The 72,089-nt window shown below is 39.5% G+C and overlaps 1 protein-coding gene and 1 long non-coding RNA gene across 3 annotated transcripts; one reads left to right on the top strand and one right to left on the bottom strand.

The window, feature by feature from the left end:
* Nucleotides 1-18,538: 18,538 nt before the first annotated feature.
* MYSM1 (Myb like, SWIRM and MPN domains 1) lies at nucleotides 18,539-61,373 on the bottom strand. 2 transcript variants are annotated; one of them, XM_047725160.1, is made up of 21 exons: nucleotides 61,259-61,325; nucleotides 58,335-58,404; nucleotides 56,486-56,561; nucleotides 54,677-54,747; nucleotides 52,792-52,869; nucleotides 52,676-52,699; nucleotides 51,510-51,588; nucleotides 48,508-48,606; nucleotides 45,428-46,197; nucleotides 40,647-40,777; nucleotides 39,431-39,534; nucleotides 37,882-37,959; nucleotides 36,208-36,293; nucleotides 33,278-33,332; nucleotides 32,840-32,890; nucleotides 32,055-32,129; nucleotides 31,245-31,433; nucleotides 30,183-30,315; nucleotides 25,152-25,257; nucleotides 24,917-24,974; nucleotides 18,539-23,917 (listed from the first exon to the last, which is right to left on the bottom strand). In XM_047725160.1, the coding sequence occupies exons 1-21, from the start codon at nucleotides 61,302-61,304 to the stop codon at nucleotides 23,756-23,758; spliced, it is 2,541 nt and encodes an 846-aa protein (XP_047581116.1). In that variant the 5' UTR covers nucleotides 61,305-61,325; the 3' UTR covers nucleotides 18,539-23,755. The 2 variants fall into 2 exon arrangements, with proteins under 2 accessions (XP_047581116.1, XP_047581117.1); XM_047725161.1 differs by lacking the exon at nucleotides 58,335-58,404 and having other exon boundaries at nucleotides 61,259-61,373.
* On the top strand, nucleotides 60,797-67,872 carry LOC125097521 (uncharacterized). Its single transcript, XR_007126547.1, has 3 exons — nucleotides 60,797-61,666; nucleotides 64,040-64,153; nucleotides 67,598-67,872. It is a non-coding gene; the product is annotated as an uncharacterized LOC125097521 (long non-coding RNA).
* The last annotated feature ends 4,217 nt before the right edge of the window (nucleotides 67,873-72,089 follow it).

Genomic DNA, 72,089 nt, shown 5'->3' with positions numbered 1-72,089 from the left:
ACTCCCCTTCTCCAACATATTAAAATGCCACATCTAGGGGCACTTGAGTGGCTCAGTGGGTTAAGCCTCTGCCTTTGGCTCAGGTCATGGTCTCAGGGTCCTGGGATGGAGCCCCACATCGGGCTCCCTGCTCAGTGGGGAGCCTGCTTCTCCTTCTCTCTCTGCCTGCCTCTCTGCCTACTTGTGATCTCTGTCTGTCAAATAAATAAATAAAATGTTTAAAAAAAATAAAATAAAACGCCGCATCTGACACTCATTTATTCAGTAATTGTGTGTTGAGGGCCTACTATATGCCAGGTACCATTCAAATGCTTGGGGAAAATGTTGAAATGCATAAAACAAGGGAGATCTAGACACAGTTGTAGAAACTGGAAAGATTTCAGTACACCAGGACAGTTATAAATATTTTGTAAAATAGCTAGATCCAATTTTTAAGTTACATAGTATGTAAGTAAATAAACATGTATTCTCATTGTTTAGGCTCCCATTTAGGCAGACCAATTCAAGGAAGCCTTCTAAGAGCTCCTCACACTAGGTTAAATCCTCTTTGGGGGGAGTGGGAATGTTTTTTTGCACCATATCAAGTTCCTGCTATAATATGAATCACATTATGTCACTGCCTGTTTACTTATTTTCCCCAACACAAATCATGTGGAGAACAGAGCCCCTGTTTTACTGAGTCAAATTCTTGCACAGGGCCTTGCTTCCAGTCCACGTTTGTTAGGTAAATGGGTTCATAAATGGGTTCTAGTACTTTGGATATACCTGTTTGAACTCAAGGCTATGAAGTTCCTTACCAGGAAGAAAGCCATCTGGCTATTGGCCAATCACAAAATATGGAGTCCAGAGGGTAGAAAAGAAAACTTACACACTTCTCTGCCAAGGAGTATACCCCAACAAAACTAGGGAGAGAAACAGAGGGTTCTGTCCAGAAGAGCAACATAGAGCATTCCCCCAATGGTAGCTGTGCAGCAGGCCCAGAGAGCAGTCCTTCTAGTTTGGAGCTGGAGGACAGAAGCTTCTGGAAAGAGGTTTCCATGTTGGAGCAAAGAGAGGAGGTAATAAGACCAATGAAGTACCCAGTAGGAGAGTATGAAAACAACAGTCAAAGGATAGATAGACAGAAGATCTGCTGAGGAGTTTGAAAAAAAATTCAAAGAATCGCATTACACAGTCATTATAATGTAAACCCTGATTTTTTGATATAACGATAACTATGGGACAAATGGGGGGGTGGGAGGCTGGTATAAGGAAGGCTAAATGTTTAGATCAAAAGAGACAATAGATAATGTCTACATTTGGTAAAATAGGAGATAGTAAAATAAGCGTATTATTTAGGATTACAGAGGTAACTGTCCGGTGAGGCAGCTCCTTGAGACAAACGATGTTGCCCTTGGAATGGGGCGCCACGATATGGTGAAGGGCTTGCTGCGTTTCTCTAGAAGCCTTACTTAGGCTACTTTTTTTTTCTTTTAACTACATGCCTATATTAGTTGGATGAAATATCTTAAAAAACTAAGTGAGGGGCGCCTGGGTGGCTCAGTGGGTTGAGCCACTGCCTTCGGCTCAGGTCATGATCCCAGGTCCTGGGTTCGAGCCCCGCATTGGGCTTTCTGCTCAGCAGGGAGCCTGCTTCCTCCTCTCTCTCTGCCTGCCTCTCTGCTTACTTGTGATCTGTCTGTCAAATAAATAAATTAAAAATCTTTAAAAAAAAAAAAAAACAAAACTAAGTGAACCACTGGTTTACAAGCAGAATTTCAGTGAATTAGCTTTGCATCCAGCTGCCTGGCAGCATACTGACTCATGTGGAGAGCCGGCTTCTCCTGGCATGTTTATTTTGGCCGAGGGAACTCATTCCTCTGACTCCCTGCTTCTTGTTTAGAAGTGGAGGGAATGTCAAGTGACCACTTTGGCTAATGACAGTGGCCCCTGTGAATGAGTGTTGGATTGACTCGTGTCTAATCTTGACAACAGCTCTGTAAGGTGGGTATTATTATTATTATTCCCCTTTCGCAGAGGAAGAGACAGATTCAGAGGCACTGCCTCGCCCCAGGTCAGTATGCCAGTGAGAGGTGGGTAGGGAGGTTCGCTGACTGCAGAACAGAAGCAACTCTAGGGAGCAAGCTCTCTCTAAGGTCACATCCCAGTGTGTCCCCTACAGTGCCATCTACCCCAGCAAATTGCCTTTGACCCCTTCTCTGCTCATCTTGGCCCGGAGAGGCAAGGTCAGTTCTAGACCTCTCTCTGCTCCAGCCCTGCCTGGCCCCCGCCACCCCTGCTGACCCCCGCCTTCACCGTCACTGCTTGGATGCATATCCTTCCACTTACCTTCTGTCCAGATGCAAACAGATGTCTTTTAAAATAGGCGAAATCATGTGATATGCATTGTCCTGCCCTGTGTTGTTTTTCTCATATGTCTTGTCTCTCCGCCTCTGTTCAGATTGTTCCGGATTATTTCTTTTTCACACACACACAGTCTACACTATTCCACAGTATAGAGAACCTTAATTGACTTAATCTCCCTCTGCATGTCTATAGGGTCATTTATCACCATTTTATCATTCTGATTCTTACAGCAACACTTTAGGCAGAGAAATTACCATCCTGGCTTGTAAAAATGCAGAAGGTAGGCTAAGGCAGCTAATTCTTTGGTCTCAGCCACTGACTTGATAAGAGAGGCTTGACGGGAAATACCCACGGTCCAGAAACAGATCCAAGACTCCAAAAAGTGCCCCTCACTGGGCATTGCCCTTGGCTGCCCAGAGCTGCTTCCCTCCTTCCCAGTGGTAGCCAAGGGCCATTGCCTGGCGGATGCAGGGATACAAGCGTCCAGTCCCCTTTGCCTCAGTTTGGATGACCTTGAAGGGTTGCCCTCAAGTACAAGCTCACTGGAGTGTCTGCTGGGGGCTCAGACATAATCAAACTATGGCTCAGCCTCCTCTCTGCCCAGCCCTGCTGTCCTCATGTTCTCACAGGTTTATTTCCTGAGAGCACCTCCCAACCAACTTTGTGCATTCAGTCTCAAGCACTGAGTGTGTCTCCGGGGCACTGAGACCAAGACACTGCTGTTTTGGAATTTAGATGCCTCCATTCTTTAAATACTTCTTCCTACACACGCCCTTTACTCTTGTTCATAGCATTTATCGATATCTGATATGTTATGTATTTATTCCTAATTGGCTTTCCTCTGTCCCCAGAGCATATGCTCCATGCAGACAAAGACTTTATTTTGGTCTCTTTTGTATTTCCAGCAGCTTTTAAAACAGACCTGGCACTATTTAACAATAAAGGATTTCTGAGGCACCTGGGTGGCTCAGTTGGCTAAGCGATGGACCCTTGATTTCAGCTCAGATCATGATCTCAGGGTTGTGAGATCGACCCTGTGTTGGGCTCCATGCTGAGTATGGAGCCTGCTTGAGATTCTCTTTCTCCCTCTCTCTCTGGCTCCTGCCCCAGCTCACACGTATGCATGCCCTTTCTCTCTAAAACAAAACAAAACACACACCCCCAAAAAGCAATAAAGGATTTCTAAATTAACTGAATAATTGATTCTTTGAGAGCTGTGGAGGCAACATAGAGAAATGGGTTGAGTTCAGTAGCAGACAGACTGCTTGATTTCAACCCTGCAACCAAGGGTAACTTTGGACAAGATTCTCAACCCGTCTTAGGCTCAGTTTCCTCACCTGCAAAGTACGGTAAGTAGGAGCTACATCGTAGTGTTTTGAGATAACCAAAGGAGATAACTTACACAAAGCCTATAGTGCCAAACTCAAAGTTAGCTCTGAAGCCTGTGAAGTGATAATTATAATTCTGAACAGATTTCTCAAAAGATGGTAATTATAAAAATCACAATTCTAAATTATTTTTCTAGACCATTGTGTTAAAATACTGGGGGAAAAAACAATTAGGCAGTCATTATCTCTCCAACCTGCTGCAGGAATGTTTTCCCTAATTACAACGTAGATTTCATTAGCTAGTTCTGCAACATTCAGTCCAGCACACAAAAACCCACCGGACAAATCACCATCTAGTACTCCCTGGGCGCAGGGCTCTTAAATCTGAGCAACTGGGGCTCTCCAGGCGTATTATCATCATTTGTAGCAGCCTGCAATGGTAGGTGTATTTAGGAAATCTGGTAGCTTGGAGAACTGGTTTCAAAGCTGGGTAATACAGAAGTACAAATAGGAAAGAAGGTTTGACTTTGAGTCCTTGTTCCTTCCTCTGAGGGCCATGCCGACTTGAACAAGAGACCTATCCATCCATCCATCCATCCATCCATCCATCTATCCATCCATCCATCCATCCATCCATCCATCCATCCATCCATCCATCTATCCATTCCTCCATCCATCCACCTGACTCTTACTAAGCATCTATACATGACAGCCACTGTGCTAGACCCTGGAATATGAATGAGCAATTTCAGCTCTCAAGGAGCACAGCCTCTAGTGAGAAAGAGAGAAAACAACTTCACACCCAGGGAGTAGGCGCTGGAGTTAAGTGGAATGTGCCATGATGGGGCCTCGTCCTATGCTGGGACCAGGGGAGTCAGGTGAAGCTTGCTGGAGAAACTGATGTAAGTCGGTCGAAACTCCAGGCAGAGAGAAATGACACACGAGCAGGGAAGGAATCTTGAGAAATGAGGTCTAGGGGCGCCTGGGTGGCTCAGTGGGTTAAGCCGCTGCCTTCAGCTCAGGTCATGATCCCAGGGTCCTGGGATCGAGTCCCGCATCGGGCTCTCTGCTCAGCAGGGAGCCTGCTTCCCTTCCTCTCTCTCTGCCTGCCTCTCTGCCTACTTGATCTCTCTCTGTCAAATAAATAAATAAAATCTTAAAAAAAAAAAAAAAAAAAAAAAAAAAAAGAAATGAGGTCCAGTAGCAAACTCTGACTAGTTGAGTATGAGTGGGACATAGAACACCGGTCAGGGAATGAGGGGTGACGGATCCAGAAAGAAGAGCTGAGTTACAGACAGAAGGGGACATGATCAGCTAGGGGATTTGAAATGTGTGTTAATGATAGGGGGATACTGCATGGTGTAAAGGAGAACAAGGATGCCATGCAATCGGTGTTTATAAGGATCGCACTGTCAGCACTGGGATGTGTGGTCTGGAAGGGAGGGGACCTAGAGCCGTGGTTGGAGAGGACTGAGGGTGGCAACACAGGAGGTCAAAATAGCATCCAGGCCACACATAAGCCAGAGGAGGTGGCCAGGACCTACGCCAACGCAGGAAGGGTCGTCTGGAGGAGCGGTACTCTGCAGACCTGGGTGCACGGGACACACAGAGGCTGTCTTGCAAATTTCTGGCTGGGTGATGAGGAGGGTGGTGGTGCTGGGAACTGAGGTGGGCAATCCTAGAGGTGAACAGGGTCTGGTTTGGATCAGTGGGGATGGGAGCTCACTGAATCCCTTTCTGGACATGTATGTTGTCGGGAGCCCTCGTGGGTTGTTGGAGCAGATGCGCTACCGTTGAGGGAAACACAGAATGGAGCTCAGAAGAGCAGCTGGGTGGGAAAGTGCCCTCCTCGACAAAGAGGAGCAACAGCAATTTCCTTGATGATTCAACAGCACCGGGGATGTGAAGGCCCACTGTAACGTGAAAGGCGTCATTTTCTGAGAATGAATAACGGGTCACTCAGTGTTAGGGTCTCCAGCTTTATACTTCCTTTACAGAGTGTAACGGAGATCTACAAGTACTGAGAACGACTGTGCTTTGTCCTCTATAAGGTGGACACCAAGTCCCTGTCCTGGTTCTCTCCCTGGGGGAGAAATTGCTCTTCCCCGTGACATTTTCTCAGGTTCCCTGAAGGTCTGAGGGAGTCAAGGCACATGCCCACTTCTTGCTTTCCCTGTCCAGGGTTGGCCTTCACCTCTGCAGGGCTCCCACTGCCATGGCCCCTTGTCTATCTCCTAGCACTCAAGGCTTGTGGGGTGGCGCATGGGTAGTGGGATGCTACCACACTGGGGGTTTTGCTCCCCCCTCCCCAAGACTGCCATCTCCCAGACCCTTACCCTTGGTGCTCCCGGGGTTAGAAGTGGGGGTTCTCAGCTCCTGCGTGGGGGATGTTCCTGCCCTTGGTTTGTCAAGCCCCACATGCATTGGACTGTGTAGGGTGCCTCGACCTGCGCGTTCTGGTCTCTTCTGGGCACAAGGCTCCCTTACAAATGCCTTGGCTGCTTCCGCCTCATGGCCCTGCAGGCCCCGGGCATGACTGCCAGCGTGGCTGGGCTCCGGGTGCGTGACTCAGGGGCAAGGGCCCATGCACACCGAGCCATGGGCCAGGCCAGGATCTTTTCCTTTTCCCTCTGCAGCCACGGGAAAAGCTCTCCAGATCTTCAAGGGCCTGTTTGGGTTTTGGTATTCTGGTTTTGTCATTGCTGTTGCTCTCTTTCCAGAGGCGGGGAGGCTGACTCCCTCTGGGTCCAGAGCGCCTGGTCCGTCCACAGCACAGGCGTGCGCCCCGTGGGCTGGGGGTCAGAGAAGCCGGGCTGGGGGGACGCCCTGTAGGAAAAGCTCCTTGTGCAAGGGCATTGTTCACAGTACAGAAGGGGTTTGGAAGGGAGCAGGGGCTGCCCCTCCTGGTCTGCCCGGCTAAGCTGGGAGGATGCCGCACTCCTTGCTCCCCGTTTGTCCCGCCTGCTCGAAGAAGGCAGAGCCCATTTCCCCGTCTGACCTCAGGTGATGGATATACCTTTGTCGTCTTAAAAATGGTGCTACCTCATTGCCTGCTTTTCAATTCAAGTTGTTTTCTCTATGGGGAGGTGCACGAGATGGAAAGCAAGGCGGTGGGTGAACATGTTGGAGCAGCTCCCTCCCCCAGCTTGCAGGGATAAAAAGACCCAGGAAGAAGAGTGGTAACACCACCAGAGCCGCAGAGTTACCCAGCTTACGGTGCACTTTTGATTAGAAAACGTGATCGTGTCATAGCGTTCCCACACCACCTGCCTTTGTGGTTTTGAGGAACCGGCAGGGGAACCCATCTTCAGTGAGCTACCAGGTTCACAGTTGACTGACGTACTAGAAGCTCTCATGGCTCTTTTGCTAATGAAGAGGTGCTGCTTCTCCAAGGTTTTTCCGCTTTTGCCCTAACTAGAAAATCTGATGACTGAGTGTGATACAACTGGTTTTCGCCCAAAGGATCTGTCTTCTGTTCTTTTTGTTTTCCGTCATTCATTCAATGATCAAATGTCTTCTTAATCTACGCTGCGTATTCTATTAGGCGTTGGAGATACACAGTTTAAAACGGCAGGATCCGTGCTATTCAGAAGCTCCCAGTCTGGTGGAGGCCCCAGAAACATACAGAGACAAGGACAAGCCAGGGCGACCGGGGATGTGACAGAGGGCTCAGATGAAAAGTTCTAACCCAGTCTGACCTTGGAGAGTCAAGGCAGGTTTCTAGGTCGAAGGGATGTTTGAATTTTGAAGGTGACACGGAAGACAAGGGTGGAACTAGGGGACATGTTCCATGCAAAAGCAGAAGAGTGTATTGGCCTGCTGGATGGAGCTGTGAGTGTTAGGGTTCACCAAATAGTTTGCTATGATTAGAGCAATGTGTGTGTGTGTGCGTCTGTGTGCGTGTGTGTGTTCTGGAAGAGGAGGACTGGCAAGAGGTGAGACTAGAGAATGGATGGGGCACACCCTGAGTCTTCCAAGCATCTGTGTGGACCAGGCGCAGGGAGCCTGGTGAGCCTTTGGAGAATCTAAGGCAGAGTGCCTACATGCTCAGAGCTGTGCTCCACAGAACAAACAAAACAAAGCACCAAACCCCCGTTTGGCTGCAGTGTAGAGGGTGCAGGGAGACCCACTGGAAGCAGAGAGATGACTTTTGAAAATGCAAGGTGTTCTGCCCGTGAATTCCCTTCTCCCAGGCTTGGCCATAATGGGGAAGACAAAGAATCATGTTGAAGCAAAATTTTTATCCGTAAGGTCCATTTCTTCTGTCTAGGTAATAGACTAATAATCCTATGCCTTCGCTTGCTGTGTTGGGGTATAGCATGGTGCAGGATCTATGATTGCAGGATTTTTGGGGTTTCCCAGAGAAGGCAGGGATTCCCATGAGGTAAGATCAAGGAGCATGGGCGATGGGAAGGAAGTGATCTTCCCTTTCTGGCCTTGACTGAGTCTAATGACTTGGACAGGTCACTTCTCATCTCTGCGTATCCGTTCTCTCATCCAAAAACGAGGAGATTTGAACTAAATTGTTTCTTAAGTTCTTTCCAGCTTTGAAACCAATACCATAGTAGTTTGGTGAGCTGATTTTAGAATCCTGAGGACCTCAGTCTGAATTCTGTGTCTGCCACTGCTGGCTTACATAACACTTTAAGGCTAAGTTTAACCCACTGAGCCACCCAGGCACCCCACTAAGGCTAAGTTTAAGACGGGGATAATACAACTTCTTGTGGGGATCAAATATAACACTGTACATAAAGTATTTAGCACTGTATCTATCTATAAATGGGTGGATGCTATTGTGATAAAACACCTTCATGAATGAAAATGGCTGACCCGGAGAGACCATGAAACAAGGAAACTCACCGCTAGACCACACGATGTCAAGGAACTAGACAAAAGAATGCTTCACAACTTGCACAAATTCATCTATCTGCGCGGTGTTTTCTGATGGTCAGGCTGGTCAGTGATACAGGGCTGAAATCATTGCGCTCATCCGCTGTGGGAGAGCGCCCTCTGGTGGCCCCAGAGTTAACACTTTCATTAAGATGATTGAAGAGCAGATGTAGCTTTGGGGATTTATAAAGCAAACAGCGAGGATTTGGGGGTTCGTTAATCTTAGATCGAGCTAATATAGCTAATCTTAGATAAAGCTAGTAAAGTACCATTAATTATATCACTTCTAATAGTAATTCTTTAGTCAACTTTTCCATAAAAGTCATGTTCCTGGCATTTATTAGATCTTGCAGTTCTAAAAGACAAAATTACATTTTAAATTAAAACATAAATTATATGGAACATTTGAATCGCACATAAAATCTTCACAGTAGTTCTTTGTGCCATGAAATTGAAAATAATTTGGCATCACTCAAAAGGACGGTGCTAGAGCAAAGCTGGGGTTTGCTCCGGGTAACCTTGCTACAAAGGGGGCTGTGTGACTTTGGACAAGATGATTCATTTCTGGGGACCTGTTTCCTTCTATTAGGATATAGGACTCTAAGCCCAAACATTTCCAAGGTCCTTTCCAGCTCTCAGACTCCTTGATTTGAGAGAGATATGTTTTCCATTTTCTTTTACTATTAGGTCTCTGGCTTCAAAGAAACTTGATGTCAGTTTTTCTTTATGAACAGGTGGGGTCTGAAGCACAGTAGTGCAAGGCCCATTTGAAGATGAGTTTGTAACATTGTATAGAATCAGCTCTAGCTGTCTGTAGCAGAAATGGCTGGTCATTAGCAGAGATTCATGTGCTCCTTCCATCAGGTAGAATTCTTTGCAGAAGCAGCTGCCCCATCAGCTGAGCCGTCTCTCTTTGCATCCAGGTGAGACCATGTGATTAGTTCTTGACTGAGAAATTATGAGCAAAAATGATGTGTGTCCTCCAAGCCAAGGTAGTTAAATATCAATTGTGTTCCCCCATTCTTTCTCATTCCCCTTTCAAAGAGGTGACATGTGAGCTATGGGGAATCACAAGATCACAGAGCCACGTGGGAAAGTGCTTGGGTACCTGAATTACCCATTGGAGATGTGCTGCCCAGAAGAACCGCCCCATCAGATCACCTGCAACGGACTTCCTGTGAGTGAGATTTTACTCTGTTGAGTTAGGGTGGTTTGGTAGAGCATGGCTTTAATGATCTCAACATATTCTCCAACTGCCTAATGCTGAAATCTCATTTGATACATTGTATCTAAGCAAACTGAGCTCATAAAAGCTCCCTCTCTTTCTCTCTCTTAGGAGAGACATAGAACTAGTTACTCAACGTTAGTCACAGCTCTGTTCTGAAAAAGATCTTTCCAAGATTTCCTTTGAACTATTTAATTTTATTACACAAAATGAGCCCGACTTAGACATCCTTCTGGTTCTGGATGGGTCTAGACGCTGCAATTACTGCTGAGTCATGCCTGTCAGGTGTTTGGGAACAAAACAAAGTCCAGCAATCCCTGATGTGGAAAAAATTGCCTAAGCAGTTAAACTGCTTTCTGAAACTTTCAAGTTCTTCTCCATTTTGAAGTGAAAGGAATCACTGATTCTACCCAGTAACAGGTATCAGAGTTATTAACTGGTAAGTCTTGTATTTGATAAGAGGAAAGATAGGAGAATACAAAAGCAAGGTTTTGTTGTTTTGGTTTTTTTTTTTTTTTAGCAAGGGTTTTTAAAAAATTTTTTGTAATCTTTTTTTTAAGTAGGTTCCACACCTACTTAAAAAGGTGGAGCCCAACACAGGACTCAAAACATAAGATCAAAACGCTTGATCTCAACGCAGTTGAGAGTCAAACGCTCAACTGACAGAGCCACCCAGAAGCCCCCAAAGCAAGTTTTTTACTTAGCTCTATCTTTCTGCAAACTCTGACAATATTTTGTTTAAGCCAGCACCCTATGAAAAGAGAATTGAGAATCAGTGATGTAGAAACACATCAGCAAGAGTAAGAAAAACTATTACAGTACAAATAGGATTGTGGGACAATGTTGGTCTGGAGCTATTGGCTGAGCATGATGCTGGTCACAATCAGACAATGACAGCAAATGTTTAATTAGCAAGCATCCATAACAGCTGCGCAAAGGAATGAACTTCCAGTGAAATAGATGTCTCGTGGAATTAAAACTCTTAGGATTTTATTGTACTTTGCCCCCTAAGTTATATCGTTTAGGATCCTTGAGTTCAAACTGGTTCTGTAAACAACATGATACACGTGTCTGTATTGCTATGAGGAAAATGAGCTTATAGAAATGGAAGATTTTCCTGCAGATATTAACAACATTTAAAGGACCCACAGATCTTGACCTGGCATCTAAGCTGCGAGGAATCTAGTCCAGGAAATATTAAGTGTGCAAAAAAAAGAGAATTATTTTTCCTAGAAAAAATGGAAACCACCTAAAGTTCATCCGTTAAGAACTGATTGGATCAATGATGGCAAACCTGTGCCGTAGTATGCTCTGTACGCCTTATAGAGAACAAGTAGATATTTATGTGCTGTTGCAGGAAGAAGTCCTCAACGAAAGGACAGAAGCCAAAGACACATAGTATGACTCTGCTGGTCCTTGTTGTTTTTCAAATTGGTGGTGCCACTGGGGCCCAAGAGGGCAAGAGCACCTGGCTCGGGGACCGCAAATGCATCAGGTTTGTTTGCCTACTCACCACTGGCCAAATCCAAAGGCAGAGACAAAGGTGGTGGTGAAATAAAAATGGAATTTATTTCTGTGAGGCCAACGCGGGAAAGACAGTGGACTAAAGTCACAAAGACTGTTTCCGGGGTGCTGTGAAGACTTCTAGGTTTATATAAGGAAAACTGGGATGAAGGCAGGGGGGTATATGCAGCTGGGGCGTAAAGGTCAGGTTGATCACTGCCTCGGGGTCAATCACGTGGGGTCCTGCTGGCATCAGGGCAGTCCCTATTATTTGAGGGGTCGTTTCAGTCCCCATCATGGGATGCTTTGCCCACAAGGTCTTTTGCCTGAGTTAAGAAATGAGCAGGAATGGGGGCACCTGGGTGGCTCAGTGGGTTAAGCCGCTGCCTTCGGCTCAGGTCATGATCTCAGGATCCTGGGATCGAGTCCCGCATCGGGCTCTCTGCTCAGGAGGGAGCCTGCTTCCCTCTCTCTCTCTCTCTCTCTGCTTGCCTCTGTCTACTGTGATCTCTCTCTGTCAAATAAATAAATAAAATCTTTAAAAAAAAAAAAAAAAGAAATGAGCAGGAATGGGGCACCTGGGTGGCTCAGTGGGTTAAAGCCTCTGCCTTCGGCTCAGGTCATGGTCCCAGGGTCCTGGGATTGAGCCCCGCATCAGGCTCTCTGCTCAGCGGGGAGCCTGCTTCCCCTTCTCTCTCTCCCTGTCTCTCTACCTACTTGTGATCTCTCTCTGTCAAATAAATAAATAAAATCTTAAAAAAAAAAAAAGAAATGAGCAGGAAAGAACTTCATTCATTAGGAAGTACACAGCAAGGTCAGAATGGAGGTAGTTGACGTCATCTTTACAATCCCCACTGTGAAAACACCATTCCTTTTCTGCAGAAGGAGAGGGGTGACCACCGTGCCTTCTGTGGCTACTTTCTGCCACAGAAGTAGCAGATGTAGCAATGCCCGGGATGATGTAGGGATTTTGGAATGGAAGAATGCATAGGAGAACTTCATGTCTTGAGTCTCTCCTGAAATAGACGCTGTCGGCAACTCCAAGCTTGTGTGAATAGCGCAGGCTCCCATTTAACAAATACGAAAAGTTAACAAACCACCAAAAGGAAAAAGAACAAGAAATAGAGCCATGCTTGCAGAGCATATCTCCCTGGGGAAAGAATCGGATTTAGCCAACTGCTCAAAGGATCGAGAGCTAGAGCATCTATAGCAGCGGCGTGTTCAAATATTTCATGGCTTTAGTTCCATTTTTCAAGTGATTTGGAATACATACGCAGCATTCTGTTTTAAGGAGAGCACAGCTTCCTCTTCGGGCTGCAGTCAAGGTATTGTGGGCTATTTGATGGTGAAGGACTAGTTTCAAATTTGTGTGGTTTCATCGTTTAGGAGGGTGACTGTGTGCTGTGTTTGGTTCAAAAGCTGCTGGGTGCTTGGCGAAAGCCTCTATTTGTAATTCTACACCTGGAGAGGCAGGCTCCTTGGACAAATATGATTAAGGGATAAGACCATCAAGAAGTCTTCTTTGCCTCCTATCTAGTTTTTAACAATGTCCCAGTTATGAGGAACCACTGGCAGGTGGGAGAGGACTCATCTCAGGGGCTATGTGCATCCCCAAGCACACTGTCCAATCCAATCTTCCATCCACTATTTTCACGAGCCCATAGTGAACCCCATAAGATGGAGGTATGCTCTGGCTCTTAAGGAGTGATTTTGCTATCCTAGATACATAGAAGCGGTCAAGGTGATAGCTGAGTTACACAGTCAGTTGTTGGGGGAAGTCGATCTCATTGTCCAGCTGTTGAAATAATCATATCCCTGTAGGGTCCTTTTATTATCCCCACAGAGTAACAGAGATTATCTGCACCTGGACTATTGTGACAATTTCTCTGAAGTTTACCTCAAGTTGTCTAGCTTAGGCAAATAGCAAACATTCGAAGACAATTAGAACCAGCATCTAACTTCCACAAAGTGTGTGTTATTGAAACATGATTTTCCTCTCTATAATCACTCTCATTTCCATCAAAGATAGCCAAATTATGACGAATTCATTTGTAAAACTTGTCCAGTTTTAACAAACTTGACCTAATTATTTACGTATCACAGCAAGAATAGTGACTGATGATATATGTTCTTTATAAATTTGCTTTGCTGGAACTTTTTATGAGGAATTTCTGATTGAACTTTTAATAGCCACTCAAGGCCAGAAGCCATGTCAAATGTTTGCCATCAGATCTGCCTGCAAACATCTGTAGATTTGGGTGAATTCCTCTTCTTGAGGTCCCCTAGAGTATCCTGATGTTCCTACACCTGTCAGGAAGTGACATTCTTCAGTCACTGGTAAGGCCGCTGGGAACTGTGTAAGCAGGTGTCAGGCAAACATTTCAGGATGGCTCCATTGGTTGCATAAAGTCAACCTGAGTTCCTTATAGTTGTCTGGTCATGCCTGTCTATGCATGTGTCTCTCAAATATGACTTTCCAGTCAAAGCCTTGGTAATATAACCAGTGTTTCCAAGGGTGTCCTATTACAAGGAGAACAGATTCTTATTAACCTTAAGCAAATAATTATAACTGTCATGAAAGAAAGAATATTCACTAAGAGTTTCTGAATTCTGGAGGGTTCAGGTACGGAGAAAAGTTAAATATTTCAATTTGTTTATAAAGGAATATTTTATCATATTTCTGTAAATCATGGACATCTTAAGAGAAAAAGTTTCCTTCAATCTGAAATCTGGGAGCTCAAACATTAGAAAATCAGCAGTGTTTCAAACAAGAGTCACAAAGAATATAATCACCTTCCTCAATTCATTCAGTCTCATGTTACTAATTCTTATTCTGGTTGAATGCAGTTTTTCCTTTAGTTCTGAAAATTCTACTCAGCTTAGTTTTGCCATATTTTAAAGAAAAATTTTAGTTATTTATTTGAGAGAGAGGATGAGAGAGAGAGCATGAGAGGGGAAAGGTCAGAGGGAGAAGGAGACCCCCTGCCTGAGCAGGGAGCCCCATGGGGGACTCCATCCTGGGATTCCAGGATCATGACCAGAGCTGAAGGCATTCGCTCAACCAACTGAACCACCCAGGCACCCATTAGTTTTACCATCTTAAAGGTATCAGAAAACTGTATTTGTCAAACTCCTTTTCATGCATCTCCTTGGAGATGAAACATAGTTTGTAAGAGCATCTTGTCCAACAAAGGTCATGGTTAAAGATCTGATGAGAGTTCATCATAATGCAGTTGACAAGAAGTCTGCTTACTTTCATGACATGCATTTCAATAATTAGAATGTCAAGTGACCTTAGATCAGGACCTATTAAAACTTCAGGGATTTCAGGGCACCTGGGTGGCTCAGTGGATTAAACCTCAGCCTTCGGCTCAGGTCATGATCCCAGGGTCCTGGAATCGAGCCCCGTATCGGGCTCTCTGCTCAGCAGGGAGCCTGCTTCCTCCTCTCTCTCTGCCTGCCTCTCTGCCTGCTTATGATCTCTGTCTGTCAAATAAATAAATAAAATCTTAAAAAAAAATTTCTTATCAAGAGCAGACCAACAATCCAAGAGAACTTTGTCGTTTTAACAGAGAAAAAAACCCAAATCCCACTCTCATATTAGTATATTTTAAAAAATTCATTTATTTCAATCTCAGTCCTGGCCACACATTAAATTCTTTTCCAAAGATCCCCCTTCACAAACCTCTACAACTTTCTTTTTCATTCAGATTTTGTCCTAAGCGTTCTCTCTCTAAATAACCAGTCTCATTTTAGGACAAAATTACTTTCTTTTCCATAAAAATGTATTTCCATTCCTCATGCCATTCTTATCAAAATCATAGCTTACTTTCCTTGTATATAAAGTTGCTTTCTTTATCATTTCCTGGCAGTCTTAATTATGTTTATCAGAACTTTTACTTAGAAGTCTTAGTTTCCAGTGAAAACGATGTTGTGACTGACTATGCACTATTACACCAGAATTCTTTAGATCAAAAGTTTATGAATATGTTTCCTAATTTCCAGAAACATGCTTCTCCATAATACACTTTCAATTAAGCATAAAGCCGAATGCAGTGTCTTTGGTTTTTCTGTAATAAGAAGCCAAAAGCAGATGAAGCTGTGTTTAGTAATGAATGTTTCAGTATTTTATCTCATTCGGAAAAAATTTAGCCATCCACTGAGTTATTACTTAACCTAGCAAAACTTCAAAGTCTGAAGTTACCAAAGATGTTGAAAGCTATAAAACTTTTAGTCAACCTACTTGCTCTTAACAATTACCCATGAAAGTTTTAAGAAACAGACAGAAGTAACCATTATTTTAAGTCAAATTGCAACAGATAAAACATGAATTTAGTTCAGGTAGAAGAGAAGTTGATTCTCTGTATTATATTCGATGTTGGTAACTCCAAAAGACATGCCTATTTTAATTAAACCAGCAAACTTAGGTTAACGTTAATGCTGATACATTACACCTGTGTCCAGTGTGTGTCAATCTATTCCCCACCGTCAATTTTACCTGGGAGTCCTGTGGGGAAATCTGAGGTGGGCACTCTGAGTCCCTGGGCCCTTTCATGCTGATTGGGAGGTGCTCCAGTTAGAACCTCATAACGAGATGGACGCTTTCGCTCCCCAGTAGTGATGGTAGGAGGAGCAGGAGCAATGGTAGGAACCAGCTACGTGAGGCGGGGGTGGGGGTGCAGACACGGGGTGGGGCGGGGAGGGGCAAGGGCGCCACTGACAAGGCTGGAGGTGGGTTCAAAGTTTGGACTGACATTCCTTAGTCTCTGTCTCCTGTTTCTCCCTCCTGCTAAACAGGCTGTTTCTCTGGGTGATTTTCAGCCCTTTGCACCAATTATTCAAAATATGCCCTAATGCACTTTCTTTGGGAACAGAAGGAGTATTCCCCATCTTCCTAGGCAAAAGTTTGGAAAGGGCAGGGAAGACACACAATTATGACTAAATGAAGCTCGGAGTACCTCTCTTAGCATTCATTCTTCCCCGAAAGTCAGAGCTTCACCGACTAAACCCAAGGGCTTCCTAGTCAAACTAAGAGAGCCAAACCAACCCTCCCCACCCACCCATGTGGAGGCAACCGAATGAGAGGAGGGAATACCAGAGAGCTACGCAGTGGCCATGCTTCCTCTGAGCTTCACATGCACGGGTCAGGCAGTGTTGCAGTAAAGAAACCATCTCCTTAGTCACAGGGTTCTAACCAAACGTAGACCGGTTAGCCAGTACTCTCCCCAGAGGACTTTGGGAGGGGGTAGTCAGCATCCCCCATCTTGTACACACACATACACACACACACTCCAACAGAGATCTCCCCAAATGCGTACCCTGGCTTCCCTCACGTCCACTCCTTTTCTCAAGGATACCTTCACAAATTAGATCAGCGCCTGCCACAACTCAGGCAACGCCAGCCTGAACAAATGGGTTACGGAAACCCGAACCAAATGGTTCAAAAGAAACCAACAGCAGGGAACCAAGGAACCACGGGTTCCAGTGTGCACTCCTGGGGAACTTACCAGGAGCCAAATGTCTAGGGCCCACGGATTCTTCAACTCGTTTCTCTGTTTCACCAAACGCAGTGAAGGCAGTCCGTACAGCTCAGGGCAAGCAGGAAAGTCCTGCAACAAAACAGGTTTCAGCAGCTACCCAGGACTTCCTGTCCTCACATCCGGGTGGAGTCACCATGAGCAGCCGATTCTGACCTACCACAGCCACTGGCTGGGGAAACAGCAGAGCCCCTGGTGCTGCCCAGACCCGCTGCTCCAACAGGGAGTGCCCAGGGGGCTGGGCAAACGGAAAATACAGCTCCTGGCTGGCTTGCCAAGAATTGCCGCTGGGGGGCGCCCGGGTGGCTCAGTTGAGCGTCTGCCTTTGGCTCAGGACCTGATTGCAGTCCTTGGATCAAGCCCCACACGCTGCTCCCTGCTCAGCGGGGAGTCTGCTTCTCCACCCCCGCCCCCCAACTTGTGCTCTCTCCCGCTCACTCTCTCTCTCAAACATAAAATCTTTTAAAAAATTGCAACTGGGGTGCAGGGGTGCAAGAGCCCCGGCTCTCGGGGTCCCAGACAGACCAGTTTCAGCCACTCGCCGCTGACAAAATCCAAAGCAGAGAGAGGAGCGGTGGTGAAACCAGAAAGGAGTTATTTCAGTGAGGCCAACACTGGGAGACTTTGGACTAGCGGCTCCAAGTCTGTCTCCGAAGTGCTGAAAATACTTCTAGGTGCCCATCAGGAAAACACGGGGCAAAGTGGATGGGTACAAGCAAGTGGGCAGAGTAAGGGTCACATCGATCATTATCTTGGGGTCAATCATATGGGGTCTTGTTGGTGTCAGGGCAGCCCCTATTATTTGAGGCGTAGTTTCTGTCCCCATCATGGGATGCTTTGACCACAGGGTCTTTCGCCTGTGTTAAGAGATAAGTAGGGAAGAACAACTTCATCAATTAGATAGTACAGACAGGTCGGAATGGAAGATAAGTCCTCCTTGAAGTGTTGTATATGCTAAGAAAAAAGACTAGAAAGTTGAAGGACAGTGAGTGAGTTAATTCTGATTTTAAGGTGAGATTTTCCTCTTTATACCTTCTGCATCCTTAGTTGACTCAGTGTGAATTACCTAATGAGCGTCTACATATACTCTACCCTCTGGCCAAGACTCACCATTCTTAAGTACTTCCCACTCCTCATCCCCACACTGGTGCTAAGGTCACTTCTCTCTCGAACATCTCTCCCCAGACGTCACTTAACCAAATCCTGTTAGGATGTTTAAAGGTAGATCTCTTCCAAGAAATCAGTCTCACCCCTCACATTCTAGAGAATAATTTCTCATTTGTCTTAACACCTATTACCGGGGCGCCTGGATAGCTTAGCCGGCTAGGTGTCTGCCTTTGGCTCAGGTCATGATCCTGGAGTCCCGGGATCGTTCTCTCGCTCTCAAATAAATAAAAAATAAAATCTTTTAAGAGAAAAACAGTAACAACAACAAATACCTATTACCCTTGAAGTCTTTTACAGGCATTTATAATCAATTCCAATTTGTATCTTAGTGTCTTACCTGGGTTGGGTTTTATGGATCTCCCACTTACTTACTAGGTAATGGGTTTCTTGTGGGCCCAAATCAAGATTTACTCATCTTTGTGCCCCCTACAATGCTCAACATAATAGACACTCAACCAATGTTTGAATTAATGAGGCATATTTGCAATTCAATGTGTATGCTGCTAAAACTTTAGAAAGAGACCAAATGATTCACTTTTTTCCCAAAATTTTATTTATATAGAATCTTCAGAATGTTTTCTTTTAGTTGTTACCACAAGCTAAAATCTCAAAGCTTAAAATCAGATATTTTATGTCATTGTTTAGTACAGGGAGAAGAGTTCAACCACTTCAAGGAAAAGGTTTCAAAGCTGTATAAACATTAATATTTACAATATTCTTTAATACAGACTTAGACAATGTGGTATCATATTTAAATGTACAAAATAGTTTAAGTCATTATATTCCATTACAGAACATTCCAAAATTCAAAGTAATAAATCCATAAACACTAGTAACATTTGGGGAAAACAACAGCCCAACAGGTTCATCAATAATCATAGTAAACTTATATGATACTTATACATAATACACAATTTACAATTTACACATTAAATCCATAAATTTAAAGATCTATGACCAGTCTATTTAATCATGCTGGATTCTAAATACTATTTTACAATTCATAGCTCAAAACAAATGTTCTATGGTAAACCTATGAAACAGGAGTACAATCTATGAAATCATATTTAACATTCCTCTTAAATCCTAAGAGACTACTCTAGGAAACCTCAAAGATAACACATAAGGCATTTTTCCCTGAAATTAAAGTTCTTATGAATATATTCATAAATATATTCAAAAGAAGAAAATACAAACAACCCAGATACCATGAGTTAATTTTACCTTCTCGAATTTAGTTTGGTATACTGCTGGTATAATCACAGCTTCTCTGGGAAATTTTTATTTTCTCCTGATTTAGGGGGTTAACATATTTATTCTCTGCCTTGTTCCAGAAAGAATTTAAGGTAGCCTACAAGATTCAGAAAACGCTGGAAAGCACAAATTACAGGGCAAATGTCGAAACAGAGAAAAGAGTTTTGAAGAACAGCACACATAAAACCATTTGAGAAAAGGTCAGGATTTGAGTAAGTTAAAAGTATATGACATTATTCTCCACAGTGATTTTCTGGAAATATTGCAAAATAGGATATTAATCTGTAAGAAAATTCTTAACTGCTGGTAAGCTGGGAATACTGATCAAGTTTGTTAAATTTTATATTAATCCTGATAGAGATGATGCTAAAAATGTGCTTTTTCCTTTGTGCTTGGGTGAAGTTAAGTTTTCCCAAATGCCATGATGTATGAATCTGGACTTACAGTGTCTTGTTATTGGTAGAGGACCGTGTAGGTGAAAAAAATCAAAAGTGGGGTACCCTTACTTAATTCCTACTAAGAAACTCATCCACTGAATGCCTGTTGATGACCCGAGGCTAGGGAGCTATATGTCGGGTGGTCAGGTGTCCACAGGTCCCCTTGTCCCTGTGTGAAGAATTAATCTGGAGCATCCTGCCTACAGCACTTCCCCCAAGTCCTCCAGCGCACCTCGTCAGGCCCCAGCAAGACAAACAGGGCAAACCGAAGAGCAGGAGGCCTGCTCAGGCTGGCTTGTCGAGGAAGCCACAGCCCGGCTTCCCACACAGCTACAGAGGTGCTGACCCTGCTCGGTGCCCACATCACTGACCTCACCCCGCTCCTGTGGGGGAAGTGAGTTTTGGAGAGAAGGCTAATCAACTTCCATGAAATACGAATGGATCTGGTCAACTCTATCCTTCTGGCCTTGCTGTCACCCAATGCTCAATGAACCATCCTGTACCTGTATTCTGAGAGGTAAGTAGAGGGACTGGGGGGAAAACAGGTAGTGGGGCTTGAGGGAAATGAAGAAAGAAAAGGAGTGGTAGTATATGTGGCATGAGTTTCAAACTATAAATTGCAGGTCAGAACAAACATATCTACATGAAAGCTAAAAGTCATCACTGCCTCCTATCTTTCTCGTGATGATGATTACTTCTAAGCAACACTCCTAAATTCTCTAAGTCTAGAGCTCAACGTTCATGGCTGGGGTGGCAAAGCCGCCCTAGGGTTTGTGAGATAGGTGATACAGGGACAAGGTCACGACTGCCGGCTTTCCAGCGCTACCCTTCAGAATACAGGCAGGGCCGGCGGTCACCAATACTTTTAAGGCCAATAAAAATGTTTTCATTTCTTTTATATTCAGAAGGAAAAAAAACAGTCTTTTAGGTTGAGGACATGTTTATGTACAATATTAGACTCATTTTATACAAATGTAGTTGTAATGAATTAATTTTTAATTTTTTCTGGAGGAAGACATCCAAGAAGGCAAAAGTGTCTAAGTCCTACCTAATGTGACTTTGGAAATAGTTCAAGAATAAAATACTGAAGGGGTAAGGACAGTCTGATCTTGATGATTTTATTCACTGTTTTTTCTTTTTTGAATGTTACTTTGGGATTAGATTTTTAAAAGAGCTAAGTCTGATATCAGAAAAGTACTAATGTAAAATTCCACCAGCCAAGCAGGAAAAGAAAAAAAAAATTAAGTTTATTATTTTATTATCATTGTGCAATCTTAAGAATCAAATCAGGATTAAGAGATCTGGATGTTTCCAGGTCCTATCTCCACTCCTGTAAACATTATCAAAGGTAGGTTTTATTTTGGGTCTCTGCCTCCTGAACCTCCCATGTTACACTGCCTCTCAGTTCCAGACTTCTGTGCTTCTCCAAGGTCCTGGCTCTGACTACCCTAAGGAGCCCAAGGTGGCAGTGACAGGAATGTGGGCACCTGCAGTGGCAAAAATGTTTTAAGAATATGTTAAGAGAAAAGAGGAAACAGAGAGAATGAACAAGGGAGGAGAGGAAGAAAATACCACAAATTTTAACATTCTAAAATTGCCGGGTCCAGAGGCACCTGGGTGGTTCAGGTGGTTAAGCGACTTCCTTGGGTTCAGGTTATGATCTCAGCACTCCCCAGCAGGGAGTCCGCTTCTCCCTCTGCACCCCCACCCCCCATTCATGTTCTCGAGTGTGCTCTCTCTCTCAAATAAGTAAATAAAATCTTTAAAATGACATAGCCCAGGGGAAAAAAGGGGGAAGAATTTATACTAAAATATTACCTGTGGTTTTCCAGATAATAGGATTTAAATTTTTGTTTCTGTTTTTTAAAAAAATATTTTGAGATAAACATACTCTAGCATCAGAAAAAAAAAATACTCAGTATTGCTTATAAAATTGTGCTCTCCAAACTGTAACCTCTGAGGATTACCATCTTTGAGTTCCTCACGGTATGGCTTAGGTTAGTAAATATCTTAACTACTGGCATGCAGGGGACCCAGATCGGAAAACAGAATTTTTAGCAATTTCCATTATTTTCCATCACTGAAATTAATCAAAATTGCAGGGAAATGTCAATCAAGAGAGCTATTTCATACCAACTTCTAGGATGTGTGCCACACATACAATGAGAAAAACGTGTCAAAAGGAAGAGTACCAAGGAATCAATTACTACCTTGCACAGAATTGCAGACTTTCTGTATTTGGAAGGAGAAACAAAGCCATAAAATTTAGACCCATGGATTATATAGGTGAAGAGCCTGGGGCCCAGACAGATTATATGACATTATCTCTGCCACAGAGGGAAGTTGGTAATAGAATTAGGACGAAGACTCCGGTTTCCCAATGTTTGGTGTGCAGCTCTTACCTCCCCCAGTCATAAAGGTAACTGTGTTATAAGTTATGTTTCATTCTTTATCCTACCTACATATAGAGAAATGCATTTTAGACCTGGAAGGTTGTCAGGAAGATAACTTAGCCCTCAGGTGCACAAGAATTTAGATAGAAGTCAGCTTATATTCCCTATGCCCCGCACTCCACCACCATGAAGTCACAGGATTGAGTCAAGACATAGGCAGGCCATCTAGAACTGGTTCACTGCTCCCTCAAACACTGCCATATTCTTCCATGGCTAATGATTACAACCAAAAAAGGTAAAAATACAGAACCATATCCAGATAAGGTGTAAACTGTTTACTAGTAAGAGTGCTTGGAGTTTGGGTATAAACCGTTCTATGGCTCACAGAAATAAACTCAAATCTATCTGTGCAAGTGAGGCAGCATGATTGCTAATTTTACTCGAAAATATATTTAAATGTAAATCGTAATTCTAAGTTTTGTTGTTGTTTGAAGATGACGTAAATAAGGCCTTTCAGTGTCACAAGTTCACATACCTGAAAATAAATTACAAATGTTTATAATTCTCTAGAGCGGGGACTGGAAGATAAAGGCGAGCAACCCATTCTCTGTGAGGCTCATGAAGTAGTAAGAATGGCTTTACATTTTTTAGGGATTGTAAAAAAAAAATAAAAAAGAATGTCTGATAGAGACAGTATGTGACCTGCAAAGCCTAAGTTTTTGTCTAACTGTCCCTTTACATAAAAAGTTTTGCTGACATCTGTTCTAGATTTAGAAAATATATGAAACCGGACTAGATATGCAGTATGTCCTAGAAGGTTTTCTTCTTTTTAAAATTAAGTCTCCAATTTAATATTTAAGCATTATTAAAATCTGCCTCTTTCTCCTGATAGTAGGTAGTAGAAAATCTAGTTTGAGAATTATGATTATCTGTGTTTGGATTAAATGAGGTTTTATCACACATACCAAGTGGACATAGAGTTGAAGCTAATTATTTTATGTATCTGAAATCCATATTAAATGTTTCAGCTAGCTGAGACAATGGCACAGCCTCTAGTATTACTGCTATAAAGTAAAATGGAAACAAAGATCTATAACTGAAAAACCGGCAATCTGATTCTCTCCGTTGGTCTCTTCTCTAGGTTAGGCTTTGGCCGTAGGCCTCCCCTGGCCTCCTGCAGTGCGTTGTTAGATTTCCTGCGCCACTAGTTCTCATCCAAGTTCATTACCTCAGTGACCATCCATCCACATTTCATTTGCAACCAGAGACAAAATCTCACCAGAAGACATGGCAAAAATGGAGGTGCTCCTAATGAGACACAGACACGAGGTACCAAAAGTGGAATGACTAGTTTGGGGAGAAATAAATACTAGAGACACATTGCATTTATCAACCTGAATACAGCAGTAGAGCAGACAGCCCTTCAGAGTCCCCTGCAGCGCCTGCTGGCCATGGTGGCACAGCAGACTGCGGCACACCCTGCTTCACACCGCACTCTGATAACCGCTGTGTGCAAACAAGTGTCACAGGATTTATGTGGGAAAGTTTGGATTTTGATGACTAGAGAAAAAAATATTAAAGTTGTGCCACCATTAGCTGAGTTACAATACTTTCAAGGTTATTACTTGCAAAGAAGGATGTCGAAATCAGAAGGTCTTCCTTTAAAATAATTACATTAACAATTCCTTTGGACCACAGCACAGTTCTCTTCAGTCCCTCCATTCTCTTGCTTGCTTTTATAATTGGAAAGGAATAAATTTTCTATTTGAGTTAAGAATTCTTCAGCAATGAAGCAATTAGTCACTTTGCTCAGAGTTTTCCTCAGACACTCCAAAAGCTAGTTGAAAAGAAAATTTTATATTTAAAACACAAAAAAAGCATAAGAGGGTTTGCATTACTATCATTGTTGTATCTCTTTCCAAATCTCACATTTTCTAATGCGCAAATGAGAAATAGTCTCTTTAAACATGGTTGGTGATAAATTTATGATCAATAATCATACAGCTAGAGTGTAGGAGTGTAGGAGAAATGCTTAGGCTAGTTCCTTTATGATTTCATAAAAGGAGACAAACCTGAGATTTTAAGTGTGATGCCTTCTACTTTGGACAAATTTGTGACCTTTTTTTTTAGTAGTTAAATTTACCAAGCAAAATAATCCTGTAGAATAAAAATCTGTGTGCATACAAAGGACTCTACAGTTTCAAAATTAGGGTACTAGAGTCTGTTTCCTAAAAAATATGCATATTAATCTTCCAACAGAACAAAGTGGCCTTAATAGAAGGGGGTAAAAAATATTAAAAAGAAACTTAGTATGTTTAAGTTTTCTCTTCTTAAATTGCTACCAAGAAAAAAAAAAGGTGTTGCCATACTGATCTTTAACTCTATACATATGGAAACAAAAAGTGAAACGAAAGAATTAAGGACTCTTACTTCTTACCAGAAAGTTAAATAAAATGACCACCTAAATGTAATTATTAGATTTATATTACTATTACTATTACTGAAAATGATCAATTGTTAAACCTAAATGGAAACGTGGTGCTTTTGAATTTAATGAAATGAGAAAAATGTTCTCCACTGTGTACATTAATCTGCTAAGAAATTAATCGGCTAGTACAAATTTATTCTAAAATAGTATTATTTCTATATGCAAGTGTGTGCAACAAAACGCATTACTAATTATCTCTTAGAAATTAATTTCTGAAAGGAAAAAGCAATAAAAAAAAAAACAGAGAAAATGTATCCACAAAGCATTTGGCATCATGGGAAAACACATCAAGATGAATAGCTTTAGAATCTACGAACAATAGAACCAATTAAAATGAAGGCAGCTTACTTTCTGCAAACAAGTCAGGTCAGAATCCCGGCGAAAGATTTTATCCATAGGGACACTGCTGTTGGAAGAAATATGAAGACAGACTGATGAAACAAATACCATAAACTAATCAGTTTTGTAATAAACTGTCACTGATGCTATATATCATAATTTTATATTTAACTTGGGCTTTTTCTGAAACCTAATTTAATGAGAAACACTGCAGATGTGCAACATCTCAAACCACAGTCCATACCTATGGGAGAGCCGATATTTTTCTATTATCCATCTTGTCTTTTCAAACACTAATCCCCACTGAGGTTCTTCCAGCATCTGCTGTACTTCAAATTTGTAAGGTAACCCTAGAAAAGCATAAAGAAGCAGACTGTCATCAACTATTTCTTAAATCCCCAATCTCCTTTTAATTACCTAAAATCCTCACCCTTCCAACTTGGCACACCAGCTGAAGAGCACTTTAAACATAGTGGGCATTCATTAAATATTTACTGCCTGGCTGAACCTGGTCCATCAAGCACAATAATGCCAAGCAATTAATAATAATAAAGAAAAGTAAAAGTACCATTTGCATGACAATTATATGTAAGGAACTGAGAGGCAGGATGATCACATAATTTATATCCAAGCCAGGCGACCTTCTGAGTGAAAGGGGGCATTGTTAAAAACTGTGCCAGAACCACAGGCTTAAAATGACATTTAGCTAAGCTAAACAAGACATGTTCCATCCCAATGATCTGTATTTTTACACAGGTTAAGCTTACAGCAATGCTATAAGGTAGGCAGCATTACTCCTATTTAACAGAAAAAGAAGCTGAGGCTGAGACCAGTGAAACAACCTGTTTAGGCTGGTGAAGTGGAAGAGGCTGGATTTTAAGCCCCAGCAAGTCTGCCTGGCTTCTGAGTCCACATTCACTTCACCTCCCTATAGGTGCTCATCTAACACAAGCCAGGGAATAGGGCTAACTCTGGAGAAGCAGCAATTGCACTTCTCTGTCAAGCTAAGCTCTGGAGGAGAGGAGCCCAAGGGGTGGATACCATGCACACAGCTAGAAAGGAAAAGTATCACGGATGAGCCTACTTGGAAATTTCTCACATAACCTTCAAAATCCCCCGGTAACTTTATTTGCCGTGTATTAAAAGAAAAGCTCAGCTGATTCATTACCAGAAGTCAATACCATAAAAATAATAGTAAAACTTACATAATGCTTACTACATGACAGGCTTAAGGTGCTTCACATATGTAAGGCCACTTAAGTGAACCAGCTACCAGTACTGTTCCCAAAATAAGAACATAACCTGTTCATTAGCATATATATAATTACAAAGAAGCAGAGTCAGGATCTAAACCCAGGCAGTGTGGCTCGAGTTTCTCTTATTAACTTTACAATATACTGCCTCTCAACTAAGTTTCTGTCAATATAAGGCTTTTTGAGTAAATACAATGCCAGCAAATCAGAAGGCATGAAAAAAAAAATGAAAGGAAAAAACATCACGACTATACTTCCTTAAAATATAAGCACACTTTGTCAATATGTTCTAAAAAGGCCTTTACCCCATTTTTTTCAGGTGGATTTTTTTTTTTTCCACATTTCAATTCTCCTCCATTTCACTTTTTCCCTCCAAAAACTTAGGAGAGTGACACATCACAGAACACAAGCTATCAAGCAAACTCCTTTTGGTGATGCCTATAATTTACTTGATATGCTCGATTACTTAATAAGCATAGACAACAGTATAATCACAACTACCTACTGAAGATCTATTATTTGCTAAGCACCTGACATGTATTACCAGCAGTTTTTACAACTCCCCTGTAAGCAAGGTAGTAATTTTTTTAAAGATGGCAGAAGCAGACTTCCTGCTGAGTGTGGTGATGACGACACAGGCCTCAATCCCAGGACTCTGAGATCATGACCTGAGCTGAAGTCAGATGCTTAACTGACTAAGCCACCCAGATGCCCCAGCAAGGTAGTAATTTTTTCTCATTTTATAGATGTGGGGAAAGGGAATGAGAGAGGCTAAGTATTCTGCCCAAAATAAAATAACCAGTAAATGTCAGAGCTGGGGTATGAATCCAGGCAAGCAACTCCTATTCTTAATGAAAGTCAAATGTAAGAATAAAAAGTAATGTGTTTTCAGTCTGTACTGGTGGAAAACCATGAAAACACACACACACACACACACACACACACACACACACACACGCAAGTGCGCACGTACCATACAGCTCTGTTTGGCAGTAAGAATACTTTTCTAAGTTAAAAAAGTGGCACTAAAAGCAGTACAAATTTCCTTTTGTACTGAATATTTTTAAGTCATTAAAATATCAGAACACTAATCATTAAGTATATTGCCTGCCTATTACAAGTACAGAAAATGCTTATCCATTAGAGACATTTTAAAGATAGAATTTGGGTATACGGAAAAAGGTAAAAGGAAAAAAGAACGGACAAGACAGGACAGGCAAGGAAGAGAGAACCTAAGTAAAAAGTACTTTAACTTAAAAGTAACACAAGGTATCCTATGGCTTCTAGAAAACTTTAATTTGTGAACCAGAATGTTTCCAAGAAGAGCAAAGTGAAGAACCTAGGATTATGACCTACTAAGCAGTGTTAAGAGGCATTTAAGAGACAGCTCTGCCCAAAAGAACTTTCCTGCAATAATGATAATGTTGAATACTGTTTGTTGTGCACTGGCAGCTCGTGAGAGCATCAAGTACTGTCCCCTCTCATCCTTTCAAGTGTTCCCTGCCCCTGCCTGGGGTACTTTCTTCCTCCCATGCACTGGTCTGTATTTCTCTCAAATACTAAATCTGTACTTTCTACAAATCTCCAGGGTTGGGCTCTCCATGTAGGTTTCCACTCTCTGGTACAGTTTAGCTGCATTTGTCTCCCCTCTGTCACCTCAACTCAGTCTGCAGCCTCTCAGTAGCGTTCTCCTCCTTGTGTCATATCTGGAAACTCTGTTAAGTTGGTAAGCTAATTCAGGGCTCCCCTCATTTGTTTTCCATCTCTCAGCAATCATAACCCCTCACTGCCTGATGTTATGACCTAAACATCACTGTCTTATATATTTGTCCGGTTTTGTGGCTATTTCAGATAGGTCTTTTGTTACTTCCTTTGGGCCAGAAGCAAATTTCTAGGAACTGAATTTTAAATTTCATTGAATTCTAATTAATTTGTAGTCTTATGTAGCTCGTAGCTATTTGTATTCTCTGTATACTCTGAGAGCATCAGAATACAGGCTCACTCCCTAAATCTAGCGGGCCGTGAGATTAAAAAAATGACATAAATTGAGAATGAGCTAACTGTGATTACTCCTTTTATAACTTTTTATAAAATTAAATTTTCATAAAATTTTATAAATTGGGCTAAAGAATGTTATATACATGTGCTATGTTCAAAATGGGCATTTTGGACTGAAGTTAGTGTCAATACTATTTGTTCGATAAAAACCAGCAGAGCTAAAAACCAGCTGACCACTTCCTAGATGCAAGGCAATTGATTACATGCTGGTGGGGTTACAGAGATGAAGGCAGTGTGGGTTGTTTGAGGTTTACATTTTAGAGAGACAGGCTAAATAGATACATTAAAAGACAAAAGCACCATGAAGGCAGGAAATAAGTGTTGCAGTTGTGCAGGTTACAAAGAACAGAGCAACTAATTGCAATGACGTGAGGGTGTCTGCCAAAGAGATGGCATCTAAGTGACAACATGAAAAACAATGACATTAACTTGTTAAACAAACATTCACTCAGTACCTACTTTATGCCAGGCCTTGTGCTAGAAACAGAGGATAGAAAAACGAGTGTAATATCAGATCTACCTTTAAGGAGCTCAGGAGCTAATGGGAACCCGAGTACGATGTGCAGTGACAGCATCAAGAGGACAGTGAACTCTCAGAGCAGCAGTGGTAAAGATAGAGAAGAGAGAATAAGCATCCTACAGATGTCACTGTCTCTTCCAGTCTTTTCCTTTCTGTATACACTCGCTTCTTCCATTCCCCTCCTTTGCCCAGTCTGCCACACCAGTTCCCTGTCGAGCCAGAGCTGACTGGACCACAGGTGAACACAATTCCCAAAGGAACCAAATCATGTGATGGACTAAGCCCAGCACATTCTTTTTTGGGACATAATGGAAACTAAGAGAAGGAAACCAGTTGACATGTTAAGCCTAAAACTGAGAGGCCATGGAGAGCAGGTGACAGTGTGGTCATTTCTCTTTGTTTTTTCCCATTCAAATGCCATTACAGAGAAAGCCAGTCTGCGTTCATAAGAAATTTCCCGAGAACAGAGACTTTGTGTATTTTGCTTAAAGCAGTATCTCTAGTACAGGCATACCTCAGGCTATTATGCTTCGTTTTCCTGCACTTCATTTCATAGTTATTGTGTTTTTCAGGAACTGAAGGTCTGTGGCAAAACTATGGTCAAGCACGTCTATCAGCAACATTTTTCCAAGAGCATTTGCTGACTTCATGTCTGTGTGTCACATTTGGTAATTCTTGCAATATCAAAATATTTTTATTATATTTGTTATGGTGATTTGTGATTACTGACTGACTCCTTGAAAGATCAGATACTGGTTAGCGTTTTTTAGTAAAAAGTACTTTTTCGGGGCGCCTGGGTGGCTCAGTGGGTTAAAGCCTCTGCCTTCGGCTCAGGTCATGATCCCAGGGTCCTGGGATCGAGCCCCGCCTCGGGCTCTCTGCTCAGCAGGGAGCCTGCTTCCTCCTCTCTCTCTGCCTGCCTCTCTGCCTACTTCTGATCTCTCTCTGTGTCAAATAAATAAAATCTTTAAAAAAAAAAAAAGTACTTTTTCACTAAAGTATGTATGTCATTTTTTAGACATGATGTTACCTCACACTTAATAAACCACAGTACAAAGTAAACATAACTTTTATATGCACTGGAAAACTGAAAAATTCATCTAACTTTACTGTGATATTTACTCTAGTGGTGGTCTGGAGCCAAACCTGCAACATCTAGGAGGTAGGCCTGTACTTAACACGGACATTGCTTGGCCCAAGCTCTTCTCCACACTGTAATCCTTTTGCCCAGTGGTCATGGTAATACAGTAGGGGCTTGAATCTAGAAGAAGGTCACCAAAGGTAAGAGGATAACTGCACTAGATGGTGTGCAAACACTGATTCCCTATTTGAGGGTACAAAGTTTTCCGTCACATAGTTTCACATAGTTGTAAATTCTTTGATATTTAAGATTCAAAGAAATCAAGGCAGGAATAGGGTGCAGTTGTCTTTGTTGAAAACTTACGGTAAGAGCCATCTGAGCTAATTTCGTCACTTATAACCAGGCAGGTAATCTGGGAATAAGGTAAAGGATTGTTTTGATTATAAGGACTAACGATCATTCCAATGAATTTTGCACCGCCTCTGGAGAAGTAACTCTACAATGAAAAGAAAAATATAATTAGTCTTGATTGCATAAATTTAAAAATCAGTATTTACCCATACCAACATCTTAAACACCTAATTGAGGAAAAAGGAACAAAAAGTGTGTTAAAAACCTCACATCCAAATAGCAACTAAATGAAATATGTATCATTCCACACTCTAAATTTTTCAGGTCAAAATGTGCTCAACCCAAGCAGAAATGACCCTTACACAGATCACATGGCCTGCAAAATCTGTATCATGAACATGTTTACAAATTATTTTCACTACGCTTCAACTACAATCTTTATCAATATGGTAATAATTTATTAACAGCAGCCTATAGCAAAAGCATTCACCCATTTAACATAAACTATCAGAATAAAACAAAACTTCATTTTTTTCCAGAGATGCAAAATTCACTCGTATACCCAGTCCCTATCCTAGTTGTTCCCATCAATTTTTTTTTAAGATATTATTTTATTTGAGAGAGAGCATGAGCAGGAGAGGGGGAGGGGCAGCAAGAGGGAAAGAATCTCGAGCAGACTCCATGCTGAGTGCGGAGCCTGACGTGGGGCTCAATCTCATGACCTGGAGATCATGACCTGAGCCAAAATGAAAAGCCAGACGCTTAACCATTGAGTCACTAAGGTGCCCTGTTCCCATCAATTTTTAAAGGCTCTCAGAGTACTTATTACTGTTACTTAGATGGTTTGTCTGGGCTAAACAAAATAGCTGATTTCCCAGATGTTTAAATAAACACGTAATATTCTTCTGATCAGAAAAAATGCAGTTATTTCAAAACTCCAGATGTAAATAATATTAGAAATGCCAACACTCTGCTAGAAATGTTAAAAATACATTTATTTAGTAGAAAGCAATGAGGGAGGAGAAAAAGTACAATTATTTACACACAACATACACATGAGACCTAGAGGCCCACCTGGTATTTGGCTTGAGTGTCAATATCTCGTAAGGAAGGATTTGGATCAAAGGCAGGATGGGAATGATACCATCCAATAACACTATAGCCTCTCACAGCCAAGGTCTCTGAGGCCTGTGTTTGCGAGACAGGATCCATCTCACACTGTAGTCCTGTACTCAGACTGTTACATGGCTCTGCTGCACAGACCTATAAGAGATTAATCCTCATACAGTTATACTGAAATCCTGTTAATTCTATTAAAGTTTTAGTTCTTCATATGTAGATACAGAAACTTTTTTAAGCCAATGAAAGTAATTAACAGTATCACAGGCAGCCTTTAACTTGCAAATAAATGACACCAAAAGTATGATTGTATGCAGGAACTCAGAATCCATTCTTCTTCTCAAACAAGGCCTAATAATAATTGTTAGTTTTCCAAGTTAGCCCATATAATATCTGACAAATACAGTCTTTCAATGACTCCCATTATTTACGATAATAATTGCAACAGAATCATGCACACCAAGTTTAAACTATAGGGTTGGTGCATGTTTCCTGGCCTTTTAAAGTAGTTGTAGCTTTTTATTGGTGAAAGCGATGAGGTGGCCTGGCTGGCAGTGCGCCCTTTCTCAATGGTAAAAGGAAACAGGTGCTCAATATACAGAATGTTAGTTTACTCCTGGGAATTATCTAACCTCCATTTGCATAGTCTCATTTCCATCACAGGTAAAAGTCTATATTTTAATTATATCCACTGAAATCTAGAAAAATATTTGGTATGGTAGCAGTACTAAATAATTAAAGAAATTTTTTACAGAGAGAACTTACTTCAACTATTTTATCAACTTCTGAGTATCTTCCTCCTAACAGACCAATCACTTCTGCCATAGAAACATGAGCATGCTAAAAAGAAATACAAAACAGACTTAGCCCAAACATACAAGTCCATCTGACAAAAAATCAGAGTAAAACTTACTTATTACAAGAGACTCATTTACAAGTATGGTAACTATGCTTTTCAAATACAGTAGCATAGCAGAGGAATCAGATGCTAGGCTCAGTGCAAAGAAATTTAGGATTTCAGATTTAGCTTCACTGCCAGCTGAGAAGCTTTGAACCAAATATTCAAACACTCCAAGATGCTGTTTTTAAATTTACAAAATAAAGATACCATTTGTTTTCCTTACTCAGAAAAGGTATCATAAGGACACAAAGTAAAAAAATCACTCTGGGTCCTCTTACAGAAAAACGCCCGAAACAAACACAACTATTGGAGGTCTCTGGAATTTAGTGCCAACAAGGAGCCTCCAAACTGTAGGAGTTGTGGTTTGTCACAGTTCTCTAGAAGGCCGCAGACAAAGGATACCAGGAAATAAATATAGGGTTAATGATGATAAACAGTCTGCAAAACTCACATTAATTTATTTTCTCTAAAATATGGAAACATGCAATTGTTTGGCTTTTCTCCAAAAGAAAAGACTTATTTTTAGATTCCTTGTAAAAGAGGATAGTTAAGATCCAAAATACACGTCTTCCATACTCTCTCTTAAGCCTGCAATAAAAATACACAAGAATAGAAATCAGAGTAAGTAAACACAATAGATTATCCTTACCAAATCCATTATTAAAAGTGCTTCTGAAGCCACTTTCACCTGAAATGGCTCCTGAAATATAAAAAAAAAAAAAAAAATGGGGGAGCATAAAAATAGAGATTTTGTTCTTCCTCTGGAATGTCCACCCTTTCCTCCTTCACATGTCACACCAAGTTCTCATCCTCAACCAAGGCTCAGCACAGACCAGAGATTTTTAAAATATTATCATTCAAAATCCTAGCATGAAGAAATACTCTTTCATTTCCCATCTGTATCACTCATTTGACCCTTAATGCACCTTGCCTTGTCCAATCTTTCATATGCATATATACTTTGCACACACAGAAAAATAAATACTTCGTGCTTTCATATGCATATATACTTTGCACACACAGAAAAATAAATACTTCGTGTCTAACGGGGCATTATTTATGACTATTCACTGATGCATAATAGTACCTGCTTTTCTTCACTGAAAAAATTACAAGGTATCAGTTGGAAGGGATCAAATGAGCTGCAAAAGAAAAAAAAAAATCACAATCTCAATAACATAGATCAGGAATCACATTCATTTAAATTAGAAAATGTGCATCAATAATCTAAACCCCAATTATCAGAAAAACACTAAACTAGGAGAATTTCTTAAGGACAATTAATTCCATACAACCCTTTTGAAAGAAGCACTGTTTTTTTCAGACTCAATAAAAAAGATGGGAAATGACAAGACCTTTAAGAGAAAGTATTCTGTCGCCTTAATTTCTTTTAATACCCAAAGAAAAGAAATTGTAAAGTACCCACACCCTGACCTACAATGAAAGCAGGTTTCAAAAAGTTTGAAGAAAATGTAACTAACTCCCTGACAAGACATGGGTAAGAAAGTTCAAGAAGGAAGTTTCTCAAAAACACTTGTAAGTACAATATCAGCAGAGTAGGGACTCAACAAATCTTTGCTGAATGAATAAACAACAAGCAGTTCTGCTAAAGGAATTAATGTATATAAAAAGCCCTATGATAAACCTTTTTTTAAAATGAAAGAGTTAAAAAAAAAGACAAGAAGAGGGGCACATATGGGTAGAATACAAAAGCATGTGTAAATCTGAGAGAAATGTTAGAAAGGCTTTTACCAGTAAAGAACTGAGATTTGAGAGAGATATTAAGATCAATTAATAAGGTTTCTTTAGACTATGTCCCGAGAAAGAAAAAAAAAAAAAACCCCAAACAAGGAATATGTTCATGTTATTCGACTGGAAAAGAGCAGGACTATTTAGTTCCTATTCTACCAGAGACTGTTAGTGCCAGAAAAACAGACACTTCCTATCCCAAGTGCCTAGAACAGTGCCTAATACATAGCAAGCATTCAGAAATACTTGTTGAATGAAGGGGAAAGATCCTCAAATTAAACAAGTGCTTCATCAACATGAATAAAAAGAATAGGAAGACAGTGTATGCATCCCAGAGGACTGAAGAAGCATGATGTGAAACCCCACTATCTTGTTGGAGGAAATGTACAGAATGGAAAAATTTACTAGAGTGCTATGAAGACGCAATTATTGCAATGGCTTGTTTTCATTTTATTTATTTTCTCAGAGAGAGAGAGCAAGAGAATGCGTGCATGTCTGAGGGTAGAGGGGAGAATCCCAAGCCGGCTCCAAGCCTAGCACCAAGCCTAACGTGGGGCTCCAACCTGGGGTTTGATCTCATGACACTGAAATCATGACCGGCTACCAGGTGCCCCTGGGCTTATTTTCAAAACACAAAAAAAGCAGGATTTATTTTTTAAAGATTTTATTTGACAGAGAGAGAGCACAAGAAGGCAGGCAGAGGGAGAGGGAGAAGCAGGTTCTCTACTGAGAAGGGAGCCAGATGTGGGGCTTGATCCCAGGACCCTGGGATCATGACTTGAGATGAAGGCAGCCATTTAACTGACTGAGCCACCCAGGTGCCCCAAAAGCAGACTCTAGAAGCAGAGAAATTAGATGTATATATTGGGAAATTCTGGAAAAGATTATTAAACAGCTGATTTTTGAGCCTTTAGCAAGTGCAGAATCCAGGAAAATATAAGTCATGATAAGTAAATCTAAATTTCATTTTTGATAGGACTGATTTGCTAGTTACTAGCAGACTCAGAGATTCAAATATATTTTATCTGAACATAAGCAAGATATCTGTTAAGCTTTTTCTTTTTCATAAGATGAAAAAACAGTTAACCATAGCAATGTGTAGCTGATTGAACAATGAATGAGGTCTGAGGCTTACATTTATCTCAGTTGAACATTTTAATCAGTAGTCAATGACAGAAGAGATAAGCTTACTGAAATGTTTTTAATTCAAAGCTATGAAGGGTAATCGAGAAAAGTGGATGTGAATTCAGAAAGATCCTGACAAACTGGAACAAGGGCCTGGAAATCACAATAAATATGCTTCACATTTAAATTCAGAAAATCAAATGTCTGGATACTGGATGAGGAGTCCTAGCTTATGGATGCCTATCTTTTTTACTTAGTTTATCTCATTTAACTCACTCTCACAACAACTGTAAGTTTTAATTTTTATTTTAGAGAAGTGATGTGTAATGTAATGGTTAGCAGTATGGATTCTTAAACTCAACTGACTGGATTTAAATCACAGCCTTACCACTAACAAGCATAGGCAAGTTTCTCAAGCTCTTTGTGCCTCAGTTTCCTCACCTATAAAATGGGAATGATATTAACTACTGCACTGAGTTGTTATGAGGATTAAATGAATTAATATATATAGAGTGCTTAAAACATAGCTAACTAACAGTCTTAGCTATTATAATCACTACTTTGTGAGGACTGAAGGCTTAAGGCTTTATGTAACTTACCTAGGGACATACCCCTGGTTAATCATCAGGGGCTCTTTCCACTGAAAATGACTTAGTGCCATTTCTAGATATCTTGTTTTAAAAGGGACACTGACAAAACTATAGTCTATTTAGTGGAGCATCTGAAGAAAGTAAGGGTCTAGAAAATCAAGACATTTAACTTATTTGGTGACCTTAACTGTTACAAGTTACAAATACCAGATTATTCAAAAACAAGAAACCTTGCTAATAATCAGCACCAACCAAAAAAAGAAGTCATTTCATAAGGTTATCTGTTTATAATGTCTAAGAAGATGAATGACTACCTGTCATAATTAAGGCCCCTTTACAACATATGTTGGATCCCATAGTCACTAAACCCAAACAAATTTAAAACTTTTGCTTAAGGTCTTCTAAACTGAAAATCAGGGAAATAAAAAATTTCAAAAATTTTAGTATTTTTTGACTTAATATGAATATAATGTTGTTATATCAGATATTTTTTTCCATGCATTTCCTAATCATTGTGGTAAGTTAAAAAAATTGTACTTATATAACACTATACCTTTTTGTTGGTCTTGGTACTTTTGAGGATTTAACAGGTTTACATTTTTCCTCTTTTCTTCTTGCCAATTCCTCAGCAGAGAGATGCTAAAACATAAAACACACGTTGATCAAAAAGTCAATCAGCCAATGAGAGGCAGAATTAAAACAAAAACAAAACAACTCTTTAAACCATATTTAGGTTTAGGCATGGTGAGAATGAGATCAACACATTGACGTAGATATGTCTCACCTTTCTTCTAGCAAACTGAAATGCTGGATCATATATTAAAAAATTGTTCCAAAATTTACAGCCACACCAAGCTTAAAACTTATTCCTTCTCTTGTTTTGCCCATTTTAATTAATGGCACCAGTCACCCAGGTTAAAAAATCTCAGAATCACCTGAGTCCCTCCTCTTACTTACTCCCTATTTCTAGTCACCAAGTCCTACTGTGTTGAGTTTTCTTTCCCAACCAGAAGACACTGAAACACAATGATAAAAAGCACAGATTCTGGAGACAGAATGCCTGGCTCTGCTACTTACTGGGGAGCCCTGGACAAGTTACTGAAGCTTTCTGTGCTTTAGTTTCCTAAACTAACACATGTAGTAATAACAACAATGTCCTGGTATTACTGTGATGACTGATTTGATTAATGTTTATAAAATCCTGATAATATTAAGTACAGAACACATCCCACTTCTACCACCACTCTTATACTCTAGCGCAAATGAACAATGCATCTTTTTCAGAATTTGGTATTTTCCCTGTCTATACCTTTGTTTATGCTGCTCCCTTGGCCTGGGGACTAATTTTCCTGCTAATCCTTTATGTCACAGTTGAAATATCACATTTTCTGTGATACCTCCTCTGACCACACCCTTTGGGGAAGACCTGACATTTCTTAAGACCAATCTTATGGAACTTATCAGACGTTATCTTTCCTTAATCTAGAAATTAAGTTCCTTCTAGGCAGGAACCACGCATTGACTAATGCCTTGCCTGGACTGGCACTTGGGTGTGAGGCGGGGGCAGGGAATGGGGAAGAGAGAAAGAACCTTTGGGGGGGGGGGGGGAGGGCACTTAATCCAGGAAGAAAAAACAACATTTACTAACTGGTATATGCAAGCCTTATTAAGTGCTTGTGGGACAATATTTTAAATGGTGTATCAGAACATCATTCTATAAATGTTTACTGAGGGGCGCCTGGGTGCCTTAGTGGGTTAAGCCTCTGCCTTCGGCTCGGGTTGTGATCTCAGGGTCCTGGGATCAAGCCCCTATCGCGCTCTCTGCTCAGCAGGGAGTCTGCTTCTCCCCCTCTCTCTGCCTGCCTCTCTGCCTACTCATGATCTCTGTCTGTCAAATAAAGAAATAAAATTTTTAAAGAATAAAAACTAAATGTTGACTGAAATGAATCAGGCGTACCAACTTACTGGAAAACCAGCAGATATTGTTGAACTAGAGGCCAGAATGCAGAATAGACAATTAAAATACAGAAAATGAACCAAACTCCTAGTTAAGTGTACTGATGCCTTTATTTTGTTATTTCTTGGTGACGTCTGGACAATAAAATTAACACAGGAAGGATACACACACACAAACACAAACGAGTATAACACATGTGGCATTAAGATATATAAATACAACTGCCAGAACAACTTTCACTGAAAAGCTATTTGCAAAGGTCAAAGTTACCTCAAAAGTTTGTCCTTCTAAGTCTTTTGCATCACACCAATTTCCCCATGGGTCTCGGACCCTACGTCTCCTTGTGCGCTGGGGTAAGCATCAAAATAAAGCAAAAGGTTAACAAGATTAAGTTGGAGAAATCAGAGCACACTGATATATAACACCAAAATGGTATTTTTCTAAAAATCAGTTAATTTCTTCATTAAAATATAATCTCTGATCAGCAATGCCTGAATAAATTTTATTTTATTAATTTATGTTTAACAGCACTCTGCTCAAAAATAAGTCAGTAGTGATTTTCTGAATTTTACTTGAATTTCTTCTTGAATTTTCATTTCTCTTCACCTTTAGGAGCTAAAACACTAGGACAAAAGGTATTTTTAAGACCAAAAGAACCACCAAGAAAATGACTTCCCTTTCAACCACTTGTGATAGAAAACTTGCAAGAACCCACAGCAAGAGGTAGAATATTGAAAACTAGGAGCAAAATAATTATTTCTCAGCCTTAGAAAAGGAAAGATTGCCTAGTGGATACAGAGAGAAAGAAGTACAAAGTTAGCTGACTGGATTACTAATACCCAGTTTTGTAAACCCCAATACTGAAGCCTTTAAAATGCACTGGCTCAGAAACCAGCATATGAAAAGCACCATTTCCAGCAACTACCATTTCCAGGATCTAAAAACATCCTTTCTTACTACAGTAAATCTAGGTAGAAATGGTTTACAGCCTAAACACCCTAAAAAAAATACCCATTCTATTAGCGGCACTTTTCTTCATTTGCCTCACCTATTACCAATTTAGCCTACTTCATTAGTAAAACCAATAAGAATCCAATATGACTCTGCCTTTTAGAGGACTTGCAGGATCACCCATTTTAAAAAATAAGATTCATGAATTGTGAGATACTGTAAAATCACTAACCTCAAAAATTAAGGAAAGGCTACAAAGAGTTTGGATAGCTATTCTAAAAAGCTGAATCTTAAAAGTAAGACTTAAATAAAGTAACTGAAAGAGAAAAATGAGCCTGACTGGATGGCAGTAGAAGACACTCTAGATACAAAAACCAGAACCAAGCTGTCTTAAGAGCACACAAGAAAGCACAATGCTTCCGTGTCAAGTCTGCCAGTGAGCTGTTGGGTATTTCTCATTTTTGCCCTTTCAAAAGCTAACATGGGGGCGCCTGAGTGGCTCAGTGGGTTAAAGCCTCTGCCTTCCGCACCGGTCGTGATCCCAGAGTCCTGGGATCGAGTCCCTGCATTGGGCTCTCTGCTCGGCAGGGAGCCTGCTTCCTCCTCCTCCTCTCTCTCTCTGCCTGCCTCTCTGCCTACTTGTGATCTCTGCCTGTCAAATAAATAAATAAAATCTTTAAAAAAATAAAGTAAAAAAGGAAATAAATAGCTAACTTGGAACTGAACGGGAACCAGGAAAGTGAATGCCTAAGGTGAATATGAGAGAAAACACGTTCCTTTGTTAAATAGCAGGCGAGAAGGCAGCACACCTGACTAACAGGGCCAGGAGCAATCTGGAGAGATTTCTTAGCGAGGGGTGGCTGCTTACCACAGACTGCAGACGCTGTGCAAGCTGGTATGCTTCCACTGTATCTTTTCGGTCTCTGACTCGTACTTTGTCAACCGGTTGTGGCCTGTTGTATACAGCCTGTTCTACCGGAATTCAGGAGAAACAAAACAATCTATTATTTTCTGAAATTCATTTGTTAACTAGGAAGACACATCTACACTGACTGTAAGTTGTAAGCCAATGTCTAAGTTCTGTTACACCTGAGCTTCTATCTTTCTCTACAATCACTTGGAAGTTCTCAGTAAAAGTCAGGCTCTTAAGGAAATCCCAGTAAAACGGGGTATTCGTGAGATGGGTAACTGAATTTCTAACTAAATGAGTGCCAAGCCCACTTTGCTGAATTCAAATATCTAATACAGAAAACATGATTTTGCTTCTGTGGCTGAAGAAGCTGTGACACTAGTTTTCTTGACTAGCCAGTCCCATATACAGTGCTTGGGGTAACAAACACACTGAAATGAAGGACAGACCACAGGGCAGACTGTGAATTCTCTCTCCTACAAAATAAAATAATCTCTGAAAGGAAACTTTCTGGTTAGCTGTCTTCTCTTATACATACACTATAGAATATTACTTTTCTGAAACCATGGGTTACAAAGTTCTAATTACCTTATCACTTTGCAACTATGGTTATTATCTTTTTTTAAAATGTTTGTGTCACGTTAATTCAATAAAAGTGAAGAATACATTTAAAGTCATGCATATTCACTGACTTTAAATTTGAGAAAAACTAGGGTGAAAGAAACTTTCTTCCATGAAAAATATTTTGACACTTTTATTACACTTAAGTGTAGAGGCTCATAAATTATTTCCTTTATTTAAACACTGCTAGACAGTATTTCTAGCATTAATACAGATTTTATAAATTAAATGGGCCATTACTAGATTTTTCTTAAAATGACTTTACTTTTACTTGACAAAGAGCTGCATTGTTAAATTATTTCTACTACTTAGACTGACTATTTTTCCTTTTCATACCACCACTTTCACTGCAGGTTACAGGAAAATACAGTCTGATCAATAGAAATCTGTTTTAAAGAAACAACTCAATGATACATTTACTTCATAATGTTATAATATCCTCCTGAATTCTCTATCTATACTAAATCTGCTTGAATTCTAACAAAGAAGTTAATGGGTGCTCTAAGGATAAAAAAATGTTGTGTAAAAGATGTTGTTGGGTTTTTATTTTTACCACATCCAAAATTGATTGCTCCTATCAACTCGAGGTATGTATGAATCCGTCCAATACAATTAACATCCCCACAGTTCTTCAGGCCAGGACGTACTGAGGTCTTATTTAAGTATTTCGGTTTGCATATCTCCCTAATTAAGAGATGGAAGTACAGTTATTTTGGATAAATAAAAACATGAAAAAAAGATTTCTGGGGAAAACTTTTGATATTTGAAATATCTTAAAAATTTACCCCCTCTCAATCTGTAAATGTGTAGTAAAAACAATGCTAATACATAATACCCAAGTGTACTTTTTCCTGAGATATCTTTAAATGATACAAAATCGTAGGAGTATAATGTGATTTTTATTAAGTATTATTTCTTTCCCATATGAAATGTAAGAGATTCCGGTTATCCCAAGATTTTAAAGTTAGAAGCTTTGTCAACGGATCCAAATTCAAACTTCAATGTTTGAATAAAAAGGGCACTTTGATAATATATCTACAGTATTTACTATTAGGCTTTTCTTATTTTTAATATATTACTTAGCTTCATCTACTTTTACTTTGCTGGACAGTATATTTTAATTATAAGCTAACTTACAAATGCTTAAAAGTTTTATATTGGTTTTAAACATTACACCAATAAATATCAAGTGCTTACTCTCCCTGGAAAACAGAAAGAGATATTATAGGGGATTTCAAAGGAATCAAGAAATGCCCAAAGACTATGAAAAAATTAAAAAGTATATATAATAAAATGAATATTTACTGAATATACTTACTATACCATAGTAGATACAGGTTAAGAGTAATGGAGTACTAATAGTAGCAAAAATGCTTATGCCAGTACTAATAGTTATCAACCTTAATCCTCATAACTCTACAAAGTAGCATTTATTATTCTTATTCTTATTTTAGAGAGGAGGAAATGAAAAATTAGGGGGATTAAAGTACTTGCTTATGGAGGTTAAAGTGGAGATTTACATACAGACGTCATAAACCAAGTATTCAGATATATCATATAACAGGTATTTATTTAATCTTTATTTTATTCTACAAATATTTACATTGCATCCTACACACCAGTCACTGTTTTAGGCACTAAGGATCCAGAGATGAATATAAAGTTCCTGACCTTACATGCTAACAGAATATATACAATGAATAATATCTATTATATATGTATATATATATACATACATACATACATATATATAAATAAATATATAAATAAAATACATAATGACAGGCAGCAACAAGTTCTAGGAAGAAAAAGTAAGAAGGATAAGGGATAGAATGAGAAAACTAGGTGCAGACTATTTTAGATAGGGTATTTAAAGAAGGCCTAAGCAGAAACCAAATTTAAAATCATTAGTTCAGGGCACCTGGGTGGCTCAGTGGGTTAAAGCCTCTGCCTCGGCTCTGGTCATGATCCCAGGGTCCTGGGATCGAGCCCCACATCGGGCTCTCTGCTCGGCAGGGAGCCTGCTTCCTCCTCTCTCTCTCTGCCTGCCTCTCTGCCTACTTGTGATTTCTGTCTGTCAAATAAATAAATAAAATCTTTAAAAATAAATAAATAAATAAATAAATAAATAAATAAATAAATAAATAAAAAAAAACCATTAGTTCTACAGACATTCAGGGAAGGCAAAAAGTAACTTGTGATGTGGAAGGGTATCGGAAATTCCACTGAGGGCACCTGGTAGCTCATCGAGTTATGCACCTGACTCTTGGTTCTGGCTCAAGTCACCAAGATCTCAGGGTTGTGAAACAGTCTCACAGTGGCCGGTGCTCAGCAGGCGGTCAGCCTGGGATTCTCTCCCTCTGCCTCTGCCCCTTCCCCCACTTGCATGCGCTCTCTAAAAAAAATGAATATAACCATGGCTGGGGTGGGGGCGGATTCCACTAAAAAGTTCGAGATCCCAGTGTTTTTTTACTTCACTTCAATCAAAGGAAACAAACTGCACAAATGAAGCCAAGAGAGCAGGAATAAGCAGTGTAACCAGCTTCCAAAAATCTACAGGAAATCTAAAAACTGTATTGACTTAAAGACTGCCCAAATCAAGTCTTTAAAAAGAGCTCAGCACTAGCATCACGATGCTAAACAAATGGAAGGCCTCTAGGGACACCTGGGTGGTTCAGTAGGTTAAGCGCCTGCCTTGGATTAAGCCCCTCATAGGGCCCCCTGCTCAGCAGGGAGTCTTGCTTCTCCCTCTGTCCTCTGTCTCTCCCCTCAACTGTGCACCGTGCTCTCTAATAAATAAATAAAATCATTTTTTAAAAAAGGGGTAAGGCCTCTAAAAATACTTATTCATGATTCATTTGCACCATCTTTCTCCCTCAACAATTAGAGTGCCTCTGTATTTGCTTAGAACAAGTATTGTCCTAAGAACTAGGAGTGTAACAATGAAAAAAACAGACAAAACTCTGCCCATGTGAAGCCTGTATTATCATGGGGAAGGAGGAGGGAGGAAGAGGAGAAAATACACAAATAAAAATATAATATCCAGTAGTAGTAAGTTCTATGAACATAATAAAATACAGAGCAAGAGAGTGGGAGGCAGAGCTGGTAGCTATTTTAGATAGGGTGGTCATGAAGTCCTCTAGTTCTTTTGGAGCAGACCTGAACGACTTGACGAAGCACAGTTCAGTAAGACCTGGGCGGGGAGAGTAGGGGGAGCATCCAAGGCAGAATGAAAAGTCTGGGTAAAGGACCTGAGATGAAGTATGAAAATAAGGAAAGACTGCAAGACCCTGAAATCACTTTCCCCTAATGTGACCTGGAACAAGTTCCTTTTTCTCTCTGAACCTCATCTGAACCAAATGCATTTAGTAGGCATTTATAATGGTATTGGTTACTATCTTAATAAAACATACCCCTCATCGGGAAGTTATTTGTGTTTTTATGGAAAGGAATTTTTAGCTACAAACAAATCTAGCAGGTCTTTTTTATTTCAAAACTTTACTCTTCTTTTTAAAATTTTTTTAACACCACCTCTAGTTCCCTCTTCTATTTCTGAAGAGAATAGTTTTGAGTTCCTGTTCCAAAACATTTCTTTCTGCTTTCACACTGTTTGCTAAATCACTATATTGAAATAACATTTAAGTGGTTTTCTGAACTAAGGCAAATGTCGTTAGGAAACTACTGCCATATAATTTATATCATCTATATAAGTTATTCTGCCTTATTGAGGCAAAATTCAAATAAATGAATTTATTCCAATTCAAATAAATGAAATTGACTAAAGCACCATTAAGTCACTCACTGATGATTCATACAGATAAAAAATTTTTGAGATATTATTTTTAAGTCCTTCGATTTTGGCCATTCATCCTATTTCCAAAAACAAAATTAGATACCCGTTGAGATCTAATTTGATCGGTCCTCTTCAATAGTGTCAATCAATCAGGCAATGTAAAATAATGGGGAGACTGATGGACAGGGTTGAGACCTACGCATAGGTCCTTCTGTCAGTAGCTGGTTGTATAATAAAAGACAGACCCCCAAACCTCTCCTGACCGCAGAATCTATCAAACACTTTAGAAAACACTACCTGACTATTTTTAGGCCAGTTGTGAGGAATTAAAACATAGAAAAGCTTTCTGTAAACTGTAAAGCACTGTGCAACTATCAGTTTTTCCTTATAATTCTTCTTTCATTTGATACCACCCTAACCCAGAAATTTTACTTTTAGTCATCTCAACCATCAGTCAAGAACAAGAGCAAAAATACTTCATTTAGAATAGAGCTATCTTTATAAACCAAATTAATATTGTACGGCAATGAAGGTCACTGATGTAGTAAGCCTGGTTATTTGTTTTCCTTTGGCAATCTTCCTAACTTATAGCATAAGTCCTCTGTAAAGATGGCCCTACATAATTCAGTATCTCCTGAAGCAAAAACAGTAATTATGAATATTTGATAATGTCTTAAGCTGTTAGGAAAAATTCAAATTATTTGCAGAGCACTTAGGCTAATAAGGTGGGAAGTTTTTTGGTTTGTGCCCCATCCAATGCTAAATAATTCAAATTCTGACAATTTAGAAGATAAATTTCATATATTAGAAAATTCCTATATCCTGATGAAGCTGGATGAAGAGATTATTAACACATTACGTTATAAGATCAAATCTGAAAGCATTTATAGCAATTTAGAATGGTTTCTGTAATCTAGCCACACTTGATGACAGAAATATCCTTCTGTCAAGAAAAATTTTTTTTTACTTACAAGTACATGATAAACTAGGAAAGACATTCTCCCCCTTTTCCAGGGAAGTAATGTTTTTGTATCTTCCTAACACTGTCCTAAGAAACTGTTTGTTTGTTTTTTTTTTTTTTAAGATTTTATTTATTTGAGAGAGAGAATGAAAAAGCATGAGAGGGGAGAACATCAGAGGGAGAAACAGACTCCCCAGGGAGCTGGGAGCCCAATGCGCGGGACTCGATCCCAAGACTCCAGGATCATGACCTGAGCCAAAGGCAGTTGCTTAACCAACTGAGCCACCCAGGTGCCCAAGAAACTGCTTCTTAAAGCAAATTATCTCTTTTTTCCAGGACCAAATATTCTTAATGAACAGAGAGATGGGTTGAGATAGCTAGAGACAACAATATTTACCAAAGCGCTCAAAGAAAATTTCACTACGAGAAATTTTAAGTCTTGCCTATTAAAATACATTCATATGTTTAAGCTCTCCACATCACTACTGATGTAAAATACTAAATTCTGCATAGGCCTAATTAAAATACTCTAGAGCATCATACATTTTACAACAGTATCTAAAATATAATTCTTTCTTACCACTGATCCAAAATGTAATTCCTAATTTTCAAATAGCGTTCTGGTGTTTTAGCTTGGCGCCCCTCAAAAAACTCAGGAATTGCTTGTTTTTCTTCTTCTTGAATGGTATCTCTATCTATTTCTACTTCTTGTTCTGGTGGCTTAAGCTCTTCTTCCTCATGGCTCTCCTCCTCCATTTGACAGGAAGAATGAAAAAGCATTTCATTATCACACAAGTCTTTCTGAATTTCACAAGGCTCTGGAGAAGGCAATGGCCTGGCTTCATCTATTATTCCATTTCCATCATGTTTTTCAGAGTTTTTCATCAGTTTATTACATTTCTGATCATTTAATTCAACTGATTTTTTGTCACTAATGCTCTGTTTTTCAGTCCAAAATTTACTTCCTGAACTTGAAAGTGCTTCCATCTCACCTTGCTTTATATTCTGAAAATATTCCTTGGAAGATTCAGATACAGAATCTTCCTGATTGTAAGCAATAAACTCCCCTTGACTGGTTTCATGACTTTTACTATTAGAAATGTTTAATAAGACATCATTGCTAGGATTCTTTTGGGGAGCTTGAGAAGTCAACTCATCTGCCTCATCTGTGATGTCTACTTCTTCATCATCAGATAACTTTTCAATTTTTATAGCATTCAAGTTGGGATCAGCATGTCCCCTTAAACTTGATGGCGTCCATGCCTTCGTGCCTTCATCTTCATTTTTAGTCTGAAGATCACTGCTGCTCTTCTTATTTGGCATTTCCTTCTCTGGACCATCTAATTTTACCTTATTAAAAATCAAGATAAAAATCCCCATATTAACATTTAAAAATTTATCAACTGGCACATATATAATAAATACAGTATTATTAAACTGACACGTCAATGGTATATTATACCTTTATTGTGCTTTTAAGGATTTAGAACTGCATTTTAAATGTAAAATATCATTTCAAATTTCTATCATTATATTTGACTCATTTGTGGCCAGCTGATTTTATTTATCAAATAATCATGACCTATGACCTTGTACAACTATTACCTGTTTTTCAATATTAAGTTTAAAACAGGACTCTGTCTCAAATCAACCAGAGAATGAACCAACAACTGTTATACTAAGGTATTCTTTAAGATATTATAATATTTTCAACAGCTAATATCTTAGAATGTCAGATACCTCAGCTGATTATTGTTTATAATGCTGAACAGCCCATTATTTAAAGGAATCTAGGTCACATATCTTTATTTAGTAAATTAAACTCATCTTTCATTTAAATACAGATATAATAGAAACAAACTATTTTTCAAAGGTTCATTTAATGTAGCTCCGATGTTATACAGCTTATAATTTAAGGCATGAAATTATCTTCCACATGTACTATTACAGACATAAATATCTAGTCGATGTAGAAAAAAATGACTATCAGTGAATATAAATGATTTGAAATAAAATCTTCCCACATGGTTTTTGAAAAATTTTGTACATGACTGGCATACCCAAGGGATTTCAGCTCCTAAAAAGAGCTTACTTACATACAGATCCTGTATCACAACAGAATCCTAGTATCTAGTATTTGAGATTAACTGGCTTATTATGTAAAGAAGAATAAAAGGGTAGCAGGAGAGAAAAGGAAATTTGGACATATGGCCTGGAATAGCCTTTAACAACCTTGCTATTTACTTCAAGCCTCCTGTTTTAACCTTAAAAATTCAGATAAGATTTCATATTATATTTTTTATGAATGTCTCTTTTAACATCACAATATATCCTTTCATCCCAAGTCTTTGAGTAAAACTGACACCCTAAGATGTTCTGCATGTTCTAGTCTGAGAAGCATGGGGATTGGAATAACCGAGTTAAATTTTATTCTCTTCCAGAATACCTTAACCTTGCCAAGCTACCTTGAATATGCATTTGCTTGGTTAAAGAAGGAGCAGATGACTGATATATAATGAATCCATTCCACTCTTTACTTCCCATGCTCAAATGACATTAAGTTATATAAATCTTGTATACAGAATAAAACCCATTATTTGCATTAAAAGAAAACAGCAAATTTTACTTAAGACCTTGTCAAAATCTATATAATTATGTTCCCAGAACTCAAGCAGAGAAGACATTAAAATTTTCTAAATATCAAACTACATGATTGAACATAGCACAGATTACTTAAAAGATTAAAGAACTACACCAAAACTATGCTTTTCTGAACACTTCAATTTATTGAAGTTTTCATATAATTCTTCAAAAAAATTAAGTTTCATTGTTATTAAACAGATTTTAGTTTCATGTTAGCATTTATGGTCCCTAAGCTCTAATCATTCCTAAAAGCTACAAGGCAAATCTTCAGACAGAGGTTCTGAGGCTACTACGATGTCCCGGGTGCCTGCAGGCAGAGGCCCAGCAGAGAAGTAGGCTGAAGCCACAGACCGTGGAGTCCTGAGAATATAGTGTAGAAGCTGCCGCCATGAGGATGGAGTAGGAACAAAACATTCAGAGCAGGAGCCAGTCCAAGCTTTTGGAACATCCAGTGTCAATTTTGCTAGGAGCTCTTAAACCTCCAAGTAAAATCCAGAAACCTCCCCAGCCTCTCTTGCAGCCAGGACAGAGGTAAGCTCTGTGCCCAACATGGGGCTTGAACTCACAACCTCAGAGATCAGGAGTAGCATGCTCTGCCAAATGAGCAGCCGGGCACCTCTAACAGCTTATATTTTCAAACATCATTCTAGAGCTTGTGGGCTTGCTCTTCTGGACTGGGTGTTGTACTCATATATTGAAAAGGCTGGTTTTAAAATCAAACTCTTCTCAGAACTTACAAGTAGGCATCTTGCTAATAAAACAGTAACAAAAACAAAAAAAAGCTATAATGCAAATCTTTAAAAAGAAAAGGTATTTTCCAGGAGCACTTAATACTCAAAGCACTTAAGATACGCTTTGAGATTTCTGAATGTGTTGAGTACTTTATGAATATAAAATACTTTCGCTACAAAAACTTTGAATATTGACATTAATGCCCGAATTAAAACACTACTTTTGCTTCCTAATTTCATTCATTGCAAATACTATTACTAAGTAGGATATTTATATCCTGCTTACCTTATTTTTAAAATACTGCCTGGCATAACTCTTAACTTGTAACACAGTGCGACTTCCAATTAGCTTTGCAATTTTGGTCCACCTCCGGCCAAATTTAGCCTATGTTATCAAAATGGGAAAGAAATTGATTTTGATTAACTTACTTGTTAATATTCCAAGCAACTGCACATTAAAAAAAAAAAACCTAAAAGAACAACTCATCTTTATTTATTTTCTAAAGCACACAACAAAACCTGATATATAAGCTAAGACTTAAAAGTAAAGCCCACACTCTTGGAATCTGGACTTCTGAAAACTGACCAATATGATTTAGAAATTAGTTTTCTTTTTACAGCTATCTAAATGAAGATTCACCACTTTTATGTATTCCTAACAGTATGTATTCATATTGAACATTACAATGTTCCAAATCTAAAAAAACAAGTGCCTGAAAAAGAGGCAGGTTACATTTTCCATTTATAGAATCAACTGATTATGTTCTGGAACTAATTTCAAAATATCTTTTTTTACCCACATTCCATCTGGCACAATATCCATTACCTGTCCCACAGCAGATACCTTTACTCTACTCAGGTATCACAGAAAACAGACTTCGAAAAACGAATGAATCACAAATGAAGCGACCTGCAGCCAGCACCTCCCTATACCCCAGTACTGTTAAAGGCTTATGCCCGCTAATGACAAAGTTGTGCTGGGGAAAAAACTGAAACGCTGAGGGAGCTCTGCTGTTTTCTGAAGTACAGAAAGGAATAAAATATAATTTTAAAGCTAAAAGGAATTTTTAGGTATCAAGTCTATTATTTGATACATAAATCTTCACAGTATCTCCACAACTCAGGGAAGCTGATCCCAGGGCCAGATTTATAAAACATTTATAGGTCATGACTTATGGTGGCAAATCATCTTCAAAACCTGACCCAATGACAAGTTAATTATATACTTATTTCTGATATTCATGAGAAAATATGACATGTGAATAATTTCTTAAAACTGAAAGTATTTCTGGGAAAATTCTTAGTAAATATAAATTAAGATCATTATTAACTAACACTAGCTAAGATCAAATTACTGAACAATTAGTTAAATTTTGTGGGATGAAAGCAAATGAGTAACTTCATAGGATGGAGCACTTTTGGAGAGATCAAAGATCTGGACAGAGTATAGCCAGTTGGGATTGTAGGGGCTTGAGCATTATGAAAATTGGAGAGGGTATGTGAACAAGAGGAACATAGAAAACACCAATCTCAAAATAGAGCAGAGACAATTCTATACCCAAAAGGGAGGAAAAATTTTCCTTTTAGTACCACATAATTCCCTTCTCTAAAGCCTGAGAAAATTCAGTGTATAAGCAAACTGTATCAACAGGTTAAAAAGGCTGTGAATACAACCAACAATTCCATGTAGTTTTGTGGGAAAACATTCTAGGTATAAAATATCTGTTTATGTATATAGACAGATACCTATATATGTATATAAATAAATACATATTGGGATATAGAGCGACAAATATCTCTGGAAGGACATGCAGAGAACAGATAACAATGGTTACCTAAGGTGAAGAGAACTGAAGGCACAGACAGGATAGGGAGACTTAACACCTATAACTTTATATACCCTTTGAAGTTTGACTTATGCAGACATAGCCCCTATCATCACCACCTAAAAATACACAACCCATTTTTGTGTATGTGTATACAAACACATACACACATATATATAGCCTTTGGTGAGGGGCAAAACACCAAAATAGTTAGCAATCTTAAATAAGTGACTAGATAATTAAAGTTAGGTATAAAAATGATAATCATGCAACAGAATGAAATACCAATATAAAAAACATCAACAGTACAGGAGAAAACCTCAGGAGGAGATAAAACCTTCAAGATAGTTTATTTATATAAAGACATCACAGAACATACAGAAGTCATGGCGATGTCTATAAAAATACAAACACATTTTATTTCCCATCATCTGTAGAAATGTTAGTAATGACATTTCAATTTGTATTCATAAAACCCACATAAATATTATACTAATATCCTATACATAATATATAAATCTATTTTCTTTTTTTTTTTTTTTTTTTTTTTTTTTTTTTTTTTTTTTTTAAATTTTTAAAGATTTTTATTTATTTATTTGACAGACAAAGATCACAAGTAGGCAGAGAGGCAGGCAGAGAGAGAGAGGAGGAAGCAGGCTCCCGGCAAGCAGGGAGCCCGATGTGGAGCCCGATCCCAGGACCCTGGGATCATGACCTGAGCTGAAGGCAGAGGCTTTACTCCACTGAGCCACCCAGGTGCCCCTATAAATCTATTTTCAAAATTAGTGTAATACTGCGTAACATGTACCTTAAAGGAAAAGATATAACCTACTCCTAATAATTAGAAAAAAATTTTTTGAATATTAACTTAAAAGTTTCTTCCTATTAATAGGGAGAATCTTTAGAATTACAAACGGGCATACATTTTTTTCTATTATGTAATTTGGATATTTAAATAGATTTCAGTGAAACATTCATGCAAAAGATATGTTTCTGGTCTTCAACTATATACACTAAAAGAATATTCAGACTGTGTGCACAATGCCAAGTATCTGAATAAATAAGAACTCAGCTGATTATGCAGACAGTTCCAAATATCAAGGGTTTTTTTGTTGTTGTTGTTTGAGTTTTTTTTCCCCAAGAGAAGACATCAGATAAGTAATTTTGTCCTTTAATCCAGGTAGTCAATGTATACAGAGCTCAGTATCTTGGGTATTATTACCAATAAAAAGGGGAGGGGATGAAAATCATCTTAAAATATTGATCCTAGTATATTTTAATATTTTAGTGACTTAGCTGTAAGTTAAAAGGAAGTCTCCTGTACTACAAACATCATCACTACAGAAAAATTAAAGATGTGATCACTGAAAGAAATTTCTGGCCTCCCCAAATTAACCTTATAATTCTATCAATACTGGCTTCTAGAATTATTTTACTATAAATTAAAAATTGCTCTATTTACCAGCCCTTGTTCAAACAGCTCTTTTTCTTCTATCGTCCACTTTACTGAGTAACTGGCTGGTTTTGTAGGAGAGTGTGCCCTGAGGGGAAAAAAAGGAATTGCAAAAAAAAAGTCTGAAATGGAACATTCCATATTTATGCAGCTAAAGGTTATAGATAGCCAAAGGCTAAATTCAATACTGTGTGAGTCTAAGAGTTAAAAAAGAAGAGAAGAAAAGGCTGCAGCCTCTACCTGGGGGACAGATTTACCCTGTCTTGTATACTTATCTAGCTCAGGATGATAGGAGCCCTAAGAGACATAATCCTTGGGTCTGAGTGAAGATAACACTAAAAGACATCAAAGGAAGTCAATGTGGTAACAAACAAATACGCTTCCTTAGACTGGACACAAAGCAGCAGATATTAGTACATTTCCAAATCCTGAAAGGCATATAAATGTTTAAGTTGGCTCCAGAAATATTATCTCTCGATTCTTCCATATAAATCTATGTAAATACCAAGCCAAAAAGGAAGAAACTATGGCAATGTTTATTACTTTTGAAATGCAGTCCTTAAGAAATTAAGTGGTGATGAAACTCATTAATTTAATTCAAGCAAACCATTCATCTTGTCATTAACTTCTTTGTTGTTATTTATTCAGCAAAATGCAAAAGCCAAAGTCTGCTCACTGCTCAAACTCTTGGCAGTGCTAAATGTGTAAGTCTACCCTTTGAGGAATCATAAACATGGAAGTTTATAAACCCTAAATAACATCAAATTTTCTTCTATTATAGGGAAAGGATATTTATAAAACAGTTAATACTCGATTTCTCTAGATAACTTCTGAAAGCCATAAATTTAAATTTTTGTTCAACATGAAAATTAACTGACAAGGTAATAGAAATCAAGTCAATTCCTATTAAATTAGATAGCAGCTTTAAAAAACTCCCCACAAATCCCTAGGAAACCACCTTTTCCATAATCTAATGGAATAGCTTATATAGACCCATACAAGAAATTCTGACATATAAATAATGTCATAAAATTATCTTGTGGCATTCCAACAACTGTCTAAGAAATTTTGATTTTATATCTTTGTGTAACCCAAGGTCAAGAGTTTTTCCACAAGCCAACTGTAATTTTTTAATTCTCCTATAATTTTAAAATATAAAACGTATAAGTACATACATGATTTTTGCTGTTTTCTGTAGACTGCACCACATGAAAAAGAAAATAAGGAAGCTTGTGAACAAGTTTTTAAAAATATAAGTTCAGACTTTTAAAGTGTTAAAAATTGATTTTACCTCTTCATGTATTTTTTATCATCTTCCTTTTGATCGAGCCAGAATTTTTCTGGAAGTGATTTTTTAGATAAGTAATACCTGTGTAATTATTAAAGAAACTTTTAAAACAATAATAAAATCATAACATTTTTATGTGACTTATATTAAGTAGGTACTCACATCCATGAAAATCATACTTGAATCCTAGCTAAATTAATTCTTAAAACTTTTTCCAGATCTGCAAAAACTACAATAAAAATATCTACACTTCACAAGGCTGTTATATGGATTAAACACCATATGTGAAATCACATGAACAAAGCACCTACACAAAATGCGTGCTACATAAATGTTAGCTTCTCCTATATGCCCTATTAGAAGTGGTTAAGAGAAGAAACAGTTTGTGTTTCATTTAATTTTTTCATTCATTTTTCCTAAAACATGGGGAATGTAATAGATGAATCTGATTGGCTGTCCAGGATTAACAGGGGAGTTTGTTTTCCTAGTTCTAAAGATAACAGAAAGAGTTCAGGATGTTCTCTACATTAATACTAATAACAGGTCAAATCTACCATGGAGCTTCCCTCTCCGACTCCTTAAAACTGACTTGCAATACTCTTCAATAAGTTTGACATGTTCTTCCCTTAACAAATATTGACTACATATCATGGATGTCAGGTAATACACTAGGTACCAGGAGCTGAGGACAAAGATATAAGAAAACATCCCTGTCCTCTAAGAGCTCACAAACCTCTTCATTATTTCTGCTTCTAAATCTAGAAGTGAACCCATGACTACTTAAGTATTAATTAATTGAGACTTGTACTGTTCAATGTATCAGCTAATACCACATGTAAACAATATAAAATACCTCAATACTGTGTTCCTATCGTTAAATGTTGAAAATATTATTTTAAATATACTGGGTTAAATAAAATATCTTGTTAAAATCAATTCTATTTGTTTTAAATGTGGCTACCAGAAAATCTTAAATGATATATGAGTCTTGCACTATTTTTCTACTGAAATGCAGTGATCTAGGCTATAGTTGTGATGTTTGGGGAAAGTAAGAGAATAAGAAATCCTAAAAAGGGTTAACCCATGACAATTAAAGGTAAACAGAAACTCTGAATTCAATATAGCAGTAACAGGGAATACAGGGAACAGAGAAATTCTGGCTTAAAAAGGAGGTAGATACCCATACAATACAGATGAAGGTTAAAAATAAACCACTATGTATTGGACTATTATTAATAATCTTTACAAAGTCATAAAATCAGAAGTCATTTTGTTCAACCCTTTCATTTTATATATAAGAAAATGGAATCCCAAAGAAGTTGCCATCATCAAACAGATGAAAGAAACAAGGACAAGAAGCCAGTGACTAAACTGTGGATAAAGGCCTACAACTTCTGAGGGAAAATCTTCATCCTGCAGTATTTGTTTTGTGCTTTTTACTTAGATTCCTCCCACATAACACCTGTAAACTGGCGGAGTGAGAAGTGAGAACTTGTACATATTCTAAGTGTATCTCTGGGTAAATTAACATCTCTGGGTTTTAGCTTCTACAACTGTAGATGGAGGCTTGGACTAAGTGATCTTGGACATGGACTAAAGGTTCTCACTGATTTAAAATGTTTTATAATTTCTACTCAACATTCAGACAGTATAGAGGTGGCTGAGAAAAGAAACTCAAGCATATTGAGTTAGATCCTACACTTTGCAGAAAAACAGAAACAGAGGAATAAAATGCTGCTTTTTTCATAGGTAGCTAACACATTATATAATTGCAGTCTGGGGCCAAATAAGGTCCATCTAGTAATAACAGTGGTCTCTTTGGTAAGTCTTACACTTACAGATTTTTAACCTGAAAATCTTTACTTTCCTCATAATCATTAAAGGATACTCTTCTTCCAACAACATCTTCTCAATGACAGCTCTGTTCTCTTCACTGATGGTGCTATCCAGAGTCCAAGGCTATTAAAAAAGAATATATTTTTCTTTTTACTTACTGTCTTCTGAAATTATCTTCTATGTTTCATTAAATGAAATACATGATATAATGATTACAAATAATAAAGCTCCCATTTACTATGCACAGACATATCTGCTTCCCCCATAACACTGTGAGACAGGTGTTACTACTTCACTGATGCATCTGGACCACTGCAAATATTTCAAGTGGAGGAGTAGAGACCTGACACACAAGACTGCTGGATTCCAAGGCTCAGGCTCCTACCCATGATAAAATCATAATGGCTATCATGTATGAGACATATCAGGTAGCAAACATGTTGCTAGATATTTCACCTATTTCCAAAAGTCACCACAGTTCTTTTTTCCTTTAAGCCACAATCTTTCCTTAAACCATCATACTCATTTTCAACTCTCAAAAATGTTCAGCTCAGTTCTCTTCTCTAAACTCTATCTATACTGTTCTATCCAACTGCCCACTCCCCAATGTCCACCTGGATATCTAGTGGGCTTCCCAAAATTAACATGTTCAAAACTCACTCACACATACCTTCACCTGTTTCTCCCTGTGCTTCCAACTTTGTAAACAGCATTATGAGTTACCCAGTTATTCCACATAGAAACCTAGGAATCATACTGGATTCTTCCCCTTTTTCTCAATCCTGTATCTAATCTACCAAGCAGTTCTATGTCCAAAATATAATTAAAATCTATCCAACTCTGCCAAAACCTCAGGCCACTCTACCACCAACTCTTGCTTAGACGACCACAAATGTTTCCTAATTGGTCTCTGTGATTCTACTCTCGCTTCATATAAAAATGACAGAGCTGGGGCGCCTGGGTGGCTCAGTAGGTTAAGCCACTGCCTTCAGCTCAGGTCATGATCTCAGGGTCCTGGGATCGAGTCCCACATCGGGTTCTCTGCTCAGCAGGGAGCCTGCTTCCCTTCCTCTCTCTCTGCCTGCCTCTCTGCCTACTTGTGATCTCTGTCAAATAAATAAATAAAATCTTAAAAAAAAAAAAAAAATGACAGAGCTCAGGTCTGCCTCTCCAACCATCAAAGCTGCCACTCCCCACTTCCCACTATATTCTAGGTACTGGTTTTGGAGCAGAGCCTCTGTGCTGCTATTCCTTCTGCCTAGAATGTTTTTCCTCAACTCTTCACATACCTACTCCTCTCTATTACTTTTCAACTAAACTTATCACCTTTCATTTCCTTCAATGACAACTTTATCTAAAATGGGTTCCCCACCCTGTTACTCTCAGCCAGCATCTTGCGTTCTTCATGGTTTCTACTTAATTTGTGTACTTGTTTATCACCTGACTCCCTTTTAGCATACACGCAACTTGAGAGCAAGACTATGTCTGTCTCGATTATAGCTGTATCCCCCAAATCTGGTCTAGTGTCTGACACACAGTAAGAATTCAACAGATAACTGCTACACGAAAGAAATGAACCCTGCAATGATCCCCATCTTTTAACGAAGAAGCAAAGGTTCACAAATCTGATAAGTTGTAGAGCAAGGATTTATACCTAAATCTAGCTGGCTCCAAAGTAGTTTCCCAACACACCATTTCAAAGTCAAAAGAAGTAAGAATAAGGTTCTTTCATTTTTAAAGTAAGAAAAATGTTTCCAGTATACTATCTCTGTAACTGCGGAGAACTAGCACCAAGTAAAAAAGGGGTACTCCAGGCAATGAGTAATAGCTTATGCACCTCATATTTTCATGAAATACTTACAATAAGACCATTCTCAGTTCTCCATGATGAATCAAGATAGTGATCTTGTAAAACAGATGCTGTACTTTCATCACTTCTGTAATAATTAAGAAAATGGGTAAAAAGGTGACATTATACCAATTAATAAATACTACTCACGTAACACAGGAACTGGCAGGGCATAGATGTTAAGCAAATATTTTATTCCCTTCTTCCCTTAACAAACAGACTTAACATTGCAGAAATGCCTACTCGATTTCTTTAACCTTTGGAATAGAGTGGCTTTAAGCAACCACTTTACCACCGCAACCAGAGTCTGTTCACTTCTTTTGTTTCCCAAGAATAAACAACTTCATGAGGAAAAAAAAAATACCCGAAAACAGCAACCACAATATACTCTATGACCATGAACCAACACTTCAGAGGTCTTTGATGACATCCACATGTATATAAGAATTCCACTTTACAATCAATTCTCTTAGTTATATCTAAAGCATAAAAGTCACCAATAACAGCACTGCCCTCAAAATGGGGGGAAAAAAAAAAAAGATCGAAGAGCCAAAATAGAAAATACTCAAGACAGTAAAGTATAAAGAAAATTTAATTTTTTTTAAAGATTTTATTTATTTATTTGACAGACAGAGATCACAAGTAGGCAGAGGCAGGCAGAGAGAGAGAGAGAGAGAGAGAGGAGGAAGCAGGCTCCCTGCTGAACAGAGAGCCCAATGTGGGGCTCAATCCCAGGACCCTGGGATCATGACCCGAGCCGAAGGCAAAGGCTTTAACCCACTGAGCCACCCAGGCGCCTCAAGAAAATTTGATGTTTTAATAACAATTTATATAATAAAAAAAATTAACTTGGGTTATTTGGGGCCTTTTCTATGTTCAGGAGGGATTAAAGCTTTGTTAATTCTCACTCCTTTCACTGAACTAATAAAAACTCCCTAAAGTCACACCTGTTCACTACTTACACAAAAAACCTGAATAGTTAAGTTTTGGAAAGCCCAATCTATGATATAATTAAGTTCAATATTTGCTTTTTTTATGTCTTGAAGTTACAAGTTTCCTAGAAAACTACTGACTTTTCCCAGACCTAGTCTAGTGGTAAGAATTTCGTACCTCTTAGACTGTAAAAAGGTTTAGACTTTTGAATCTTCAGTTAGTTCTACAGTGGTTATTATAAATTGTGGGACTAACAGACTAGCTACAATAAACTAAAAGCATTAATTTCTCTCAGCTGTTGATGGCAAAAAGGTTTCAATTCAGGTCTTAACTCTGATTTGGTAGAGGCTGACAAGAATGCTAAATAAAGGATTCTGAGACTTGTATCAGCAGAAGGAAACCTTTGCTTATGGAGGTCTGCCAAGGTGCAGGAGGGGGACTAGTATCACTTCCGGTAGGTTTTTTGTTTGTTTTTTTTTAAGATTTTATTTATGTACTTGAGAGAGAGAGAGACAGACAGAAGGGAGCACAGAGGGAGAGGAAGAAGCAGACTCCCCACTGAGCAGAGAGCCTGACATGGGTCTTGATTCCAGAACTCCCGAGACCTAAGCAGAAGGCAGACACTTAACTGACTGAGCCACCTGGGTGCCTCTTCAGGATTAATGTCTTTTTACAGTGTTCCTCAATAAGGATTAGCAACTTCCACACTTCTGGTGTATGCCTCTGGACACGTGAGTCTCCATAGGTAGCTTAAATTAACATGCTTAAACCTTAGCTGAGAAACTCCTCTCAAATCCGTTTCTCTTCCGTTGTTCCCTATCTCAAACAAAGGATATGCATCCCCCTAGTTTCCCAAGTCAGAAATCTGAACCTGCCCTTATTTTCCTCACAGTATATTCAATTGGTTGCCCAATCTGTGGGCTCCTACCTTTTCAAATCCAGTCCTTCCACTATATCCATGCTGACTCTGAAGTCCTGTAGTTTCAGGGCCAGTTTTCCTGGGTAAGTGTATAAGATAAAGCTAACATCCCATTCACTTTCCCTTCTTTATCTTTTTCCACTTATCCCCATTTGGCCCAACTGTAAGTTTTACTGTTTCTTACCCAATTAGAATGTTAGTTCTATGGGAGCAAGGAGTTAGTTTGATAACTGCTATATACCCAGGCCTTGGCAGAGAAGAAGTGCTCAATCAATATTTGCTGAATGATTAAAGGAACAAAGTAGGTGGAGCATGGATCATCCAGGTCTGTGGGAGTTAAGGAATGAGGATTTTCTCATCAAGCAAGTTAGGGATTTAAGGGAGTAACATGAGATCTGTAAGAAAGACTGGTCTAACTTCAGTAAATAGAAGGGGGCCAAAGAGGGAGCAGTTAAGAGGAAGTGATTATATAAATACTAGAGCGGTGACAGTAACTCAGACCCAGGGAACAAGCAGTGTGAACATGAAGAAGTGAATACATTTGAGAGGATACTTAGAATCAATAGACCTTTAACAACTAATAGGACAGAAGGGGTGGAAGGAGAGAGGTAAGGAAAAAGGATAAAGTCTCCATCTGTGCCTTGAGTTACTGGGCGGATGGTGCCATTTTTTGAACTAGCGAACTTGGAGGCAGATGGCAGGTGTGGTGGGAAAAGTTTATAAGCTGAGACTGAGGTGCTTGTGGAACATCCAAGAACAGAGATTCAGAGAATTAGATAAATGGATCTAAAGCTCGGGAGAAAGATCTGGGTTGGTGACGGATATGGAAAACATCAGCATGTATTAAGCACAGTTTTAGGAAATTCCATTTTTCTTATGGTCAAAACAGTTGAACATTGGCAAATTTTGTATGATCCAACCTAACAGAAATTTAAGGATTGAGAGATCGTGTAACCAGGGACTACGTGGTTTGTTTTGTCTTATGACAAAACCCCTTAAAACACTGATTTAAAGCACAAGTAGGAGAAAAGGAAGATGAGGAGGAAAGGTAGAAGTGAAACGGAAACCAAAGTTTCAATGCTACCTTCTAACTTTGGTACCTAGAACTTAGCAAGTACTTAAAAGTGTGTTTTCAATTAATCCTCAGGGTTTCCACAGATGTTATCACTAGCTGTACCTACACACTTCGGGGGGCACCATTCACCAGAATATAATGTTAATGATGCTCCTTGGAGTTGGATAAGACAAAGGCTCTGACCATCAGGAACCAATAAACTTTGTAATCCAGCTTGCATGAGTCTAAGATGATCATAAGTGTCACCAGTAGACCTAAGGCTGAGCACAATAGTAAGAGAAAGGAAAGAAAAAGAGAAGGCAAAAAAAATTAAACATGATCAGAAAAATAAAGAAGAACCTATGGAAAAAGGGTAGAGCCAATACTCTGAGATGATCTTCTGTGTTTCCAAGGCTAACTCACTTCTCTCTGGACTGCAGTTAACCATCCCTGCCCACTTATCACATAGACTTACTGTGAAAAGTAAATTAAATCATGCATGCAAGAGCACTTAATCAAGATTAACTTTATAACCTAATCTACACAAATGTAAACAATGACTATTAATAAAAGTTCCCTACTAATCTGAATAGTGCTGGACTGCTTTTCCTACAGATCCGGGAGAGAATGACTATACGAATTTAATTACTCCTCACATTTTTACAGTGTTTTAGAGTTCAGTAGAATTTTAAATCCACTATCTTAATCCCTCAGGGCAGGGTGGGTATTGCTCTCCATAATTTACAGAGTCCCTAATATTAGGTTGGACTGTATGAAATTACCATTTTTTATGTTAAAAATGGTCTAAGATTGGTCATTCCACATGATTCATTCAACCTAACAGACTTATAAGGAGGTTGTTCATATTTATAAGCAACATAACTGGCTGAGTTTAGATCTGAGGTATTTTGATTCCTGACCAGTCTAGGCCTCTTCCAATTCTAAAAGGTGACTGGGGAAGCACATTTTAAAAATAGTATCTATCAATTTCTTACTTGGAAAGCAAGCAAAGGGCTAGATCTCTCACGCTAGATTATGCTTCTTGAAATCACACTGGCCTGTTCTGCAGAACTCTGTATTAAGTAAACTGTGACCCTCACTAGGGTCTTCACAATAATCTCCAAGACGGTAAAGAGATGGTGAAGAACATTTACCTAGCTCCTACTGTATGCTATAGTACATTCCATGATTACTTTAACTGATGTTCACAATAACCATATGAGGCACATACCATGACAGTCTCACATGAGCTGTCTGAAGCTCAGGCAAGTTATATGTCTGATCCAAGGTCACAGTGCTAGGAAGTGACAAGGCTGGCCAATGCTGGAGAACCCAGAGCTGTCCAACTCTAAAGTCCTGCCCCTTTAAGTCAAGCTGCATACAGGAAGTTTTTCACAACTAACCCCATGTGGAATAGGAAACCTGTCAGTAGGGATGAAACGACACGCCCAAGGTCACACCGCTTACAAGCGATGAAAAAGGATCCCTGAGCTCAGGTCCGGTTCAGAGGCCGAGGCCGCCCTTGTTCTAGTTACTGTCCGGAGGGAGCAAAGGGGCGGATTCTGGGGTGGACATCATGGAAGAAGGAATCTAATTGTTGGATAGACTGCAATGTGCTAGGCGAAGTCGGCGCCCTCGGGATATCCCGGTAAAAGGTGAAGCAACCATCCGACACGAGCCTCGGGTACCTACGCCCGCTGGGCTCAAGAGTAGCTAACAAGCCGGATGGGCGCGGCACCTCCCCGGCCGCCGGGAGACCCTGGCCCAGCGGATGGTCCCCCTCTCCCCTGTTCCTTGCTGAACCCGCAGCCTGGCCAGGGTACTCTCCTTGCACCCGTGCTCCTCCCCATCCCTGCGAGACCCGGTCTCTACGCCTCACCCTGGCTGTGCCGCAGCTGGCACCACGTCCCCTTCGATATCCACATCCGCCTCTTCAGCCGCCATGACGGGACCTAACCCCATCCGTCCTCCCGAGAGATCCCGCGAGAGGTGGAAGACTTGGGGGCGGAGTCTCATGAGTCACGGGGCGGAGCTGAAACCTTGTCCAGCCCCTTACGCAAGCGGGAGGCGGGGCCTTCAGAGAAAAGATCTGCAGTTTTCCGGAGGTTTGGTCCTTTGGAATTCTGTTGGTTTGTAAAAGACCGTGGGAAGTTGCCCAGGCTTGGGTTTTGAAGAGATAGTGCTCTTGGACAAGTTCTTGGCTCTTCACTTCTCTTATTGATAAAATGGGGATATCTGCCTGGAGTGCTGAAAAGGTCAAAGCCAGACCTGCTTTGAACTGTGACAGGTGCCTGGTTTTCTATCTTTTTCTTTCTCTTTCTTTCTTTTCTTTCTGTCTTTCTTTTGGAAAAGGGTCACTCAGCGATTATGTGAAGTACTAAACAACTTCTATTTTAAAATTGAAAAAAACATTTAAGAATGTAACTTACTTTATTGAGATCTTTATAATTAATTAAAGATTCACTCTCATGACCATTGATCTTTACAATAACCCAGTGAGGACTGGTGTCATCAGTCACACTTTATAGATGAGGAAATTGAGGCTCAGAAAACTGAAATGACTATCAAAGGATGTATAGCTAGTAAAAGACAGAGCTTGGACCAGAATCCGGGTCTTTTGACTCTATACTGAGGGCTCACCCTCTACAAATCATATTGGCAGGATAAACACCATTTCTCTCAAAGAATTTATGACTTCTCAAGAAATTAGATATTGGCCTTGAGTAGCCTCTACTAGCATTTATTGCTCACATTGTTGCAACTGTTCATTCACTTGTCTGCCTCCACCATGAGACTGTGAATTCTTTAAGGACAAAAGCTCTGTCTGCTAGTCCTTGTACTTATACCCCAACATTCAAAATGGTGCCTGACATGTCTTAGGAGCTCAGGATATATTTAACTGATGAATGAATGAAACAATTTAAGTATGCTCATACAGCTTTCTAACTGTTTCAGGCACCTTTCCACTGTTATACCTCCTCATATCACTTTTTGCTAAATTTGTGCAAAGAACAGAGGACAAAATGACTAAATTTAACTGAGATATCTCTACAGTTTCATAGTATGTTCAAAGGAGTTTTCAAGTGATCATATGTTTAGATTTTTTTCCCATCAAAATGAACTTTCATAATTATTCCTATTTTCCATCATAATTAGTCCCTTTAAATTTAGTTCTTTATAATACCTAACAAAAATTTTAACTCATTATGATGCTCTGCTTTCCATAAACTGAAACTGAATGAATGTCAGAATAATTTTAGAGCAGTAAGGGCAGAAGATGAATTACAAACAGAGAGGATGGGTCAAGGCTGATGTGATCACCTGTTGTATCCCACATATTGCATAGGGTGGAATCATTCTTGGACCTCCCAAGAATCATGCAAATCATGCAAATTAATTATTATCACCCCACCCCATCCCCCGTTTTAGAGGTGAGGAAGCCAAAGTTCAAAAAGTTACAGTTAGATTCCTGAGTCCTAGAGGTGAAATTCTAACCCAAGCCTTTCATATATATACATATATATATAAAATGTATATAATTTAATAATATAACATAAAATATGTTGTGAATTAAAATATAGAGTATGTATGTATATATACGTACGTACATACACATATATTAAAATATAGAGTATGTATATATGTATATTTTTATTTATATATTTTATATTTTTAATATATTTATATATTTATTTTTATTTATATATATTTTATATATTTCTATTTATATATACGTATGTACGTACATATATATACATACTCTATTTTTAATTAATTAATTTAAACTTAATTTTAATACATATATATACACATACATACTCTATATTTTAATTCACAACAAAAGCAATAGGGTCTTTCGCAATACTACATGAATTGGTTTAAGAGTAAATCATAATCAGGTAATTTTCTGATTTCTTTGAGGCGCTTAAATCTAGAAATGAGTAGAAAGTGTATTTTGAAGGTTAGAAACTTATCTTGGGTGTATAGAATCCTTTTCAGTCCGCTATTACACCTTTATTTTCTTCATTGATCCTAAAATAGAATTGTCAAGAGGTACCATACCTGTAAATCCTCACAAATATAGTTAGAGGAATATTCAGTCAAGAAAGTGTCTGGCTCATATTTTAACTGCATTGCATTCAAAGACACTGGAGACTCATTTCATTTCTCCCTATTTCTGGTGAAAAAAGATCACTGCATTTTTATTGAAAAAGCAAAGTATAATTGCAATATTAATTCATAAAAAGCTGGCATGTTAGCGATCATGCTAATTAGCTCAGATTTGTAAAGTGCTTTAAAAGCAGGAACTGTCACACAACTGCTCACTAATGTTATTGTTACATTATGATCCAAACTGTCAGCTAAATGATTGCCAGGAATTCAAAAGTTCCCATTTTAAATAGAAAATGGCCAGTGAGCAGGGAGGAAAACTACTTTATCTATGCAGAGGTGAGATAATAGATGAATGCAGACATAGACTTAAGGGCTACACTTGGCAAACATTGGAAATGGCTTGAATTGTTCCAGGAAAACAAGGCTGCATTTTATTTTATTTTCCCTCCCCAGTTCCCTGAAATCACATAAGGTAGCTACTGAAAAAGCTGTTCTCAGTATGTTGTAAGGAGCGTCTGCCAATGTACTTCTTACATTTTAATTACAGTAATGCTACATCCATCTGACATTATGCGGAAGGGAACGAAAAGATGCCAACATTAATGAGCTCCTACTGTGTGCCAGGCATTTTACAGACATTATTTCTTTATAGCCCTCTGAGGTAAGGAATTGTTATTTTCACTTACAGATGTGGTAACTGAGGTTCAGAACAGTTAAGTGATTTACCCAGGGAACTGTAGCTTATCGTTGTTTTCCTTACAGCATGCTGTCTTCGGTTAGTTTCTAATAGCATCATTCAGAATTTCATTGTTTCTTCTCAGCAACCCCCAGTGGAAGAATTATGCCTCTTTCTCAAAAGCTCCAGGAGGATGGGTGTTGGTGGGCGGGCTTGGGTCTCAGGCCATCTCAGAAGCCAGATGGACTCAGTTCCACCTGCACCACATTCAATAAAGAGGCTTGGTGGCCCCCCGGAGCAAAATAAGGGTACCGTTTCCAGAGGGAGGAAGAATGGATGGTGGGTAAGGAAAACAACAGATGCCAGCTATACTGTTCTGTATTGCCATTCCCCTCTGTTCCCTCAGGCCTTTGGTACAGTCTGTTAACAGTTCCCGGCTTCTGTTGCATTATACCAGGCAAGTTACTCAACCCCTCTAGATGGCCACTTCTTCATTTGGAAAATGACCTATGAAATAATCTCCTCCAGAAGTAAAATTCTTTGATCGTGTTCTTGTTCATTTCACAGACATTTCTGAACACTGTCACAGGGAAAGCAGGGATGGAATTGTCGAAGTCTGCATGAGTTTGGATGTGGTTGGCTGCTTAGTTAAGTATGGACTGTAAACAAAATATTCCCTCTGCCTGGAAAGTGTGACACTCCCCACCTGTCTTCCAGGACCCTCCACGTGCAGGGGCACTCTGCCTTCCTTTCCCCATCTCCTTCCCTCTGAAAGGGCTGGTTCTGACTCAGCTTTGGTCCACTATTGCCGTTTTGGAACTCAGGTTCAGAGTTCTCAGGTCTTTTGATTCTTTTCTTTGAAGACAAGCCAGAAATCAAGATTAATTTGTGAAAAACCATTCAAAGTTTTGAAAAACGCTATGGAACCAAACAAACACTTAGGTGGGCTACATCTGACCTGCAGTTTGTGACTCTTGCCCTAAATCCTTCTCTCCTACCACATGTAACATTTCCATGTTCTTATTTTCTCACCGTTTCTCACCGTCTGCCTATGGTGCTACTAAAGTCTTCTTCAGGGTGGGGAGCATGTTTCTGTTCCTCTTTGTATCCACAGCCTCTAGCTACAATGCCTGGTACATTATAATCATTTAATAACTATTCATCTAATGAATGAGTGAATCAACTAGAAAAAAATAAAGCCAGAGGTTTTTTTTTTTTAATTGAATATAGAAAACTCATTTTGTAAACACATAATCAATGGATATTTTAAAATGAGAGCCAAATAAATGTATATATATTTACATATATATGTATATTTGCATATATGTATGTATACATATATGTGGATATATGTATACATATATATGTATATAACAATATGTATATAACAATTGCATTATGATCCTGACAAAAAATACAGAACGCAGTAGACAAAGGAACAATTATAAACCTAAACGGAGTCCCAAAGTCCCTTCTCATGAGTGAATGAGAGACGTGTGTAGTTTTCTTGCCTGCCTCTTTATTGTGTATGCTGCCTGTACTTTGGAGGGGATTGAGGGGAGGCATAAGGCAAATCTCCAACTTGAGGGGGAAATTCAGTCTGTGCTGATGCTGAAGGGCTGCGTAAAATGAAATGTAAACCTGTGCTGACTCAGTTCTAGAGCTCACACATGGTCGAGTATGTGAGCACAAAATCCAGTCCTTCCTAGAGGTCCTTCCCTTTGTTGTCTAGGTAGCTCCATTTCTACTTGTAAAGTCAGCTTCAGCGTTGTGCTTTTGCTTATCTTCCTGCCCATTTACACAAACTCGCTTCTCTGCGACCCCAGAGCCACAGTGCATGCTTGTGACAGTGGCCCAGCACTCTGGCAGGTAGCTGCCTCCACACTAGCCTGGGACCTCCTTGAGGACAGGGATCATGTCCATGTTATCCACACGCAGCACACAGTAGGGGCCCTACCAGTATTTGAATGAACAATATGCCTTCTATGTTAGAAAGCACATTGTTATCTCAAAGCTTCAAGAGCTTTCATTCAATTCAATAAGTGTTTACTGAGTACCTACTATGTTCCAAGCACTATTTTCATGCTTGAGATATACTGATAAATAAGAAAGACAGTTTCCTACCCTGATAGAAGTCACGTCCTAGCAAAGGGGGAGAGACAACACTAGACATAATAATATTAATTAATTAATTAATATTAATGAATTATTGTATATTAATCATTATATTAATATATTACAGTAATATATTAATATAGTATGTTAATATATTGCATATTAATAAATTATTATAAATTAATTATATATTTGTTAGAGGTGATTGAGTACTATAGATAATGGGGAAAAAAATAGAGCAGGATATGGATCCTGAGAGTTCAGAGTGGTGAAGGGGTACAGGTTTTAAAAGAGGGGTTCAGGGGCAGGGGGCGGGAGGTTGGGTGAGCCTGGTGGTGGGTATCATGGAGGGCACATATTGCATGGAGCACTGGGTGTGGTGCATAAACAATGAATTCTGGAGCACTGAAAAGAAATTTAAAAAATAATTAAACAAATAAAAAAATTTTTTTAAAAGGGGTTCAGCCTAGGCCTTGTTGGGAAGGTGGCATTTGAGCAGAGTCTTGCCAAGCTGATGTCAGGAGAAAGTGTTTAGGTGGAAGGAACAGCCACTGCAAAGGCCCTGAGTGGGAGTGTGCCTGGTGGGGGCCAGGATGGTGGAGGAAAGTGGGCAAAGGGAGAGCAGGAGGGGAGGAGGCCAGCCAGACACCGGACCACAGGTCCGTGTCTGTCCGTGTCATTCTAAGGACATTCTGAGTGAATCAGGGAGTCATTGTTGGGGTCCACTGAGATTAAACCTAGATATTAGCAATACAAGTTCACTGAAATTTATTTAAGATTATATGCCAAGTGGTTGATAACATGAACTATTTGATGTTTCTTTTGTCAGATTTCCTGAGGGAAAAAAAAAATCCTACAAAATAGAACTGATACTTTTATTAAATAATTCCTCTTTCCCAGGATCACAGATGAGTCCCTCTTTGTCTACTGGTTTTTGTGTTGAGTCACCTGACTTAATTCTCCTTTTTTCACACTGCATCCCAAGTTCTCATTTGAACAGTCATATCGACTACCTGAGAAATAAACTGACTGCCGTTTAACATTTCCCATTCATTTAAAATGGGTGTTTTTACCACATTGAGGGGCCCCAAGTCCATATGCTGCTTGCTGTTGTCGCTGCTGGGTTCAGTAGCCTCTGATGTGAGCAAGATCTGGTCACCACTGATAAGAAATTCATACTCAATATATAAATGGATCATTACGAAGAAACAGAACAAAGACCATGAAGCAGAGGTCTGTGCCCGGAACCATGGAGGTCTGATGGGGCGAGGCTAATTCTGTGCATTCTTATGCTCTGCCTCTCATCCTCTCTAGGTCACTTTTTACTCCAGTGATTTCCATGGCAACCAGCTTCACACAGGTGTAACCTGACGGCACCATACATCTACTTTCTGCAGCAGAAAGTGCACACATGCACAATCCAGAAAAGCAGGGGTGTTAATACCCCATGAGATAGTGGATGACCGATGGGGAGCAAATCCCTGTAGGATGGAGCCCCTTTGTTCACAAAGCAATAACTTACTCTTGAATTGACTGTCCCTCCTTTACTGGCATGCTCTTTTCAGTCCTCCTTCATAATCCTTGGGACTACTTCCCAAATAAATTAGTGTCTGAAGCCCTGGTCTCAGATCCTTCTTTCCTGGGGAAGCCTAAGAGAAAACAGTGAGGTCAGACTTGGGTTTTGAAAGTTAAGAGAGAGCTTTCCAAGTGTAGGGAGAGGGAAAGTGCTTGCATTCCAGGGGGAGGGGGGAAAAAAAGGCATGAGCAAAGAAAATGAGGCGAGGACTACACAAGGCAGGTCTAGGGATTTGCAGTGACCTGCTTTGACTGAAGCATCGGATATATGGACGATAGGAGGAGGAGAAAACTAGTGGGATGATTTGTTCATTGAGAAATACCCGTCAGATACACTAAGCTGAAAATATTGAAAAAAATATTCCCCTGAAGTTTTGTTTGTTGTTTGTTTCTCATTATAGCATTCACACTGTTCTAGGGACACCTGGTTGGCTCAGCCGGTAAAGCATGCCAGTCTTGATCTCCCGATCATGAGTTCGAGCCCTACATTGGGCATGGAGCCTACTTAAAATAAAGTGCTAATAAAGAAAATAAGCATTCACATTGTTCTTCATTTCTGGGAAATCAATGGACTGAGTAGTAACTGTGAGCCATGCACTTAGGACGAAATTGAATATTTGGGTGAAACACCAAATTCTGGAAAACAAAACTGCTCTTAGTATGCATATTATCAACAGGTATGTAAAACAGATTTTACTATGACCAGAAAAGAGGAGATCCTGAAAAATTTCAAGGAAGCAAACAGAAATGAACTGTATAATATCCATCACTACTAATTAAAGTTATATAAAATGGCTGTGCATTTTCATTGTTTTATTATTACGAACAAAACAATTTTTAAGTGCTTTTGTGAATCATTCCTACCTTCTTTGCCATTGAGGACTTAAGTTTTTGAACTACCCTCTTCCAGGGAGGGATGGTACATTTAGGTTTGAAAGGAAGTTTTAGACCTCTTTGTTTTAGCACTATGTTCTGTCTTATGCAATAATTACCATATTTCACTGAATCTAAGCTTCACTGTCATGGATAGTAAGTTCTTCCATAGTTTTATGTGCCATAAAGAAAGAAAAATTGCTACCAATTACATGTTGACATTCTGTTGATTGCAAGATGCATCCTGTTTTCAGAGTTTTGAGAAAATATATCACTTGAAATTGTTGCCTGCAATTTCAAACCCCACCCCCGGACATTGGGAGCTCTGGTGGGGGCAGGTGTGGGGATAGTGACTTGACGTGTTCAACTTTAACTCTTTCTAATACTTGAGAGAGTCCCTGGTACACCTATGGCAGATGTGTGTTCTGCAAATGTTTATTGAATTAAACTGAACAGATTTTGATGTATCTTTACCTGTTCTGACATAGGCTATTTCATGGGATAAGAATTTCATCATCTCAGAAGCCTGCAAAGTATCATGAAATAGACCCACTACAGTTCTGTATCAACAACAATATCATATTGCTGTTTTTTGTCCATACTGACTGGAGAACTTATTGTGTGTGATTTTCCACAGTATGTTTCATATATGTTTGTTTCCATGCCATGGATTACTTTCTATCACATTCATAAGAAAACCAAGGACCTCTTTTAAAAAAATTGTTTAGTTAAACATAGTTGTAAAAATAATTTTGACAGTACAGATACTGTGTTAATTATTTACATGTGAGGGTATGCTTGAAAGGCCACATGCTGTCCGTAACTCTTCGAAACCTTTGAAAGGATTTACATTGATAGAAAAAAATTGGACATCAAGGAATTATTCATATACATTTGCTGTGGTTTTCATTTAAGACAGGAAGGGGTTTTTCAAGGTTTTCCACGCTTTTATTTGATTTAATTTCATGGTCACTAGAGCGCATTTCCATCACAGTCACCGACACCTTGAACTTGCTGTGATTTTCCTCTATTAAGCAGCCCAGATGATACTCAGTAAGATTCTTGGACTCTAAGCCCCATGTCTTGGAAACAGACCTCACTGAATTAGTGAAGATTCCAGGGCATTCTTCTTACTGAGCTGGTTAAGCCTTTGAAAATATACTATGGACGCTAGGATTTGCAGGCTTAGTGGACTTGCCATAAAAGGTTCCAGAGACCTTGGATGGCTCCAGTGCCTGGGGTGCAGTGGTCACACCTCATTAGTCCCAGAGCAGGGGCTGCCTTCCCCACGTTCTCCTGTGGTCTACATCTTCCCATTCTGGCTGCGGGGCCTCAGGAAGGCAGCCCAGAGTCACTGAAGTACTTCCTGGGAGAGTCCGGACAGGCGCACACCCACACTAGGCTCCCCTCCATGGGGATTTTGTCTGTATTTCTCCTTTGTCTGATCACTGAAGACTTTAGGTAGATTCTCGGAAAGACAGAGGTGATGTTTGCTGGAGTAGACAGTGAACAGTGGGGTAGAAAGTGAACAGGAGGGAATTGCAGTTTTGCATTTACTAGCAGGGAGCATCTGAAAGTTACTTGTTACTGGGTCCCCATTTCACTATCTGTAGTGGTGGTTAACGATCCCTACCTCCGAGGGCTGCTGGAAGGATGATATGATCTGAAATAAAATGAAATAAAGATAAAGGAAGTGGACCCAGGGTCTGGCGCCCGGTTTGTAGGTACTTAACAAATCTTGCTGCCTCAGGCTACAGCTGGTCAAGGTTACCGTGCACTCCATACATACCGGACTGGTTTTGACCCTAGCATCTGCTTTAGGTCTGCGTTCAAAACAGCCCCTCCTTCAAAGGGCACTAGCCGGGCCTGCAAGGTGTGGCTAAGACCACGAGGGACAGCCTTTGCCCCTGGCTGGGGGAGGAGGTCTCTGTGATTTCTGGCCATCATGGCTCTGTGCTGTCAGTTGCAGCCTGAGATGAATATCATGGTCTTGTTCCTTGCTTTACATCATGTGGCCCTGCCCACATCCTCCCCACTAAATAAGTAAGGCAGGCAAACTTTAAAGCTGCAGAATGATTAAAAAGAATAATCTGGGGTCTAATAATTCCCTTTCAGGTTGTGCAAGCAGGAAGGTTTTAAATCGCACAAGAACGATTTAAGGGAAAAGGCACACTCGTTTCTGTTCCTAGCAAACATAAGCAGCTAGTGGGTCTGGTTTTCTTAAATGATCTTTACTTACAGAAGGATCCATCACCCAGAGAGAGTATCTGTGTCCAGAATCTGACAGCAGGAAAGTGACTCAGAGCAACTCTGGGGTTCAGAGAGCCGAGGCTGGCTTTTGATGTGCCTTTCACATCTCCTGGGCACCACCCCAGGACTCCAAGTGAGGAAATCCCTAGCTCCTTTGTTTTCTTCCCTTCAGGCAATATGTCCCCCATCAGTGGGTAAGGTCTCTGCTTATACCCCTTCTTCTCCCTTTCTCTCTTTTCCCTTAGCTCTTGCTCCCTTTTCTCCATATTTCTCCTGCCTCCTCTCTGGATAAAATCTGAAGCAAAGTGTTGACTCAGAGGACATAGCTTTCTGACTTTATCTCTTATGAAATGGAGCAAGTCACTTAACATCTTGGTATGTTCTTAAATATCTTGAAAATGGGGGAATCATATTTTTCACATATCCAAGCATTTGCAAATGCATTTATTTTTTAAAAATTTTTGAAAGATTTTATGTATTTCTTTGAGACAAAATGAGAGAGCAAAAGCAGGAGGAGGGGCAGAGGGAGAGGGAGAAACAGCCTTTCCGCTGAGGAGGGAGCCCAAAGCGGGACTCGATCCCAGGACACTGAGATCATGACATGAACCAAAGGCAGACAATTAAACTGACTGAATCACTCAGGTGCTCTGCAAATGTATAGGCTGGCAGGGGACATATTCCAGGATGGTGGGCGAGGAGAACCCCAAGACAGACAGGAACAAAAGCTGTCTGTTGACACTGAATTATGATGAATGCAGTGAGGAGTGGTGTGAGATGAAACCAAGAGGTGTCTGGGGCCATCATAGGGGCCATAGAAGTAGCACAGAGGATTTTTAATGATATTATGAAGGCAATGGAAAGCCATTTATGGATTTTAAGCAGGAAAGTGATATGACCTAGCATACTTTTCTAAAAGATCACTTTGGGTATTGGATGGTTAATGGACTGTGGGGTGTGTGTGTGTTTCTGTGTGTGTGTGTGTGTGTGTGTGTGTGTGTGTGTGTGTGTGTGTGTGTGTGTTTGGGGGGAGTATTGTGAAAGTGGGGGAGATCAGGGGTCCAGATGGGAAATGATAGTTGTTTGGACAGGAGTAGATGATAGAAGTAGA

The sequence above is a fragment of the Lutra lutra genome, chromosome 4 (genome assembly GCF_902655055.1).
Source record: "Lutra lutra chromosome 4, mLutLut1.2, whole genome shotgun sequence".
Classification (NCBI taxonomy): domain Eukaryota; kingdom Metazoa; phylum Chordata; class Mammalia; order Carnivora; family Mustelidae; genus Lutra; species Lutra lutra.
The sequence above is the reverse complement of the archived record's forward strand: the minus strand, read 5'-3'. Positions and strand labels throughout refer to the sequence as shown.

What these genes read in the sequence shown, in the direction of transcription:
- MYSM1 (XM_047725160.1), bottom strand. Translation starts at nt 61,304, where the DNA reads ATGTGGATATCGAAGGGGACGTGGTGCCAGCTGCGGCACAGCCAGG. An exon ending in CACAGCGTCTGCAGTCTGTG is followed by an intron (nt 37,960 to 39,430) that starts GTAAGCAGCCAC and finishes TGCTTACCCCAG; the next exon opens with CGCACAAGGAGACGTAGGGT. An exon ending in AAATATCGGCTCTCCCATAG is followed by an intron (nt 24,975 to 25,151) that starts GTATGGACTGTG and finishes TTCTTCCAACAG; the next exon opens with CAGTGTCCCTATGGATAAAA.